At 32.5% G+C, this 72,089-nt stretch overlaps 4 protein-coding genes across 6 annotated transcripts; 3 read left to right on the top strand and 1 right to left on the bottom strand.

The window, feature by feature from the left end:
* The first annotated feature begins 17,527 nt into the window (after nt 1-17,527).
* Nucleotides 17,528-20,214, top strand: LOC110650882 (heavy metal-associated isoprenylated plant protein 37). Of its 2 annotated transcripts, XM_058140645.1 has the most exons (4): nt 17,622-17,751; nt 17,849-17,926; nt 18,108-18,183; nt 18,761-20,214. In XM_058140645.1, exons 2-4 carry the CDS (start codon nt 17,888-17,890, stop codon nt 19,843-19,845), a joined length of 1,200 nt encoding a protein of 399 aa, XP_057996628.1. In that variant the 5' UTR covers nt 17,622-17,751; nt 17,849-17,887; the 3' UTR covers nt 19,846-20,214. The 2 variants fall into 2 exon arrangements, with proteins under 2 accessions (XP_021661716.2, XP_057996628.1); XM_021806024.2 differs by having other exon boundaries at nt 17,528-17,926.
* Nucleotides 20,215-21,749: 1,535 nt separating this feature from the next.
* Nucleotides 21,750-26,564, bottom strand: LOC110650883 (actin-interacting protein 1-2). The gene is made up of 7 exons (XM_021806025.2): nt 25,903-26,564; nt 25,428-25,589; nt 25,096-25,282; nt 24,191-24,613; nt 23,304-23,711; nt 22,225-22,519; nt 21,750-22,052 (listed from the first exon to the last, which is right to left on the bottom strand). Exons 1-6 carry the CDS (start codon nt 26,469-26,471, stop codon nt 22,262-22,264), a joined length of 2,007 nt encoding a protein of 668 aa, XP_021661717.2. The 5' UTR covers nt 26,472-26,564; the 3' UTR covers nt 21,750-22,052; nt 22,225-22,261.
* Nucleotides 26,565-31,098: 4,534 nt separating this feature from the next.
* On the top strand, nt 31,099-34,299 carry LOC110650884 (multicopper oxidase LPR1). Its single transcript, XM_021806026.2, has 3 exons — nt 31,099-31,445; nt 32,453-33,910; nt 33,996-34,299. Exons 1-3 carry the CDS (start codon nt 31,236-31,238, stop codon nt 34,047-34,049), a joined length of 1,722 nt encoding a protein of 573 aa, XP_021661718.2. The 5' UTR covers nt 31,099-31,235; the 3' UTR covers nt 34,050-34,299.
* Nucleotides 34,300-42,793: 8,494 nt separating this feature from the next.
* LOC110650885 (myb-related protein 308) lies at nt 42,794-44,300 on the top strand. Of its 2 annotated transcripts, XM_021806028.2 has the most exons (4): nt 42,794-43,022; nt 43,129-43,258; nt 43,404-43,582; nt 43,658-44,300. In XM_021806028.2, the coding sequence occupies exons 1-4, from the start codon at nt 42,893-42,895 to the stop codon at nt 43,837-43,839; spliced, it is 621 nt and encodes a 206-aa protein (XP_021661720.2). In that variant the 5' UTR covers nt 42,794-42,892; the 3' UTR covers nt 43,840-44,300. The 2 variants fall into 2 exon arrangements, with proteins under 2 accessions (XP_021661720.2, XP_021661719.2); XM_021806027.2 differs by having other exon boundaries at nt 42,796-43,022; nt 43,404-44,300.
* The last annotated feature ends 27,789 nt before the right edge of the window (nt 44,301-72,089 follow it).

The raw sequence follows: 72,089 nt of genomic DNA, 5'->3' as shown, positions 1-72,089 counted from the left end.
AACATAATAAAATTGAAATTTAATATTTATAATTTAGAAAATAACTTTAGCACCTCAATGGCTCAATAGTTATTTTCCTTTAATGCGCATTGGATGATAAAGGCCTTGAGCCATGCGCTTTCATGGGTCGGCTTATGTTCATCTGGCTTGCCGGTCATAATATCACATTCACAACATGGAGAAGTATTTTTGAGGAAATACTGAGTATATAAGTTTATTCCCAAACTTTACTAGAAAAACCAATAATTTTCTAAATTTTTTAAATGTTTATGACACAACAAGTTATGTAAATATTTTATAACACACCTCAATTTTAATAAAAGTAAAATTAATATTTCAAGACACATTTCAATTTCTATAAAATGAAATTAAAATATTTTTCAGATCCTAATCAGTAAATCATCATGTCAATATAATTAGAGTTCACGCTCAATTTTTTTTTAAGATATTTTAATTTTACTTGACAAAAATAAGATGTATTATGAAATATTTTAAAAGTTCATAATATTACAAATCTTTTTCAATAAAGTTATATATTCGGCCTTAAGAAAATTATTATTTAATTTATTTTATTTTAATAAAATTAATTATTTAATTTTATATTTTAAAAAATATATTATTTAACCTATGCATTTTACTTCCGTTAACTATTTAACTCTTTTATTTAATTTTTTTCGTTAGCTAACAAATTTTAATACCACTCAAATTATTATTTAAATTTTAAATTTTAATAAAATTAATTAATTTATCCTCACATTTAAAAAAATATGTTAGTCGATCTATTTAATTTGATTTCGTTAACTCTTTTGTCTCTTATATTATGTTTTTATGTTAAAACTATCCAGACCCTCTCATTCTTATTTTCCTTCCCTATATTTTTTTTTCTCTACGCTCACAACCTTACCCCTCATTCTCTCTCTATTTTTCATTTTTTGATAAAAATTAGTACCAATTATTTGAATAATTTCCTTAAATCTCTAAGTAATCAAGATGATTGTCTAGCAAAATTTGTTTTTTAATAGAGAAAATACAAAAATAAAGCACATGAAATTAAATTAAAATATTTGAGAAATTTAAAAAAAATATATAAATTCATATTTAATTTCAACACAATCAAATTTTCATTTTTATCCAGTAATATATTTTTTAAAATATAAGATATTTTAAATAAAGAGATTAAATAGTAATTTTTTAAAGTATAATGATCAATTAATTAGTTTCATTGAAATAAACAAATTAAATAGTAATTTGATAAGCATTAACTAATAAAAAAATTTAACGAATAAATTAAATAATTTAATAAAAGTAAAATATAGAAACTAAATAATTTAAATATAATTTTTTTATATATAATATAATCAATTTAACATAGGAAAGTGCTAACCTTTAAGGTTATAATTAATGTAGATTAAAAATCCTATGATGCCTGAAATTTTTTATTTTTATTGCAGTCAAATAATATTACTTGAGAATATTCAAGTTATTATTAATATATATATATATGCTAATCACTTAAAACTTTTAACAAAAATTTGACACAATTGACATTTGATATACTTAATAAATAATAATTTTAAATTTTACTATAATTTATATTTTGTAATTATAACTATAAATAATTTTATTAAATAATATTTAACTGAATAATTTAATTTTAAAATATATAATTACTGAAATTTGACAAATAAAATAAAAGATACTATTAGATACTGTTTTAATAATAATTTTATTTAAAAATATAAAATATTTATAATTTAAAAAATATAAAACATTTGAAATTTAATTTTTAATAAATTATATATATATAAATATATATATATATATATATATATATTGTAACACCCCAAAATTTTAAATTTTATTATTTTATGATCATTATTGGTATTTTAATTTTATTTAAATTTTAGGAATTTTTTTGAGATTATTCGGATTTTAAAAATCGGGTTCGATTTTCCGAAAATATAAACTTTGATGATTTTTAAAAATTTATTTAAAGGCCACCTGGCAAAACTAAAAATATAATTGGAGTCTACGTATTTTTCTGAGTTTTCTAAAATTTTTTCGGAATTTTTGGACCTCGTTTTCGGTCCCGAGGCAGAGTAAAAATCCAAAATTTTGTATTTCGAATCGAACCGGCCGAATCGAACCGGACCGGATCGGACCGATCGAATCGGACCGGCTCCCTTCCCTTTTTCTTCCTCCCGCACGCGTCTCCTCCTCCTTCTCTCTTTCTCCCGTTTTCTCTCTCCTCCCGCCCCAACCCGCCGGCTAGCCACCTCCCCTGCCTCCCCAGCTCGCCGGCGCCGACCCCCAGCTGTCCCAGCCCGCCACCCCAAACGGCCGGAAAACGCGGGCGAACGTTCCTCCCTCGCGCGCGCGACCGTTCGCCTTCCCGGCCAAAATCCGGCCGATCCGGCCACCAATTGGACCGGATCTTGTGTCTAAAATTATCTACTCGTTGAGAGCTTTCCATAGACACCAAGAACACCGAAATCCATTGAGCGGTTTGTCCAATTTTTGCCTGGGAAGTTTTAGCCCATTTTGACTTTCGGGCTAGATTTCTCACAAACCGTAAACCCCATGAGAAAACCGAGAGTACCAGAGCGCTCCACTCGTCGAGAGCTTCGCGGCGACATAAATTTCAAATTTTTTCGACACCGTTTTTCGGTGGGTCCCACGGAACTTCGCAGTGTCTTTTCGAGCATTAAATGAGCTTAGAAACTCAACTCAACTCAACTCAACTAAGCCTTTATCCCAAAAATTTGGGGTCGGCTATATGGATTCGCTTTTTCCACTCTGAACGATTTTGGGTTAAATCCTCAGAAATGTATAATGCTTCTAAGTCATGCTGTACTACTCTCCTCCAAGTCAATTTAGGTCTACCCCTTTTTTTCTTTCTATCCTCTAGCCTAATGTGCTCTACTTGTCTAACTGGAGCATCCGTATGTCTACGCTTCACATGACCAAACCACCTCAATCTCCCTTCTCTCAACTTATCTTCAATTGGCACCACTCCTACCTTTTCTCTAATACTTTCATTACGGACTTTATCTAGTCTAGTATGACCACTCATCCACCTTAACATTCTCATCTCTGCAACTCTTATCTTAGATGCATACGACTCTTTCAGTGCCCAACACTCGCTACCATATAGCATAGCCGGTCGTATGGCTGTACGGTAAAATTTTCCTTTTAATTTATTGGGAATCTTACGATCACATAAAACTCCCGTGGCACGTCTCCACTTCAACCATCCGGCTTTAATCCTATGACTAACATCCTCCTCACATCCCCCATCTACTTGAAGGACTGAGCCTAGATATTTAAAGTGATTACTTTGGGACAGTGCCACTCCATTCACACTAACTCCTTCCCTATCTCCTGTTTGGCCTTCACTGAACTTGCAATGCATGTATTCTTTCTTCGTTCTACTTAACTTAAAACCCTTTGACTCTAGAGTACTTCTCCAAAGTTCTAGCTTCCTATTGACTCCTTCTCGTGTCTCATCTATCAGAACAATATCATCCGCAAACATCATGCACCAAGGAATACTCTCTTGTATATGTTTCGTCAGTTCATCTAAAACTAATGTAAAAAGGTAAGGGCTTATGGCTGATCCTTGGTGTAATCCAATTGAGATCGGAAAATCTCTTGTGTCCCCTCCCACTGTGCGCACAATAGTAGTTGCTCCTTCATACATATCTTTCAATACTTGTATGTACCTAATAGATACCCTCTTTTGTTCTAACGCATTCCATAAGACCTCTCTTGGAACACTATCATAAGCCTTCTCCAAATCAATAAAAACCATGTGTAGATCTTTCTTCCCATCTCTATATTTCTCCATCAAGCTTCTAATGAGAAAGATCGCTTCCATAGTTGAACGACCAGGCATGAAACCAAATTGATTGAGAGAGATAGAAGTATCATGACGTAGTCGATGCTCCACAACTCTCTCCCACAACTTCATAGTATGGCTCATGAGTTTAATTTCCCTATAGTTTGAGCAACTCTGTATGTCTCCCTTATTTTTAAAAATAGGTACTAAAATACTCTTCCTCCATTCATCAGGCATTTTCTTTGAGTTTAGAATCTTATTAAATAATTTAGTTAACCATGCCACTCCCATATCTCCCAAATACTTCCACACTTCAATTGGTATTTCATCGGGTCCACAGGCTTTACCTACTTTCATTCTCTTAAGTGCTTCCTTTACTTCTAAAGATCTAATCCTTCTAGTATAATTTACATTCTTTTCTATTGTTCTATAATCTATATTCACGCTATTTCCATTTTGACTATTATTAAAGAGATCATTAAAATAATTTCTCCATCTTTCTTTAATGTCCTCATCTTTCACCAACACTTTTCCTTCTTTATCCTTAATGCACCTAACTTGATTGAGATCTTGACATTTCCTTTCTCTACTCCTTGCTAATCTATAAATATCTTTCTCCCCTTCTTTAGTTCCAAGTTTCTCATATAACTTTTCAAAGGCCTGTGCTCTTGCTTGGCTAAGCCTTTTTGCCTCTTTCTTTCTTTGTCTTGTCTTGTTCATATGCCTCATTATTATCACATTTAGGTAATTTCTTATACCATTCCCTTTTTCTCTTCACGCCTTTTGTACTTCCTCATTCCACCACCATCTCTCTTTTGAGGGTGGTCCATGTCCTTAGACTCCCCAAGTACTTTTCTAGCTACTTCTCTAATCTTTGATGCCATCTGTATCCACATATCATTGGCCTCCATATCTAGCTTCCATACTTGGACTCAAGAAGCTCATTTTGAACTTCACTTGCTTTACTCCTTTGAACTCCCACCACTTTGTTCGAGCTACACTATTTCTTCCGACCTTACTTGAATTGTTCCTAAACTTGACATCCAAGACCACCAACCTATGTTGACTTGTTAAAGCCTCTCTGGAATGACCTTGCAATCCTTGCATAGAGCTCTATTTGTCTTCCTGGTTAAGAGGAAGTCGATTTGGCTTCTATGTTGCCCACTTTTGAAAGTCACTAAATGTGACTCTCTTTTTATAAAGTAGGTATTTGCTAGTATTAGGTCGTATGCCATAGCAAAATCCAGGATACTTTTTCCCTCCTCATTTATTTGCCAAAACCAGAACCTCCATGAACATTCTCATAACCTTGCCTATCACTTCCTACATGTCCATTCAAATCTCCACCAATGAAAACATTCTCTTCATTCGGTATGCTTTGCATTAAATCATCCATATCTTCCCAAAACATTTGTTTACTCTCCTTTGTCTAGTCCTATTTGTGGGGCATAAGCACTAACTATATTTATTGTTTCTCCGTCTAGTACTAGCTTTACTAGTATAATTCTATCTCCTACTCTTTTCACAGCTACTACTGCGTCTTTCAATGTCCTGTCTATGATTATACCCACTCCGTTCTTGTTTCTCTCCTTTCCGATAAACCACAATTTGTAACCTGAATTACCCACTTCCTTACTTTTCTCTCCTACCCATTTAGTCTCCTGAATGCTAGCAATATTCACCCTTCTCCTTTCCAAGGTATCCACAAGCTCCATTAATTTTCCTGTAAGTGATCCAACATTCCAAGTACCAACCCTGATCCTTCTCCTATCCTGCTCCTTCCTAATTGGTCTCCTTCTATGATATCTTCTATTATTTTCTATGTCTATCTTGTGTTCTGTTCCACTATTTGTTCTATTATCTGTCCTATGGACTAACTTCTTTACCCACACCCGTCCATGATGTGGGAACCCTTGCTCACTTAACACCACACCCGGGCGCCGGCATAGCGCGTCGTTTTCGGTGAATGCCCTACACCCTTGCATATTTATCACTACACCCGAGCTCCGATGTAGCGCGTCGTTAGTAGAGGACGCCCCAACGTTTATATCATTTGAATCCATATCATAGGGTGTGACGAAATTTTTACGCTGGTTGTAAAATTATGAAAAATTTATGTACTAACCCCCGTGTTGTGGGCTTCTTGTAGGTATCCTCAATTCGAGGAAATTTGTGATTGGCCAAGATGCAGTGAATTTCGGCGAACAGACTGATTCTGGAAAAGTCTCCGAATTGGACCGAAGTTTTGGCTACCCCCACATTGTCAGACGTCCCGAGCGCGTTCCCGAAGTCGGAATCGGCAAAGGTAAACCCGAACCTTGCTTTTTTGTAATTTTCTAGTGCTTAAATAGGATTAAAAATTCATAAAATATTCGTGGTAGCTCATAAAATTATGATTCTTTTTGCAATAGCCTAGTAATATTGTTAAGGACCGCGGGGCAAAGTTTTAGAATTTTTATAGCTTATTTGGGCAGTTTTTGCAAAAATGATCAATTATAAGGACTAAATTGAAATTTTACGTATTGTGATGGATGACTGATTTGATGGGCCCAGGAGGGGCTGTGTGATATGATTGAGCTGTGGATATATGGATTGTGAATATAGAAGTGTGTTTTGAGCCATTTTGCAGGTTGGGTAGGTCCTAGGTATAGGGGAGACTCTGCTGGATTTTCAGCACGACTTATGACGTATTTGGTCTTTTCTTAATTTGTATTGAGTCATTTGTATTAAATAATTGTAATGTAATTGTTAGGTGAGCCGGGACAGCCTTCTTCCTCCACCCAGCCGCCACAGTGACCGTTGTCAAGTTTATGAGTAAAATATTAATTTTAATTGTAATTTCACTATTATTATATGTTCAAGCATGCCCATGCATCACTTATATGCATATATCTATGTAGATAAACTTTAGGCACGATTTATGTTGCATTCATAACTGTGAAAGTGCCATGTATGTTGCTGTGGTATAAACTTTTTGATGTTATGATGTGAAAATGTTGTTGATGTTGCATTTCACTCTACAGGGTGCATTAGTTTTAGATAGTTATAGAGATTATGGTTAAAATTGATATTTTACTCTCTGAGTCGAACGCTCACTCCTGTTCAATATTTTTTCAGGCCACAGGAGGATATTTTTGAGATTAACCTGCTTTCTTCCTCGCAGGTCGATTATTAACGTTTGTATAAACTTGTTAAATCTTAGAATTTCCGCATGTGTTAGAAATATTTAAATGATTCGGGTCTGTAATATAATTGTTATGTGGACCTGTAAAAATATTCTATGCATGATTGATGGATTGGATGAGGGAGCTGAGCTCCCATTTATTTTTATGATGATGAGTATGTGGAGGGTGAGCTGAGCTCCCCAATTGATGTTATATTTTGTTTACAGGTCGAGTGAATCAAAAACTCCCCGTTGAAAGGTCCACTTTATGGCCGGACTCTGTCCGGTTGATTTCTTGAAATTGGTCCCAAATGGGCCTTAGAGTTGGGTTGAGTGAATAGTTAGGCTTACTACGGGCCTCGGGGGCTTTAGACTGGCCCAGGTCCTAGTGCCGGTCCGGCCCATAGGTTGGGTCATGACAAATGTGGTATCAGAGCTTAGGCTCCAGATTCTTAGGGAATGTTCATCTAAAGTATTGGGAATAGTCTACTAGGGGTCACATGCGGAAAAATAGGGTCCACATTCGTCTTGCATTGTCATCCTTGCTTCTAGTTTCTGCTTCATATATTGTGTGTAAATATGAGTCTATAGAGTTGTGTAATGTGTAGTTTTGAATTTTGTGGGCTAATGCTGCTGAATTTCAGGAAAATGCGTAGAAGCAGGAGAGCTGCCACTGCACCAGAACCAGATGTGCCTGACGAGGTGTCAGCACAGGATGAGGCGCCTACCCCAAGGAGGCGGGGTAGGAGGCCTAGAGCTGCTCAAGTAGAAGAGCAGCTGCCAACAGTTCAGGATCAGTCGTTTATGGCACAGGGTCCCATGGACCCCATGGCAGCTACTCTAGCTGGTTTGCAGAGGACCATTGATATGATGGCGCAGTATATGGTCCATCCTCCACAGCAGCAGCAGTCCACTGTACCAAGAGGGGAACCTTACAAACAGATCATCAATTTCAAGAAATTGGTGCCTGGTACTTATAATGTGTCAGACGATGCATATCGATTTTTGGATTCCTATAGACAGGCAGGAACAGAATTGCAGTTGACTGATAGAAGACTTATAGAGTGTATGCAGCATGTCATGGGGCCTATGCCTAAACAATGGATGAATGACTACATATTACCTCGGATGGAGGGTTTGTCGTGGACTCAGTTTGTGGAACTGTTCATCAATCGGTTTGTGCCAGAAAGCTTCAGAGATCAGAAGCAATGGGTCTTTGAGGCCTTAAGACAAAATGGCAGGTCTGTAGATGAGTATGCTACAAAATTTCTGGAACTGAGCAGGTATGCCCCTACAGCAGTAGCTACAGAAACTATAAAGGTGAAGAGATTCCTTAAGGGGCTGGACAGGAGGTATGCAAACCTGGCCATGATGTCTGATCAGTCATTTGATGTGGTAGTTGATCGAGCCAGACAGATAGAGATTAGCTATGCTGCGGATGACAGCGGAAGAGCAAAGAAAAACAGAGCAGAGGGTTCTTCAGGTGTTCCCCATATGGGTGCCCCAGATAGTGGTGGTCAGAGTAATTTCAGAGGAAGAAGTAGGAATAAGAAGAGTGGTTTTAGACACAAATCCCGAGGGTTCAGACCGAGTGCAGGTCCAAAGCGGTAGTCACGATTCGAAGCAGCGATTCGGCTGCGTTCAGATCCTCCTTGGCACTTTGTGCACAGTGTGGAAGAGGACATTCAAGACCTTGTTTAATGGGTTCAGGAGTATGCTTCAGATGTGGCCAACCGGGTCACTTTGCTAGGGAATGCCCCGTGTTCAGTGAGCCACAGATAGGGTCACAGGGTTCTGTTGCAAATGTTCCTTGTCAGATGTATCCGGGTGCTTCGGCATGGCGGTGATTAGTTCGATGTGGGGCCGAGGACAAGGGGGACGTGGATTTGGAGGCGGATCGGCAAGTATAAGTCAGTATCAGGGTTCTACCACTCAGGGTAGGGGTCAAGCTCGGGTTTTTACCCTGACCCACCAGGATGCTCAAGCTTCAAATGCAGTTGTGGCAGGTATTCTTCTGGTCTGTTCCTATGAGGCTCGTGTTTTGATAGATCCAAGTGCTACGCACTCATTTGTCTCCCCTGTGTTTGCCATGAGGTTGGGTAGAAACCCTACAACCTTAGAATGTCCTTTGTCGGTAGCTACCCCACTTAGTGACAACATAGATGTAGATATGATTTTTCCGGGTAGCCCAGTAGTAGTGGATGGAAAGATCCTCCCAGCAGACTTGGTTCCTCTACCAGTAATGGATTTTGATGTAATTTTGGGGATGGATTGATTGGCAACTCATTATGCCACTTTAGACTGCAGGAACAAAAAGGTGCATTTCCACATACCTGGTGTGGAAGAGTTTAGCTTTGATGGTGATAGGAGCGTGGCTCCATATAACTTGGTGTCAGCAATTAGTGCTAGAAAAATGTTAAGGCGTGGATGCCAAGGGTATTTGGCATTGGTGAGAGATACATCTGTAGAAGGTGTCAACATGGAAAATGTTCCTGTTGTCAGAGAATTCATGGATGTCTTCCCTGAGGAGCTTCCAGGGTTGCCACCAGAAAGGGGAATAGAGTTCTGCATTGATGTTGTTCCGGGTACAAACCCCATATCCATGCCACCTTACAGGATGGCCCCAGCAGAATTAAAAGAGTTAAAGGAGCAACTACAGGAGCTGTTGGACAAAGGTTTTATACGTCCGAGCACTTCACCCTGGGGTGCTCCGGTGCTATTTGTAAGAAAGAAAGATGGGTCATTGAGGTTGTGTATTGACTACAGACAGCTGAACAAGGTGACTGTGAAGAACAAGTATCCACTTCCTCGGATCGATGATCTGTTTGATCAGCTTCAAGGGGCTAGATTCTTTTCCAAGATAGACCTGCGATCAGGCTACCATCAGTTGAGAATCAGGAATCAGGACGTGTCCAAAACAGCATTCAGGACAAGATACGGTCATTATGAGTTCTTAGTGATGTCTTTTGGACTCACTAATGCACCAGCAGCCTTCATGGACTTGATGAACAGGGTGTTCAAGCCATTTTTGGACCGTTTTGTCATCATATTCATAGATGACATTCTGGTATACTCTCGAACCGAGGAAGAGCATGTGTGGCACTTGAGAATGGTGTTGCAGACTTTGAGGGAGCACCAGCTATATGCCAAATTTTCAAAATGTGAATTTTGGCTAGAAAGCATCTCATTCTTGGGACACGTGGTTTCTAGGGAAGGTATTCAAGTGGATCCCAAGAAAATTGAAGTTGTAACTGATTGGCTTAGGCCTACAACAGTCACTGAGGTGCAAAGTTTTCTGGGTTTAGCTGGCTACTATAGGCGTTTTGTGCAAGATTTTTCTAGGATAGCGGCTCCCCTAACTAAATTAACTCGGAAGAATGTTCCATTCATTTGGACAGATGACTGTGAGAGGAGTTTTCAGAAGCTTAAGGAGTGTCTAACCACTGCCCCTGTGTTGACACTACCTATGAGTGGTGAAGGATACACCATGTACTGTGATGCCTCCAGAGTTGGCCTAGGGTGTGTTTTGATGCAGAATGGAAAAGTAGTGGCTTATGTTTCAAGACAGCTGAAGAGGCATGAGCAGAACTACCCCACCCATGATTTGGAAATGGCGGCTGTAGTCTTTGCACTAAAAATCTGGAGACACTACCTGTATGGTGAAGTGTGCGAGATATACACCGACCACAAAAGTTTGAAGTACATCTTCCAACAGAGGGATTTAAACTTGAGACAGAGGAGATGGATGGAGCTTCTGAAAGACTATGATTGCACCATCCAGTACCACCCTGGGAAGGCCAATGTAGTGGCAGATGCTTTGAGCAGGAAATCTTCTGACAGTTTGGCGCACATATCAGTGGAGAAGAGACCGTTGATTCGGGAAGTACATGAGTTATTGGATCAAGGTTTAATCCAAGATCTTTCAGATGAGGGGGTATTGTTGGCTCATTTTTCAGTGAGGCCAGACTTGCGGGACAGAGTTAGAGTTTCTCAGCACAGAAACCAACAATTGATGAGGATCATAGAAAGAGTACAGCAAGGTGAAGGTGGTGAGTTCGGGTTTGCCAATGATGGCGCTCTTATGCAAGATTCTAGGATATGTGTGCCCGATGTGGACAATCTCAGAAATGAAATCATGCAAGAGGCACACTATACCCTGTACAATGTCCACCCAGGTTCCACCAAGATGTACCATGATGTGAAAGATAGTTATTGGTGGAATGGCATGAAGAGAGACATAGCAGACTTCGTGTCCAAGTGCTTGACTTGTCAGAAGGTGAAGTTTGAACACCAGAGACCGTCAGGGAAGCTGCAAGAGCTCCCTATTCCAGAATGGAAGTGGGAAATGATCACTATGGATTTTGTGACTGGGTTGCCTCGTACCACACCAGGATATGATTCGATATGGGTAATTGTGGACCGTCTAACCAAATCAGCTCACTTCTTGCCTGTGAAGACTACATATTCTGTGGCACAGTACGCCCGACTCTACATTCAAGAAATAGTCAGATTGCATGGAGTTCCGGCTTCCATAATATCTGACAGAGGGCCCCAGTTCACTTCTCGATTTTAGAGAAAGTTGCAGGAGGCACTAAGCACACAGTTGAACTTTAGTATGGCTTTCCACCCTCAGACAAACGAACAGGCCGAAAGGACAATCCAAACACTGGAGGACATGCTTCGCATGAGTGTTTTGGATTTTAGAGGTCAATGGGATGATCAGCTAGCTTTGGTGGAGTTTGCCTACAACAACAGTTACCATTCCAGCATAGGGATGACACTCTATGAGGCACTATATGGAAGAAAGTGTAGGTCTCCTCTATGTTGGACAAAAATAGGGGAAGCGAAGGTGCATGATGTAGACCTAGTGCAGTACACTTCACAGATGGTTCCCTTAATCAGGGAACGATTGAAAACAGCTTTCAGTAGGCAGAAGAGTTATGCAGACCCCAGACGGAGGGATGTGGAGTTTGCAGTAGGCGACTATATATTCCTGAAGGTTTCTCCAATGAAGGGAGTTATGAGATTTGGAAAGAATGGCAAGTTGGCACCTCGGTATATTGGACCTTTTGAGGTTACTGATAGAGTTGGAGCAGTTGCCTACTGGTTGGAGCTACCACCCAACCTTTCTCACGTTCATCCCGTATTTCACATCTCCATGCTCAGGAAATACATTCCAGATCCTTCTCATGTACTACAACCAGATGTAATAGAGCTAAAAGATGACTTGACATTTGAGGAGCAACCTGTAGCCATAGTGGACTACCAAGTGAGATAGCTAAGATCCAAACAGATCCCTATGGTTAAGGTTTTGTGGAGGAGTCAGTCGGTGGAAGAGTGCACCTGGGAGTCAAAACGGGACATGCGTAGCAAGTACCCTTATTTGTTCAATGTATAATCATGTGCTTTATTCTGCCTTGTGTAAAATTCGAGGACGAATTTTCTGTAAGGGGGGAAGAATGTAACACCCCAAAATTTCAAATTTTATTATTTTATGATCATTATTGGTATTTTAATTTTATTTAAATTTTAGGAATTTTTTTGAGATTATTCGGATTTTAAAAATCGGGTTCGATTTTCCGAAAATATAAACTTTGATGATTTTTAAAAATTTATTTAAAGACCATGTGGCAAAACTAAAAATATATTTGGAGTCTACGTATTTTTCTGAGTTTTCTGGAATTTTTTCGGAATTTTTGGACCTCGTTTTCGGTCCCGAGGCAGAGTAAAAATTCAAAATTTTGTATTTCGAATCGAACCGGACCGGATCGGACCGGTTGAATCGGACCTGCTCCCTTCCCTTTTTCTTCCTCCCGCGCGCGTCTCCTCCTCCTTCTCTCTTTCTCCCGTTTTCTCTCTCCTCCTTGACCAGCCGGCCACCACCTCCCTGCCTCCCATTTCGCCGTGGCAGGCCCCCGACTATCCCGGCCCACGGCCACCTCCCCAAACGGCCGGAAAACACACGCGAACGTCCCTCCCTCCTGCACGCGACCGTTCGCCTTCCCGGCCAAAATCCGGTCGATCCGGCTACCAATTGGACCGGGTCTTGTGTCTAAAATCATCTACTCGTCGAGAGCTTTCCATAGACACCAAGAACACCAAAATCCATTTAGCGGTTTGTCCAATTTTTGCCCGGGAAATTTTAGCCCATTTTGACTTTCGGGCTAGATTTCTCACAAACCGTAAACCCCACGAGAAAACTGAGAGTACCAGAGCACTCCACTCGTCGAGAGCTTCGCGGTGACATAAATTTCAAATTTTTCCGACACCGTTTTTCGGTGGGTCCCACGAAACTTCGCAGTGTCTTTTCGAGCATTAAATGAGCTTAGAAAATTCTGAAAAATTTATGTACTAACCCCCATGTTGTGGGCTTCGTGTAGGTATCCTCAATTCGCGGAAATTCGATAGTTGACCGGGTCTGTGAATTTCCGGCCAGACATACCCGTTACCAAAAAGTCTCCGAATTGGACCGAGGTTTTGGCTACCCCCCCCATTGTCAGACGTCCCGAGCGCATTCCGGAAGTCGGAATCGACAAAGGTAAACCCGAACCTTGCTTTTTCGTAATTTTCTAGTGCTTAAATAGGATTAAAAATTCATAAAATATTCATGGTAGCTCAGAAAATTATGATTCTTTTTGCAATAGCATAGTAATATTGTTAAGGACCACGGGGCAAAGTTTTAGAATTTTTATAGCTTATTTGGGCAGTTTTTGCAAAAATGATCAATTATAAGGACTAAATTGAAATTTTACGTATTGTGATGGATGACTGATTTGATGGGCCCAGGAGGGGCTGTGTGATATGAATGAGCTGTGGATATATGGATTGTGAATATAAAAGTGTGTTTTGAGCCATTTTGTAGGTTGGGTAGGTCCTAGGTATAGGGGAGACTCTGTCGGATTTTCGGCACGACTTATGAAGTATTTGGTCTTTTCTTGATTTGTATTGAGTCATTTGTATTAAATAATTGTAATGTAATTGTCAGGTGAGCCGGGACAGCCTTCTTCCTCCGCCCAGCCGCCACAGTGACCATTGTCAAGTTTGTGAGTAAAATATTAATTTTAATTGTAATTTCACTATTATTATATGTTCAAGTATGCCCATGCATCACTTATATGCATATATCTATGTAGATAAACTTTAGGCACGATTTATGTTGCATTCATAACTGTGAAAGTGCCATGTATATTGCTGTGGTAATTTGGAGCAGTGTACGTGCGTTGGCGTGCGTGTGATGTGGTATGGACTATGGATAGGACGAGTAGTCACGGCTTGAGATCTTCGCTGGGACCCGATCCTTCGGGGGGTAGTCACGGCTTGAGTTCTTCTCTGGGACCCCCGATTTGGTTTATTAAGCGAAAGTCCGGCTTGAGTTCTTCGTTGGCACTAGGTTGGATTTAAGAGAGCTGTATAGGGGATCAGCTTCCATATATTATGATTGATATCACTGGGTGTGTGAGTGCTCCAAATTGCCTTTTTGATGTTATGATGTGAAAATATTGTTGATGTTGCATTTCACTCTACAGGGTGCATTAGTTTTAGATAGTTATAGAGATTATGGTTAAAATTGATATTTTACTCTCTGAGTCGAATGCTCACTCCTGTTCAATATTTTTTCAGGCCACAGGAAGATATTTTTGAGATTAACCTGCTTTCTTCCTCGCAGGTCGATTATTAACATTTATGTAAACTTGTTAAATCTTAGAATTTCCGCATGTGTTAGAAATATTTAAATGATTCGGGTCTGTAATATAATTGTTATGTGGACCTGTAAAAATATTATATGCATGATTGATGGATTGGATGAGGGAGCTGAGCTCCCATTTATTTTTATGATGATGAGTATGTGGAGGGTGAGCTGAGCTCCCCAATTGATGTTATATTTTGTTTACAGGTCGGGTGAGTCAAAAACTCCCTGTTGAAAGGTCCACTTTTATGGCCGGACTCTGTCCGGTTGATTTCTTGAAATTGGGCCCAAATGGGCATTAGAGTTGGGTTAAGTGAATAGTTAGGCTTACTACGGGCCTCGGAGGCTTTAGGCTGGCTCAGGTCCTAATGCCGGTCCGGCCCATAGGTTGGGTCGTGACATATATAATTTTATAAGTCTAAATCATTTGAAATTTATTAGAGTAATGCATTGTGATTTTCTTTTAGAATTTTAGTTTATTAAGTAAGAATAAAATATTATAAATTAATTCATATATATCAAATTATTGTTCAAAAATTAATTCAAGATAATAATATAAAACATTCATAACAAAATTATATTTATTGATTCATCGTAATTTTTTAATTAATAAATATTGAAATAAAATAAATACTTCAGGTGCAAAATTGATGAAAGAAAAGGAAAATTTTGAAAAAAAAATAATAACAAGTGAGTAAAGGGCAAGGGAAGAAATTGTCCTCATAATGAAAACTCTATTAGTGCTTGTTTGGTATTTGTATTCGGAGGGTTAAAATTAATTTTTTAAATAAAAAGATTATATTTAGATGTTATTAAAAAAATAATTTTAAAAAAATTATTTTATTATTTTAATATTTTTATAATTATAATTTATTAAATTTAATTTTAAATTATTTTTTAATATATTTTAATGAATATATTTAAAAAAAATAATTTTTTTAATCATAATTTCAATAATAATAGTGATAAACAGATCCTTAACCTTGCACCCCACACAGTGGGCACGAGGCAGGGAGGTTGCTTATTGTTTGCTCATTTAGGCCTCATTTGTTCCAAATGTTATATATATATATATATATATATATATATATATATATATATATATATATATATATATATATATATATATATATATATATATATATATATACCTTAAAAAAAATATAGTCAATCCGTTCAATTCGGAAATCGAATTGAAAAATGGTGTTTTTTTAAAATTATTTTTAAAAAAATTCAGTGTAAAAAATCTGACAAAAAAATACTCTTAATATAAAAAAATAATTGGTTTGTAAATATAATAGCGCGTTATTTTCTTTGGATTTAAAGCGGTAATAATTGGTTTGTAGAATAAATTATAACTTAATTTTTAAAATTTAATAAAAGTTATAATTTAATTTATGTATTTTGAAAATTAAGTAAATTAACTTATAAAGTTTAATAAATTTAAAATTTAATTATTTCATTTGATTTTTTATTTCATATATCATTAATTATAGTAAAAATAATAAAAATATTATTAAGTCTATATATTTTTTAACATAAATAATTTAATTAATAAAGTTGTGTATTATAAAAAAGTAGTTTAAATCAAAATAATATTTTATTTATAAAGTTTAAATTAATAAATTATTTTATTTATAATATAAAATTTTAGTAATTAAATTATTTCATTTTAAAAATTAAAATTAAAATATTTTTTTGATTACTTTTGATATAATTAATAATTAATAAAATAAAAAATTGGATCGAAAGAATTATGGAATAAGGTTTAATTTGCCTCCTGTACTTATTGGGAAGTTTCAATTTAGCATATTTTTTAAATTTAGGTCTAATTTAACTCTTAAATTTTAATTTATACTTAAATTAATATAATTAACAAAAATATCATTTTTTAATATTAAAATATAATATAAAAATAATTTATTTAATATTTTAATTATACAAGTTATATAATATAGAAAAATATTTTAATATCATTTTTAAAATATTTAATTATTTTGTTTAAATAATATTAAAAAATGACTTTTGTTAATATTAAAATATTATTTGTATATTGTATAATTAATTAATTAATTTATTTATATATCAAATAATTTATTTAAATAAATTATTTAATATTTAATTATTTTTTTAATATTAAAATATTATTTTTTATATTGTATAATTAATTAAATAAAAATATTATTTTTATTATTCAATATTATTAATTAAACTGAATTAATAATATTGAATAATAAAAATAATATTTTTATTTTTATTAATTAATTATATAATATAAAAATAATATTTTAATATTAAAAAATAATTAAATAATTATATATTTTTATTAATTAGACTAATTTAAAAATAAATCAAAATTTATGAATTGAATTAAATAAAAAATTAAAAATAAACTAAATCAAATCTATTCAATAAATATAGAGAATAAATTAAATTTTATTTTTAAAAATTATATTATTTGATTTTAAAATTATAAAAATTAAGTTGTTGGATTTTCCAAACTCAACAATTATGCGAGAGCTGCCTTCAAATTTCTGTCAAGAATGGAATGGGAAGAAAGGGGAGTTAGAAGGGAAGGGAAGCCTCGAGGCCAAGAACCAAGGAAGTAGTTGGTTACATCTTCCATCTCTGAAAGGCCAAAGCTAATAAATAAGTAGTAATTAGAAAAAAAAAAAATAATTATCAAAGGGAAGAGGACAGATACAGAAGTCGGCCTGTCAAGTCGCTGTTCGTTCTTTATTGTTTCTTTGTGCTCAGTATTTAACGTTAAATCACATCGCTTCTGATTTCTGAAACAAACGCCCTCCTCCTCCTCCTCCTCCTCTGCCCTTATTTCTCTCTCCCTCTCTCCAACTTTTTTCTTCTTTTTTCTCGTTCCACTCCTCTTTCTTTGCTTGTATTGGCTGTGGTCTTTTTTTAAAAAAAAAAACAAAAAACAAAAAACGCCCATGTGCTTTTGTTTTGGTTGCTGTTGAGAACTGCAAGAAGAGAAACCAAAATAAAGAAAGAAAAAGAAGAATCATCTTATGTTCCCCAATACTTGCTTATTTTAACTACTAGAAAGTAAGAAACTCTCACCTCTCACCTTCTCTTCCCCATTATAACTAGCTTATTATTACCCACTCTCTCAAACTTTTATTTTCTTTTTCCTCTTTTCTAGCTGAGTGAAACTCTTTCATTCCCAAACGCCACTGAAGAAATGACTAAAGAAGAAGACTTTAAGCTCCTTAAGATCCAGGTCTCTCTCTCTCCAACCACATTCTTTCTGTCTTTTCTTATAGCCCACTCTATCATTTTTTTATGGTTTTTTTCCCCCTCTTTTATCTATAGCAAAGTCTGGTGGTGCTTTTCCTCAAGCATCTTTCTTCTTGTTTTTGCTGTTTGCTCACTTTCTTTCTTGTTATTGGTTTCTTCCACAGACTTGTGTTCTCAAAGTGAACATACACTGTGATGGGTGTAAGCAGAAAGTGAAGAAACTCCTTCAGCGGATTGAAGGTGCTTGCTTTTTTTTTTTTCATCTCTTTCTATTTTATACTTGCATATATTCTTTGATTGTTGTTTTTCGCACTTCTAATGAGGTGGGTGTGTGTTTGCGTGTGTGTGTATATATGTACTTCTGGCTGTTTTTGTTTTTTCTGAGAATTTAATTAAAAAAGAGTAATGTCTGGTATTGTGTGATATTCTCATTCTCTTATGAAAACAAAAGGCTCAATTTGCTCTTCCAGTCAGGGTAGTTGTATTTAAATTAGTAAGCATTACCGCCTTTTGAAAAATAAATAAATTTATTGTCCTTTTGATTTTTTTAAAATAAATGAATTTATTGTCCTTTTGATTTTTTTAACTATCTGTTCTTTGGATGAAAGAAACAAAATTAATCAATGTGATTACTCCTCCCAAAGAGTATTAGAATGTTATGATGGTTTTCTGAGCTGTTGTCCTCAACTGAGAAATGATAACTTTGTTTTTATTCAATAGATTATTGAGATACAATTTTGGGAAGATATACGATTCCCTGACTATTGAAAGTTCATATCTAATAAAATCTTTTATATTGTGAAACCTTATGTTACAGGTGTTTACCAAGTAAACATAGATGCAGAGCAACAGAAGGTCGCAGTATCAGGAAGTGTAGACTCTGCAACTTTGATTAAGAAGTTAGTCAGAGCTGGTAAACATGCTGAGGTTTGGTCCCAGAAGTCCAACCAAAACCAAAACCAAAACCAAAAGGGCAACTGCATCAAAGATGACAAGAACAACAAAGGCCAAAAACGAAGCATCCTCAAAGGCCTAGAAGCCTTAAAGAACCAGCAGAAGCTCCCTGTTGCATTCGGCTCTGAAGAAGATGATGACTATTTTGATGATGATGATGATGAAGATGATGAGGAGGAGGATGAGCTCGGGTTTCTCGTACCAAGACTTGGCCTTCTCAGGCAGCAAATTGAGGCAAGCAATGCAAAGAAAAATATTGGATCCATGGCAGCAGCTCCCAACAATGGTAATAATAAGATGAACAACAATGTTGGGAACGGGAATGCCCAAAAGAAAGGAACCCCAAACCCAAATCAGAACATGGGAATGAAGGTTAATCCAGGTGAGATAGATCAACAAGCCATGGCGGCTTTGAAAATGAACAGTACCCAATTAGGAGGTGGAAACATCAATTCTGGTGAAGGGAAAAGGGCAAATGACATTGCAACCATGATGAACCTTGCTGGTTTTAATGGAAATGTTGGTAATATTCCTAATTCAGCTACTGCTACTGGGTTGGGATGCAATCCCAATGGTTTAGGAGGGTTTCAACAAGTTCAATCCAATATGGGATATCAAGGATCATCTGGAGGAGAGTTCCCTAGTGGTTTATATGCCGCAGGGCAACATCCATCAGCTACGATGATGAATATGAATGGGTATAACCATCCAGCAGCAGCAGCATCCATGATGATGAACATGCAAAACAGGCATATAATGCAGCAGCAGCAACAGCCACCTCAACCGCAGATGATGTATCACAGGTCTCCTTTTATTCCACCTAACACTGGCTATTACTATAACTACAGCCCTGCCCCTTGTACTGAGCAACCCAATTACAGTATTGGTAACTCTGCAGCAACCCACATGTTCAGTGATGAAAACACTAGCAGCTGTTCAATAATGTAATTGAGAGAGAATGTAGGAATCCCCTCCCCCCCCCCAAAAAAAAAAAATAAAGGAATACTATGGTGATTTGTCTTGAAAATTAAGTGGAGTTAGTGGGCTTTTGACAGTATTCCCTGGTGGATGTCCTGTGGAGGGAATAGATTGGAATGGGAGATAGGACGTCTCAGTGAATCTTATCAGTGTATTTGTGTAGTTGTTAGGATGATGCATTTTTTTTCTCTTTTTTTTTTAGTTCAACTCTGTCTCCTTGTTTTTTCTACGTTTCAAGACAGACTTTGATTTGTGGTTTTGCAAACCTCACAGTACTAGTAAATAATAAAAATGGAGTGATTTAGAATATGTATTTATATAAAAATCGTGCATTATCTTTGTTGTGTACGGTGGTGGATGGTCAACTTGTTATTTTGAAGCTTGTTTAATTTAATCACACAACAGACAAGGTGGCATTGGGTACTGTTCTTGTACAGTGACACGATATCCTGTGGGGTGTGTGGCTGTGCACAGATGCGTAGAGTAAGGAACAGTCGGGTTGATATTTGCCATTGTTGATGGTGTCTCTTTAATTATTATAGGATAATAAAAATTATTTTAAAATTAAATTAAATATAACTAAAAGATTTTAAAATAATTAAATAATTTTGTATATATATATATATATATATATATATATATATTTTTTTTTTTTTAAACTGTTTTTTAAACTTTGAACTCCAACGTAAATAAATGTCTGTAAATAGCGCCACCTGACTGGTCCACAACACTATTGCGTACCCCAATTACCCAAAGTTGTAGTTTATTAACATAGATCACCACTATTTCCAAGCTGCAATTTCTAATGGGCTGAGGTTAAACACACCTAAGTCAAATGCAAGGTTGATAATGAAAACTAGATAAATCACAAGCCCCTCTTCGTATGTAAATCCTTTAGTCTCATTCCAAATGGTCATGCAAGTAAAAATTGATCCATAATCATGTGAATATTAGTGTATATTGGTGTATGGCTTCTTGTTTTTCAGAATTGACAATGATTTAGAGAAAATATTTTCCCTAAAAGCAAACAGAGCAGCGGATAACTAACGTCAATGTTATTGCGAGCATTGGATTCATAAAGGGTACCAAAGAGGGATGTATCCATGTGACTTGTACAATTGACTTTGTTTAATTTGTATAAAATTCGTACCCACAAAAGCAATGACTGAAAATATGAAGCATTTGTCACTTTGTAAAGGGTGGAAAGAGAAGCATCTGGGAATCAATGATGTTGTCAAAGTGAAAACACAGGAGAAGCAACAGAGAAAAAGGGCTTATGTGAATGGATTTATCAAAGCTTTGCCACAAAGTTTGCTGTGCTCGATGAAATGCCGGTATGGCAAAGTACAGGCAGAAGTGACTAAAGGAAAAAACCTGATGTACTGCCAGTGCACCTTTAAAGGTCAAAAGGGTTTGCGTTCATGATTGCTAATGCACCAGCTTCAAAGAAATGAGGCAACAGAAGGTAGAGAATTAATGGTGGGTACCTATATCAGAAATTCAATATATGGTAAAAGTGCTTTACGGGAAAGAAACCCAAGATGGAAACACTTTTATCCAAAAGCGTAAGCAACCAGTAGAAAGTAGAAAAACTATCATCTTATGCAAATGCAAACAGTTTCATGGTGTAAAATTTTCTTGTTCAAATATCTATTAATTTCAGAATTGAGAACATAATGGAAGTATTACTGTTATGAATTAGTCAAAAGTTCCAGAAAATGGATCAAAGAATGGAAACATAAAGCATAAAACCACCTCTACCTTAAGATAATGTTCACTTCCAGTAGCTTTGTTTGGCACAATCCTGCACCGCTGGAGCCTATGCCCTCAAAAGCAATCTTCGAATCTCACAGTTGATGGGCTTCCCAGTAATGTACAACACAAAATACAAATGCTTAAAGAATCAATATTTATCATTTATACACAATAGATTTATCCCATCACAAATAAAATAGCGTCACTGGCCAAAACTGCAGAACATGGATGAAACTAAAAGGAATACAAACATTTCTGACCAACTAAAATAGATTGCTTGTAGGGAGGAAGGGAGAGATAAAGACTGCTTGCCAGCTGATTAGCCAAACCACAATTGCTGATCAACTCTATGGATTACCTGCGTTCTGAACTTTTAATTTTTCCTTTTCCCTCTGATTATTTCTCCGTTGAAAGTTTTAGTCCTGCAAATAAGAAATAGATACCTCAAAATGATCTTATAACAGCTATAATATATAAAATGTGGTAATGAATTTTGATCTATCGGTTTCATGTCAGATACAGATAGATAATTGGATGTACTTAATATTAAAGTCAATGGAAAAAGTGTAAACCTCTAAATTTTGCGTGTAGTACCTGCATTAAGCATGTTGCTGCTAATACTAATACCATCTTATTGTGGTGCTAACCTCCACACGCGAACAAAGGCATCCTCCCCTGCGCTGACCAAAGTGCACTCATCAGTAAATGCCAAGCCGTAAACTCCACCCAAGTTGGCTCCTTTTATGGTTATGCGGCTTGAAGCAGGCTTCCCAACTTCATAAATAATGACACAGGTATCTAGTGATCCAGTAGCCACCAAAGAGCTATTAGGAGACCATGCGAGGCAGTTTATACGAGCAGTGTGGTACAGCATGTTATTAAGCTTAACCTGCAAAATTACATTTCAAATTTATATATGATAGCTCAACAAAGTATAACAAACTTCAATCTGCACAATGAAAATGCTAAAAGATTTTAGGTCACTCAAAAAGAACTGTACCTTATATTTAATGTTTTTCAAAAATATTTACCAGTTTGCAGGAGAGAGAACCAATTATTTTCTTTTGGATGCATCATATTACAAGAAACACAGTCAGAACAAAATAATATGTTGACAATTTCTATATACAATGTGTTGGTTGAACATTTCCACAGGAGCTAATAATTATATAAGAAGAACTACAACACTAACGCCCATGATAAGAAGAGTACAGCCATCCAATTCACTTTTCTCTTGTCAATATTAACATGGGTAGGGCAAGTTTCAGAAACATGATACCTATGTTTGTAATTTCCAGCAAGATAAAAAGCTATATGAAGGAAATTTAAGATCATCCAATCAAGACCAATGTCTGGGAAAAAAAATTGAATAGAATGCTCTGCTAGGACAATCCCAGCAAAATTGCATATGGAAAACTGAAGTGGTAAAACTTAATGCCCTAAATCAAGCCACATAATATCGGAGGCTGGAGCAACTTAAATCAACAATTTCTATTCGTCAAATGGAATGAAGAGAACGGGAATCAAGTTCAGTTACCCCAACACATGGCTCAAAATTCTTACCGCCTATGGCAGCAAGCATGCTTACTTTTAAGACAGTGTGATAAGCAAGTGGTTTAAGTGTGTGTAATAACTAAATTGAAAGTGATAATGTATTTCTAAGATCAGGCTACCTCCTTGGAGGCACGGTCCCAAACAACAGCTTCACGATTTATATCAGCAGAGGCAAACATGGAGACATCTGGCGAATATCGTATTACACTGATTGCACCTCTATGCTTCTCAAGGACTGCTTCTTCAGTAAGATTATCACCAGACACCGAATATATGTGCAACTTACCATCTTGGCCACCGACAATTGCTTCACTTCCATCAGGTGCAATTATAGATGCCGTCACAGTAAATCCAAGGTTGATGTTTGACACTACTTTCAGATCTTTAAGCAAGGAAACTCCTGACTCGGTTGAAACCAAAGCTAGTCCGGGTGAATCAATGGCAAGGCTCAAATCCTTAGGCTGACTGCCAATGTCAACCTGCTCTGCTGCTCCACATTCATTCCCATTTAGAGGAATCCTGCGCACCTGAAATGAATGACACAAAAATTAAGATGCTGTAGTTTGATGATAATCATCACATTCTAAAATGCGCAGAAACTTTCTTAACTATAAAATCCAGCGTTTCTAAATTGCCAACGAACTTAGCTGGATTATTTTCCTAAACTCACACTCGAGTTTCCCCATCGCCATGGTGGGATCAATGCAACCTTAAGAATTGTCATATTTCTTTGATTAAATTAGAGTTAGTGAATTAGTAAAAACAATAATAATAATAATCTATGCAGTGACTGCATCTTGCCTGTCACGAGTGAATATTTTCCACATATATGGACCAAAAAAGAACCTTAAAAATGCAGTGCATAACATCAGGGGATGTCACAATAGAACACATTAATCATAAAGAAAAATTTTCAACACATTTTGGTAGAATGAGCAGTTGAAAAACAAAATAATTGCACATTATTTCATTGTTAAGTAATGCAAACCAATATACCATCACTTACGTTGTCGTCAAATCCTGATGTAATAACCTCTTGTTCAACAGCTGCTATACATTTAACTTGAGAACTATCTTTCTTCTCTAATCTACCCTTGTAGCCTTGACCCTGAGTCCACTTAAATATATGCCCATCATAGCTGCTCGTCAGAATCAGCTTTGGATCACTCTGGACCACTGTTAATGCATTGACATTTTTCAGGTGTCCAGAAAAGGATACAGGGGCTTTATCAAGATCACTAGCAGAAAATAAGTGAATTGTGCCACCAAGGGAAACAATAACAAGATGATCATTTTGCCAAAGACATCCAACCAGCATATCATCCACTCCGCCAGAAGCAGGACATACCAATGTTTTGATCACATTCCCACTACCATTCTCAGAAATTTCCCATATCTTTGCAGACTTGTCAGCCGAGACAGTAAGTAGCTGAATTTTATGAAACATGGAACACATTTGGTAAGCAAAAAACTGCAACATATGTTTTCTAATACAAGCATTAAATCAAAGAATATGGAATGTACTTTAGTTAACCAGGAATGATATATAAACACATTAGCAATGGTAATCACATTTACAACCAATGGCTAAAACCGTTCTCATGGTTGAGTTTATAGCCTAAATGAGGCTTAATATCTAGATCTTTATTAACATCACTGTAACCTAACTGTTAATACAAAGAATAAGATATTTCCCCAATGCTTGTAATCCTGCTAATACGCTGAAAGGAAGTAAATATTAATACAAATCAGTTGAGACCCCTTACCCAGGGAATGAAAATAGAACACAAATTTACGGTAATACAAAAAGTAACTATTCAATTTGTAGTTGATTTAAGCAATAATCCTTTTAAATGTGATGGCCTAGAAGCAACTATATATATATATATCAAAAGTAAACACGACGCTTACCTGTTTACTATCAGGACTCCAACTAATAGCATATATACTGGATGTATGACCATCATCTGGGGACAAGTGTCCAATTATTTCCCCAGTCTTCCCATTGTATATTATACCTTTCTTGTCTGAACCTACACTAATGCATTTGCTGCCGTCTGGTGAAAATCTAACACAGTTGACAAAATTGGAATGCTCCCTGTAGTTGCAAAGCAAAACGCCCAACAGTGATTCTATAACCAATTCGTGGCCACCACAAATCACTCCTATGAACCACAAAAGCTCTAATCCAAAACAGAGTTTTAGCAAAATATAAAAATTATGCAAGCAAGTACTAAAATTACCTGTGAGACAGCATGAACTTAAAGGGTGGACCTTCATAAAAGTTCACGATGAAGTCCTCTCCACAGGTGACAATTCGGAACGGCCTTGTAGGTTTAAATGCGCAGCTTAAAACCCGCCGTGAGTGCCCATCAAAATCTCCTACAGTACTGCCTGTATCCCACCTGCAACCACATTTGGAAAATCGTATATTAGATGAAAAAATCAGTTCTTACCTAAGAGAGAGTAGCCTATACAAATTTATGCACAAAAAAAGACCATTTTTTTTAATCTGGGTTTCATAGCCAGGAGCCCCACCTGAAATAATCGTCAAAGATCATAAAACAATGAATTCCGCTTGATAAATCAACTGATGTAAAATTATGAATATTCTAAGTTTGGGTGTTGGTTTTCACAATATTCAAAATCAGTGTTAGCGTGAGATCTCCCTAGCCTCAATTTTTGGAGCCGAAATTAAAAAAACAAAAGAGAACTCACATAAAAGCACGAACGAAGGACTTCCCCTTGCCGTCACCGGAAGCAACGATCCTCAACATATCAGGCGACCACTGCAAATCGTCGATCCGACCAGATAGGACACGAAATTCATTGTGCAGAACGAAATCATTGTGAGTTCCCCAGATCCTAATAGTGCCCGAAACGTCAGCGGATGCAATCCACTCACCGTTGGGGGAGTAGCGGGCAACGGTGACAGGGTATCCATGCTCTCCATAGACGTGGACTTTTAGAGGGTTGTCGAGGTACCGGATTATAACGGATCTCCCGTTGGTGTAGAGAATAGAATTGGATTTGGGGTCGCCGGAGATTAGAATTCCTCGGCCCCGCTCTGTAGAGGGGGCACATGCGTAGGTTTCTATGAGATCTGCCATTGTGAGAGAGGGACAGAGACAAGAGGGAAGTGATGACTGATGAGTGCTTTCGGTGTCTGTTATGGTAGTTATTGTGAAGAGAGTGGAGAGAGAAAAAGTGCGGGATTCGAGGTCAGGAGTTTTGAACGAGTTGGCGGGTGAAGAAATGGGTTGGGATCTGCCGTGGGTCTTATGCATGAAGTGGGCTGTTCAGATGTTGGGCTTTAAGCCCAAAGTACAAGATTATTGGAGACCCGTAGGCCGAACCATTTGAACTCCCCAAATATCCACTATTTCTAATCGGAAAAATGCTACTTAGTCCCTTTATGTTAACAAAATAAACTTTAGACCTCTTATTTTGAAAAATACAATAATTAGTCCCAACATTCATATTCCATTAATTTTAGTTTTTTTGGAAGTTTAAATTAAGTTTTCTATTAGTTAATACATTCAAAAGCGAGAGAAATTACTGTAACGAGACTAAATAATTCAAAATTCAAAAAATAGAGAAATTATATAGTTATATTTTTTAAATTATAAAAACTAAATGAAATTTAAACTAAGACTGAAGAGATCAAAGAGTAAATAAAATAAAAATATAAAGATTAATTAATCTATTTTTAAAATAAAAAATTAAATAATTAATTTTATTAAAATAGAGAAATTAAATAATAATTTTTCTTTTCTAATTCTAAATTAGGATCTGAAAAATACCATGAATTAATTAAAATAAAATGAATTTGAGTAGTTTGGTTTGATTTATTAAAATCATTTTTTTTAATAATTTAGTTTGGTTTCTAATTTTAAAAGACCAAATCAAAATGATCAATTGATACATACGTATATATGAACAAATTTTTTCTCTTATATAAATGGTAAATTATTTATATATTTTATATTTTAAATTTAAATATATATTTCTTAAGTTAATGTATTTATGTATATTTAAAGAATTGTTATAATATATTTTAAATATTATTGAATTATTGTATTATAATTAATGTTATTGATTCTTTAATAATTAAGATAAAATTAAATTCAAATTGTATTACAAACTAAATCAAACTATAATATATTGGTTTAGTTTGATTTTAAAATTATCCTAAATTGCAACAACTATAGGATTGTGCACATCCCTACTTCGAATAATGACGTATTTGAATTTAAATTTTATTTAAATTATAAATATGAATTTTCATTAAATTGAAGATTTCATAATATCATAAATAATTTTAATATTAATTAATTAAAAATTCATTAATGGGGTCATAGTATTGATTGTAGTTTCACTTATCAAACCATTAATTAGATAACCCAACTTTTCAGATAATGCTTAGCCCAACAAGTCACTTGCTTAGCACTAAGACAAGTGCTTAAAAATTTATGTTTTCAAGCAAAATAAGGAAGAATATAATGGCCTCACCTCACCCTTCAAAAGGTCACTAACTAAACATGAAGCAAATGTCAATTCAAGTGAGCCTGTTGGTGAATGGGCTCACTTGTTTCAGCATAAATTCAAATTTGAGTTCCTCTATTGAAAAGTGAGTGGAAGACTTGTGGGGTGATGTGGATGCGGTCTTTGTGGCCCTAGATGGGCATTTAAATTTTGTGGAAAAGAAATGACAAGAATAACTGGGATAGTGGTTCAAGGAATGATCTTTATGCATTATGATGAGATCTTTAATATGCTAAGTGGCCTCTTTCTATTCATTGCAGAGAACAAACTTCAAATATCTCGTGTATGAAATTGATGTTGAATGCATGGTGTTGAGATGGATGTGCCCATATAATTAATAAATTAGTATAGTATTAACATGGATATCACTTCATTACACATTAAACAAAAAAAATTCTAGATATAAAAGAAATGTTCACTAGTAAAAGAATTGTATCTCAAAAATAAATGAATTTTTAGGAAATAAATTTTTAGAGAATTTGATTCAGAGTTTTAAGAGTTAAAAAGTTAACGTATCATAAAAAAAATGTTAAATTTTAATTTTAAGTGTTTAAGTGTTTGGAGAAATATATTGAAATTAATTAATATTTTAAAATAATAATTTATAATTATTATTATTATAATAAATATTAATTAAAAATTTTGACTAATAGGGATAAAATATATATAGACAAATTTTTATGTAAAAAAAATTATATTTTTTACTTCAATATCTAATCTATTTTCATAATTGATTAATTGGTGATAAAAACAAATTTTAAATATTAATTTATAAAATTATTATTCCAAATTTTGAGGAAAACTTTTTAAAAAATAGTTATTTAAATTTAATTTTTAATAATTTAAATAAATATAAAATTTATAAAAATTTTATATTCGAGGCCAATTTTTTGGAAGGTTAAGCCCAACCGCAATCATTATCACTGCTCAATAGTTACTATCAGCACTATTATTTGACCGCTAGCTTCGTTATTATCATTTTACCATTAGTTTCATTACTCAATTATTACCATCGCCATAGTTGATCCCAATTATTATAAATTTCTTATTATTATTATCATAAATTAATTAAATATTAAAATAAAAAATTATTATTATATTATTTTATATTTATATTTTTATAATTAAATATAAAAATAAAATAATTATTATAATATATTAATTTAATATTTTTATTATATAATTAATTACGTAACATTATTTCCCACTAATGTTATGGTACATCCGACGCTTGTCCAGTGATTTGGGAGACGTGTGAAGATTTAGACAGCTAACTTATTTTCAGAATTTTGGAAAGAGTGAATGAATTAACAAGGAAAAAATCAGAATGTGACAGTGTAACCAATTATACATAGAAAACTTTAAAATAATGGGAACACCACAAATAAATAATGTAATCTTTTGAGTTAATCAAATTTTAATGACCTCGTCCAATTAAAAGCATAAGAATTAGTCCAAGTAAAAGCATAACAATTTCACCCTACCCCAATAATAATAATAATAATAATAATAATAATAATAATAATAATAATTAGACCGAACAATTTTATTATTATTATTTTTTAAAGTATAGACCAAGTAAATTCATATATACGCAATTAAATTTTATACATTATCACCCTTTCTCTTTCTTTGATGCAATTTCTTGATGATTCGAACAAGGGTCCATATAGTTATGTGCATGGTTTTTAGGATTTTGAATCAAATCAAAAAATCGTATTGAACTAATAGAAAGTATACAGAATCAAAATTATTTTGATATTTTAATTCATTTTAATTATTCACTAAAAATCAAACTAAAACTATATATATATAATTATGAATTAAATATAATCTAATATTATATTTTATTTATCTATATTTTTTTAATAATTTTAGTCATAAATACATTAAATTGCTTTATAATTTTTAATTATAAATATATTATTATATTATATTATATATATATATGTGTTAATTTATAATTATATTTATATCTTATAGCTAAATATTACATAATTAATAAATAATTAAAATATATATTATATGATATACTTTTATTACTATATTATGTAATATATTTACACTTTATATATAGTTAAGGTTTTTATAATTTAAAAATAGTTAAAAGATATACTATATAATATATATTATATGATATATTATATTGATATTAATAACTTAATTAAAAATTTAAATGTCAATTCAAATGACTTTTTTAAAATAAATAATTATATAAAATTATTTTAAAAATTAAAAACTGAACCAGAATCAAATAACTGAAATTAAAATAACGAAAAACTGAATCGAGATCGTATCAAAATTTTAATTTAATTTCGATTTTTAAATATACCCTAAATTCGACCAGAACTGCAGACGCTAACCATATCATAAATTGTTTAGATTGAGAAGTGAATCTCATTTTCAGCATAACTGAGATGCGATGAAGTACAGAGAATGTGACTTTGACGTATTGGAAATATTTAAATGGAACGAGTAATAGAAATCCCTGGCAAATCTTTATTTATTTATTTTAATGACTTGGTCCAAGTAAGAGATAAGAATTATAACAATTAAAAAATGCCCATTAACATTTATGCATTGTCACCTTTCTTTAGGCAAATGCAATTACTTGATGACGAGATTCTGGAAGAAATGGAACTAACTGGTGAAGGTACATATTTGCAACATCTACTATATGCATATCTTTATATTTTTACATAAAATAAAAAAAAAAAGAAAATTAATATAGAGTTAAAATTAATGGCATTCCAACTATTCATAGAAAGTTGGAAATTTAAATTTTAATATTTCACCTCTCTTTATGAATTAATTTTTTATTATATACGTGGGATGGGGGAGTCGAATATAAGACTCTCAATTTCAATATATATCATATCACTATGCAAGAAGTAAGAATTTTCATATATTGAAAAATTTAGTGGGTTGGTAGGTTTCAAAAAATAAATGGTAAGATCGAGCAAGCAGTAGAGATTTATACATTCTAGACATCTCTTCATTTAATTTATTTTAACTTAATTTTCCAAGATTCTCTGACTGTAAGAGAAGGTGATACGGTGAAGATGATGTATGGGAAATCTTGGAATTAATGTATTTTCTGCTTTTCTCCCTGTTTTTTTCCCCATTTTCTGATACGCAAAGCCCAGGGTGAAAAATTGCCTGAAGCTCACAATTCAGAATAAGGAAGCAGACAAAAGATGCCCATTAATATACAGTGGCCATTTGATAAAAGTCATGCAGGCCCTGGAGTAGGCGGACTAGATTAGTCATTGTTTCAATCTATCTTTTTCCTTATAGGACACATCGAACCCATAAAAGAAAATTTATTATTTCTCCGTTTCACACTCGCCATTGATTCCCTCGTAGAAAATTTATTAGTATCTCTCATATATACCCTCCAAAGCTTTCTCTTTATCTCTCTTCCTCATCAAGAATCATTTCAAATTCTCTCTCTCTCTCTCTCTCTCTCTCTCTCTCAGTTGCTGGGTGGCTAGTGTCTTGTTTCCATGGATAGGGTTCTGGTGTTTAGTGTGCCATTGTTAGCTCTGTTTCTGGTGCTTACTACAACATGGGCAGAAGACAGGCTAATAAATCCATCCCAGTTGGAAATGTTTGTTGACGAGCTTCCAGATATGCCCAGAATCCATGGTTTTGATGTTGTGAATGGTGTTCCCAAACCTAAGCGGCTAAGGATTGGCATGTTCAAGAAGGAATGGGTATGTATTACAATTTTCCTTCTTTTTTTTTTTTTCTTTTAATAGTTCTGTATATATATATATATATATATATATATTATTTCATTTGGCGTCTATTTGAATTGAAATTCGATAATTTATAGCGTTGAACAAGACTGCATTACTACTCAACTATCAAAACTAATTGATTGTTCTGCAATTTCATTACAAGAAAATTTGGGTTCCCTTCTTTGTTGGGTTTAGTTCATTTCTTGAAAATGAATTTCTTGAATTGGAATCACTAAAAAGCACCTTTTATGCTTAATTTCCTTCATAATCCGTCATATAAAACCTCCCCTATCCTGCAACCAAATGACCATGTATGTGAGTGCGTGTGTAAAGATCACTGAAATTGTGAACAGTGCTACCACCAGTTTTAGTTGACTGCAATTTCTCCATCCATTTGAAGATGGAGGCAAGGCAAGTTTTTCCTTCAATGGCTTGAATTGAGAGCCCATATGTTGGAAATGGAATGTGACCTTTTGGCTTTGCATAGTTTCATGTATTCCTTTTTCTTGGTGGCTACCTTTTCAGTTCTTAAAAATCTTTTCACAAAAACTACAAGGGAACAACTTTGTCTCTATAAAAATTAGCAACATCTTTGATATGATCTTATTTAAATAGTTTTTTAAAAAAAAATTATTTAAAAATATTTATTAAAAATTTTAATTTTTAAATTTAGTTTAATTTAAATTTAATATATCTAAATTATAAAAACTTTTAAAAAATTAAAATTATTTTTTGAATTATTTTTTAATAATATTAAAATGGTACTTAAAAAAAAATAATAATTTTCAGCTTCATTCCAAAATGGATTATAAATAAATGATGAACGCACACTTATAGGATACTTCATTCAATCGATTCGGCCACGAATCATACGGTCATTTATTTATTAAATTAGAAAAATTCTTTGCAATTTATCGTCCTTTCTCGATGAAAGTAATTAATGTTTTATTATAATTTTTTTATGGGAATTGCTTTATCAGAAATTTCATCGGGACCTACCTCCAACACCAGTATTTGCCTACGGTGTGTCAAAGAACAATGCAACCGTCCCCGGTCCAACAATTGAGGCCATCTACGGCGTTGATACCTACGTGACATGGAAAAATCACCTCCCTTCAAAGCATATACTTCCATGGGATCCAACAATCCCAACTGCCGTACCTTCCACGAAGAGGGGCATTCCCACTGTTGTGCACCTCCATGGTGTCATTGGTGAACCCGAGAGCGATGGACATGCAGAGTCATGGTTCACCAATCGATTTGCAGAAAAGGGACCCACTTGGACTAAGAAAACGTATCATTACCGCAACTTTCAACAACCTGGAAACTTATGGTACCATGATCATGCCATGGGGTTGACTAGAGTCAACCTATTGGCTGGCTTGGTTGGAGCCTACATTATTCGACACCCTAAGGTTGAAGGCCCACTTGGTCTACCTTACGGCGATGAGTTTGATCGGACTTTGATGGTGTTTGATCGGAGCTTTCGCATCAATGGTTCCATATACATGAATTCTACTGGAAACAATCCCTCCATACATCCACAGTGGCAACCGGAGTACTTTGGGGACGCAATTATTGTCAATGGCAAGGCATGGCCACATGCGACAGTACGACGTCGTAAATATAGATTTCGCATTATAAATGCTAGCAATGCTAGATTTTTCAGATTCTTTTTCACCAACGGTCTTAGATTTATCCACGTGGCAGCTGACTCTGTATATCTTGAAGAACATGTAGTGACAAATGAAATCCTCTTAGCTCCATCTGAAATTGCTGATGTGGTTATTGACTTTTCAAAGTCAAAGTCAGACACTGTTATTTTAGCCAATAATGCAAAGTATCCCTTTCCAGACGGGGACCCAGTCAATGAAGCGAATGGGAAGGTGATGAAGTTCATCATCAAGAAGGATAAGGAGGTGGACACGTGGAGAGTGCCAAAAAAGTTGATAAAATATCCTTCTCCAGAATTATCCAGTGCATCCCAAACTCGATACATCGCTCTATACGAGTACACAAGCAACACTGATGAGCCAATTCATCTTTATATCAATGGAAAACCTTACGAAGAACCAGTGACTGAAACCCCAAAAGAAGGGACCACAGAGGTATGGAATGTGATCAATCTAACGGAGGATAATCATCCATTGCATATTCATTTGGGATTATTCGTGGTGATGGATCAAACGGAGTTGATCAATATAGAGGAGTTTAAAGCTTGCATGAATAAATCGAACGATGCAATTAAATGCAAAATAAACAAGTATGCAAGCGGCAAGAAGTTAGAGGTGCCAGCACAAGAGAAAGGGTGGAAGAACGTGTATAAGATGACACCAGGGTATGTGACAAAGATTCTAGTGAGATTTGCTTACATCCACTCGAATGCATCTTATGCGTTTGATGCAACTGCAGAGCCTGGTTACGTCTACCATTGCCATGTAAGTGGTGATTTGATTCTCTGTAAATAAAGATTAGATTCATAATTCATTTGTATTGTTTTAATTTGTTTTGGTAAATATGCAGATACTGGATCATGAAGACAATGTAATGATGCGACCCTTGAAGTTAATTCGTTGAAGAGGCGATTTAGTAGTCAGAGACAGACCTCTTAGTAGCAAACTTCAGTCTCAGATATACAGAAGATTGGGCTTTCTGGCCCAACACCTTTCTAAACGAGGACCACCACGCATTTGGAAAAGCCCAGTGCCAGTGGTCAACGATCTAGGCTATGTACTTGTTAGCTTTGTAGACCTTTGTGAGAGTTGTATTGTAGACTGGTAGTTTTATGGAATAAATTGATAGAAGAGTGCTCTCTCTCTTTCACTTTTCTCTGGTCCCCTCTCTCTCTCTCTCTCTCTCTCTCTCTCTCTCTCTTTTATTTTCTTGTACGCCTCACTAGTCACTTTCTATTCTTTTCTCAGTTACCAAACAGGATTGAACTGAATCTCACTTGGTATGGCAGATATTCTCCATAGAAAAATATAAATATTATATTATGCTAAAAAATCAGAATATACATTCACTCCATTCTTAATTATTGAAAAAAAAAATACCAAATAATAAATAAAAAACTGAAGGCTATATATAAGCGCAACATCTAACTTTTATAAATTGTTTATTTAATTAATTTTAATTAAAATCCATAACTAATTTGTAAAATAAAATTTTAGCAGTTAAAAGTAGAAAGGATGCTCGCTTACCAATCAATTCTAGCAAGACTATCCGACAAAGACAATCACATGCATGACAATGAGGTAACACCGAAAACAGCTCTTCTTGCCTGCAAAGGGTCACCACTCGCCACATAAGATAATTTTAATAATTTAAATTAAAATTTATGTACTTATTATTTTAATTATCTAATCAATTTTGATATAAATATTTAATTTAAAAAATATTATATTAATTTGTATAAAATTAAATTTATATTAATTATTTTTATTTTTATTTTATATTCAATAGTCATTTCTCTTTTCAAAGAGATGATGGTTGAAGGACCATGAATGTTGTCAAATTTGTCACGTTTATTTCTGCTGCAGAACGCATCCATATTCTACAATAGACATGGACAAAAAATCATTTCAAGTAATTATAAAGCTATCGTCCTTGATGAAAGTTATAGCGTTGCTGATTTTATTGTAGAGCGATTAATTGAAAGAGAAAATTCGTGGGTTGAATAATTATTAGTTGTTGGAGTTGGTAGCATCTGCCGATTGGCTCATAAAAGATTGGTAAAGCTGACTCATAAAAGCCAAAATTATGGCAAAGCATATCCATAAGAAGTTTAGTCTCTCCCCCACTGTGATTGTGAAATATATATATATATATATATATATATGTTTGTTGGTAGATATATCTAACTCTACCTTCTGTTTGAAAGCTTAGGTAGAAAAACCAATAGCATAAGCCCAAGCTACGTACAGCAATTCCTTCCTCATGCTACGATTGTAAAAAAACAAACCACCATCACCTTCTTTTACGTGGAGTTTTTTACTAAATGGGTATAACAGAAAAAAATAATATATTAAAAAAGAATGAGTTTGAACTCATTTATAAAAAGAGGTAAAATCGTACTGAATTAGACGTTTTGAGAATGAAACGCTAACTATAACAGTGTTTTGAGGGTGAAATACTAATTATAATAACACTCAAAATCGGATGTTATTCATGATAGCTTGTAACTGATTTTAATTATAAATTATTAAATAAAATATTAAACAAAATTAAAGGAAAGCTATAAGCTATTTATGGTAACGTCCAACTTTATTTTTTTATTAATTGTGTTATTTTATATTTTTAAATAAAATGTAAATATTATTTTAATAAATAATGTTATAATAATTAATATGGTATACCATAACATTTTTATTATAAAAAATTATTTTTTTAATTTAAAATTAAATTAAAGTTTAATTAAATGAAAGAAATTAAAATATAAAATTTTATTAATTTTGTTTAATAATTACTTTCAGAAAATAATAAATTATTAAATATTTAATTAAATTTTAAATTCAATAAAAAGTTATAATATAAAATATTGTTAATTTTGTTTTAATAATTATTTTAAAAAAATAATTAGTTATTAAATTTAAATGTTATTAATTTTATTTTAATAATTATTTAAAAAATAAATTACTAATTATAATCGAGGATTATTATTAATTTTTCTTAATTATTAATTTTATAAAATAATTAATATTTATTTCATAATATACTGATTAAATCAAGATTCGACTCGATTTAAATCTTAACGCTTAAACTTTCTACTTTCACTAGTTCAATGATCGAATCAAATTTAAAAACTTTGTTGTATAAGTTAATATGTGCATTTAGTCAATATTAATTTATTATTATATGTTTAATTAATTTTAGGTTGAATGACAAAAAAAATCAAAACCTTTATGTCAATTGTCAATTTTAATTAAGGGTGGCAATAGATCAGTTAGTTACGAGTACTTGATTTGAGTGAACTCTAATGGGATAAGTTTGGGTAATATATAATCAATTTTGTGACAGTTTTGAATTTGATAAATAATACATGTGATGAGTTCGAATTTATGTAGGGTAACTTTCATGAGTAATTTACCTGTTATTATCCTTAATTTTAACCAAACATTTCTTTTTTATTAATTTAATCATAAACTTTTTATATTATTTTCAATTTTAGCTATTATATATAATTAAAAAATAATTAAACTCATCAATTCACGAATTATTCAAATATTTTCATTTATATGTCAATTTTAACTCATCTATTTAATTTTATTAATTTACTCAATATATTTAATATTTTATTATTTTTAAAAAAATTCTTATTCATAAAAATATAATAATTGAATAACATATTTAATATTGTAATCTTAATAATTAGGAAAATTAATAATAATGCTTAATTAAAATTAGTAATTTATTATTATTTTAAAATAATTATTAAAATAAAATTAATAACATTTAAATTTAATAATTAATTATTTTTTCAAAATAATTATTAAAATAAATTAACAATATTTTATATTGTAATTTTTATTTAATTTAATATTTAGTAATTTATTATTTTTGAAAGTAATTATTAAAAAAAATTAATAACATTTTATATTTTAATTTTTTATTAATTAAAATTTAATTTTATTTTAAATTAAAAAATAATTTTTTATAATAAAAATGTTATGGTCTAAAATATTAATTATTATAACATTAATTAAAATAATATTTATATTTTATTTAAAAATATAAAATAAAATAATTAATAAAAAAATTAGACACTACCATAAGTAGGTTTTGTTTTAAATTTTTTAATTATTTTATTTAATAATTTTTAACTAAAATTAAGTGCACACTATTATAAATAACGTATTGATATTTGACTTAAAAACGTTTCTATAATTAGCGTCTAACTTTCAAAATATTTCAACTTAACATAATTTTATCCCATTTAGTAATTAAGTTCAAATTCATCATTTTTTTTTGGGTAAATTATTTTGTCTGTTACACTCTTCTGGTAAAAGCCCTTTTATATGAGCCTCAAATGTTTTTAGTTTCTTTTCTTTGATCTTTCTGAATTTTGAGATCAACTTGCGAGTAGAGATTTTTTGGGCGAGAGAACCAAAACAAACAAGGAAAAAGCGTGGGGTCATCCTATCCAAACCTTATCTGCAAACACAAGGTCTACGACAGCTTCAGGACGACAAACAAGCTCCTGCAAATCCTATATGATCATGCGCAATGGCATTAGTGGTCAGAATTTCATTCAATTTATACCCTCTCCATAATTTCTATTTATTTAAAAAATAATCCTTGAAATATCATTAAAGAAAAAAAAAAAAAAAGGTTTTCCTCAGCAACATTTCTTTTAAGGACTCGGGACGGTCCATGCACGAGACTCACGTGTCTATCAGGTAGTCCAATTGGACACCTTGAGTCCAATTGCCCAAATTATTACTAATACTTAAGGTACTAATTAAATATCAAATAATATTTGAATTTGATTAGAATAATTTACTTTTAATAAACATGCCTTAATTAGCCTAGTTTATCTAAGAGTTAAAAGTATATTATTCAAACAGCATAAAAAAAAAATATACTTTCTGCTTGTAATTACTCGGGAAATCGGAAGTGAAAGTTGTCAAGAAGCTGAAAATGTAGATAGCTGATAGCAGTTCCAACAAGAAGTCGTAAAATGTCTGCATGAAGACAGATCAACATCACAATTCACAGCCACCAACTTTCTCAATATATAAATAAATAAATCACAACAACTCTCTATTTGTATATATTGTGGATTGATTATATAAATAATATGTTTTTAAAAACATTTTACTAAAATAATATGAATTTAAAATTATTTATCAATATAGTGTGTGCTTGTGAAAACATCAATTTAAAAGATATTCAGTATTTAAAAAATAAATACAAAACCGTTGATACAAAAGGTAATTTTAGTAACAACATTACATTGTCATATCAGAGTATCAAAGTTACTGTGTGTGTTAGAATCAATGTGATAATGTATCAGATACACATAAAATTTCCAGTTAAATTAGTGTTTTCATAATTGTCAAATTACTTGTTAAAATGCCAGTTGAATTGATGATTTCTTAAGCATCTATAAGAATATATCAAAACTTCAGAATGCGTGTAATATAGATAATATAGATAATGATAATGATAATTAAATGAAAAATAAATAAATAAATAATAATTAATATAAATGAGAGAATTTATGAAATGTGACATGTGATAAAATTTTTATAAATTCGTTTATACAAAAATATTATTTGCCATATGTTATCCTCAATAATAATAATAATAAGTTATTGATAGTCATTAGTTTAAAGAAAATTGATCATTAATTTGTGATCTCATAATCAATTATTATATAATTTAATCAACCTTAAATTATTTCATATCTTTAATAAATATTTTTATTATATTATTATATTTTCTATTATTTTTATTATGAAATTTTTATTAAAAAAATTGATAGACAAAAAGTGTAATTTACATAAAAAGTTATAAAAATAAAATATAGATATTTAACTTATTTGTAATTAGTATGTATTATTTTTTATGTTAATAATTTAATATTCTTTTTATTTCACTTTCTTAAGATTAATTAATACTTATTATTATTATTATTATTATTATTATTATTATTATTATTATTATTGCTAACTTATGACGATTTAATTGAAATGGCCAAGTAAATAGGAAACATTTTATTGTTATAAAAATTAAATTTAAATGTTTATTACTGTTTTTTAATTAAATAATATTAAATTAATTTTTATTTAAATTATTTTCATTTGTTTGTCTATATATAGTATGTCGTATACTATATTTATTACACATCAAACACTCTTTTCTCACTAAATATTTTCATTTTATCTAGATACTCTTAAATCTTTTTTTTATTTACATTATTTTCTATTATTTCTTTCAAAAGCTAGGTATCATTCTTGAAATTTATTTATTTAAATATATTTAATTAATATTTATTTAATTATTAATTTCTTATAAATTTCTTATGTAACTATCGAGTCTTTATTCATGAGCGTTCCCCCAAGTTTTTTTTTTATTATTTTTCTTAAATTATTATTATTATTATTATTATATTATATTAGTCACAAAAATCACCATAAATTATAAAATATAAGCAGGTAGACAAAAAGCAAGGCAAGAACGAAATTAATCTTTTTTAGTTATTTACTAATTTTATATATACATTATTATAGAATCATTAATGCCTCCTCTTTATTTATTTATATGTACTATTATTTTCATGTATTAAATTAAATATATAATGATGGAATCGTATTGTTTTATTGGTAAATATTTAATAGTTTTACTCTAGTTAATAGAGTCAATATTTAGATATCATGTATGCATAACAAGATATACATCAGAAAGAGTGAATCTGAATAAGCTGGTAAGTAAATAAACAAGAGTGTGACAGATATCTCTTTACCACAATTCCGCAACCTCAGCCATATATTTTGTGAAAGTATAAGCTTTTCATTAGAAGATGATGAGTAGATGACATTTGCCTACCAGCTGCCTAGGGCGTAAAATATTAATCGGATTGTTTGTTGGTGTGGATAATTTACTTTTTAATAATTGATTAATTCTGATATAAAGATTACGAATTCAAGACCATACAATTATGGAAACAATTGTAATATTACTAAACTAAAATTAAGGGATTAGTGTCGATAAATTTAATAAAATTAAAATAGGTAAAAATTCTTAAAGTTAATTAATTAAATCCAACATGAATTAAGTTATGAATTGAATAAGTTAAATTAAAAACCAATGAGCAGTATTGGAACTATTTTCAGGATTATGAGGTATTAAATCTAATTCAATTTAGTATCATTTTATATATATATATAAAATAAAAAATGAATAAAATTGATTTAATAATGATAATATGATGTTTTAATAATGTTATAAAAAGAGAAAGAAATATAAGAAAAATTAATATGGTCAATATATATATTTGACGATGCGTAGAATAAGGCACAGATCATCATTGTATATGTATGAAATGGGTAGCTGTTGTCAATTTCCAGCAGAAGGCATTGATTTTATAGGCCAGCAATATAACAAGATATGGATAAAGCTTAGAACTCGGACGGTGAAGAAAGATCAGTGTGTAGTGTAGCAAATGAAGGACTGTTTGTTAAAAATTGGCGCGCGCCACTCAGCCATCTAGTTATATATCTTCCATCCAAAACTATCAGTCAATTCAACCATCAGAACTATAAGACTCAGTCGCTGTTTGTTTTTACGTTTTTGTTTTATAATTGACGGAAATTTTGCTATTTCCCCAAACATATATATGTGATTTTGCTAACCAGCAAAAAATTCCTATCCACTATTTCTTTTTGTCATATCTAGCTGCATTCATAATAATAATAATAATAAGAGAAGGATAAATGGCATTTTCATCCCCACCGGGAAAAATGAATAATGTTTAAGGCTTACATGCTTCTTTTTTAGATTTATTGGAGGTTCAAATGGACCGAGTAACAACTGATGGGTTATATGTACAATTAAAAATAACCATATCTCTCCTTATTATAAAAGTGAATTAAGGTTGTCATAAGTAGTTATAGAGACTTAAAATCAAGACTTTCCCACTTTTTACATCTTAAAGACGAAGGAACACTATTCCGGCTATCATTGATTTATGACTTACATACTTTTTTACTGTTTAGGTTAAAAGATACATGATTTCTGATAGGGGTGTGCATTATTCGATTATTGTCGAATAATTGAATCAAATCGATTAAATTCAATTATTTCGGCAATAGTAAATTTAGTTCGATTTGATTTTTGGTTAGTAATAATAAAAAATTTCAATTATTGATTCGGTTAACTTTGATTTAGTAACTAAATTAACTTAAATAATCGAATTTCTATTAATTAATATATTAATTATAATTTTATTAATATTATATTATTTATAATTACTATTTGTATTGTTTTATAATAATATTTAACTTATAATTATTATTTTATTAATGTTAAATCATATTTATTATTTTTAATAAATAAACAAAGATTGTAAGTATATTTTTATTTATATTTATTAAATAATTAATAATATGAAATATATATTTTATTTTTTTGTTAATTCGGTTATACTATTTTCTGTTTTAGTTAAATTTAGTTTTTTCTCAATTTCAATTCATTTCAATTAATATTTTTAGATCGATTAATAATTTAGTTAGCTGCAAATTCGATTTGTTTAATCGAATACTCATTCCTAATTTTTAAATACATTAATTTGGGACATATAAATTCAAGATTTTTCATATTTATTAAATTTTTAGAAATTATTATTGTATAAATATGAGCAATGTTAGGTGAAAACCTTAGTTTGATTCAAAATCGTGACTCTTTTTTTAATAATAAAAAATAAAATATATATAGATTGAGTCAATGTAGAGAAATTAAGGCAATTATACTAATAAAATTTATTCAAAATAATTATTATTTGAGTTTTTATTTAAAAAAATAGTACTATAAATATATTAATTACATATCATTAAATTTATTATTACTGAAATTTAATATATTTTAATTATAAAAATTTTAAAATTAATTAAATAAAACTCAGCATTTAAAATGTTACTTTTCCGAAAATTAAAAAAAAACTTCAATTAGTTCAAAATTATCATTGCCAAACTAGATCTAAATGCCCATTTAGATATGTGTTATCCATAGGATATCATTTAAATATTTTTTTAATTTAAAATTCTTAACTATTTAAATGTACTCTAATTAAGGTCTGCGAGTGAATCGAGTGTGTTCAAAGATTAATTTTTTAAAATCCCACATCGGATGTGGTGTATATGTGTATGGGTTATATAGAAATAAGAACTCAGTTAAAATTGACATGATTTTAACAGCGATTCATTTTTATCACTTTTATATGTGTGCTGTATCTATTAAAAAAAATAATTTATTTATTTATTTTAATAAAAACCCAATTTACTTTTGATTTTTGAAGTTACAGATTAATAATGTGATATTAGTCAATAACGTTAATTACTAGAAATTGAAAGAGCAAGGGAAATGAGAGTGAGTAATAGAAAAGGACTAATACTTAACGGCAACTAACACAGAAGATTGTAAAAACCCTACCACCACCACCCTTTAATTATCTCCGTCATCTCTTAGCACTGACAGTTAATTCACAATCACTAACACACGCACAAAGACACACACCCACACACTCACACGCATGTCCAAACCACCGGTCCAAGTCAACCGTGCTTTCTTCTATCCAATTCCAAATATATACCTCTGCTCAGTCTTCTCTACCCCATCTTCTTCCTTCTCTCTCTCTCTCATTCTCATTCTCATACGTTTCAATTCCTTAACTTTTTTGCTTGTACCCAAAACTCTGGAATCCAATGAGAAAGCCTTGTTGTGATAAGCAAGACACCAACAAGGGCGCTTGGTCTAAGCAAGAAGACCAGAAGCTCATTGATTACATTCGTAAACATGGGGAAGGTTGCTGGCGAACCCTCCCTCAAGCTGCAGGTTTGTATATTGTAATCCTACCTTCACCCACATTTTTTCGCCATACCCACATCCATATATATAATATTATGGAGTGGGTATTGATTTTTGTTTTCATGCTTCTCAGGACTGCTTCGCTGTGGCAAAAGTTGTAGGCTGAGATGGATAAACTATCTTAGGCCTGACCTTAAAAGAGGAAACTTTGCTGAAGATGAAGAAGACCTTATTATCAAGCTTCATGCGCTTCTCGGAAACAGGTGCATACCTACTCCTTTAATTTTATTTCTGTCTTTTCGTTGCAAATTTTATGCTTGGAATAAGTTACATTTTATTATTGTTGTATGTTTATATATATGCTGATGGGTTTTTGTTGTTTTTTTTTTTTTTTTTGGCTTTTGTCAGGTGGTCTCTAATAGCTGGAAGATTGCCTGGACGTACCGACAATGAAGTAAAGAATTACTGGAATTCACATTTAAGAAGAAAGCTTATGAACATGGGAATTGATCCGAATAACCATCGTTTGAACCAAAATCTTCCTCGTCTTCAAAACCCACAAGACTCTTCTAGTGCAACGTCCTCTGGTATGAAAAGTGACACCACCAAACCCCACAATGATAATAATAATAATAATAGTAATGAGCAAGCATCTGATGCAGCTAGTTGTTTGGAGGATGGCCCAAGTGCTTTGCCTGACCTAAACCTTGACCTCACAATGAGCATTCCTTCCTCTACATCTGCCAAAATCAGTCCTGAAGAGAAGCAAAAGATTACTGAATCTAATTTATCAAAGGAACCAGAAGTTGCTGCTGCTTCTCCTACGCTTCTCCTCTTTCAGTAATTACCTGCTGCTCTTGTAAGGACCATCCTAATGAGGTGGAACTGATATAGATAGATAATTGGGATATGTCGTCTCACTGTAAATCTTTGATTGTTTGGAAAAATATGGCAATCCATTAATTTCCGGAAAGTGTGAACAAAGACGAGAAGCCTGGAAGCAACCCAGTCAAGGAAAGATGACAACTGAGAGAGTTCTATTACTTCAAACCTCTTTGTTGCTCTTACCTAGCGGTGGTATCATGATCCTGTGCCTTCAAATTAAATGTTACCAAAAGCTCTGATGGCATATTGATCATGCACAGTATATGGGCATGATTTCAAGAAGTTGAACTTTTCAATTTTAACTTTCTTGTATATCATCATTTGCCATTGTAGAATAAGTAATTAGGTGATTATTCTAGCATATATGATGTATTAATAAGAGATATAGCTCAGTTGTTGAATATGTGAAACTTTTTTTAATTATGGTTTCATCTTCTTCTTCATCCTAAATGTTCTTTTGGTTCTAACGTAAGTATAATTTAATTTCTAGTTTCAAGTCTACTAATTAGAATGGTTGTATACGGATATAAGAAAAATGAATGTGACATAATATTGCTTAAAAATTAGAAAGGGAAACAATTGAAATACCAGCAAAATTTGTACTAGTGATATATAATTATTAATTAATTGCAGTTTAATCTCAACATGAACATATTCAGAAAGTTTACAAACGGAAACCAAATTAAATTCAGAAGAAAACATCGAAGAATTGTGCAAAACACGCATGGAGTATCTAATTGCAGTGCTAATGCAGATAGCTAGCTAGAATGAAATAAATCTTGTGAGGACCTAAATTAATTTGTTGAGGATAATGCTTAATTCATTATCATCATTATCTACATGAAATTAAATGAAAACTCCAGAATTTAATTCCCATAATAGTTGGAGCCTCCTCTGCCCTTTTCTTCTTTATTATTAATAAATTTTTTTGCTTATAAAAAAAATAATAATAATTCCCATAAAAAAAGAGAGGGATAAAGAATTTTAATTTTAGCAATTACTCTTTATATATAATTATGATAATTATAAATGACCCGTGTTAACTTTAATTATGGAAGAGAAAATAAATCTTGAAGATCATAATGCTGCTAGTGCTAATGCTAGTTTATGTTGCTTAAATTTCTACAATTGATTAATATTATCAACTACTAAACATTCAAAGAAGAATGGTGTTAAGAGATTGTGATATGCTACAGTTTCTGCTTTTAATCTTAATTTCAGTGGTAGTAATGGCATGTGCATCAAACTACCAACCCACATTAGCATATATTCATATATATTGGGTTTTGACCACATCATACACAATTCTCAGAGTCACTTCGACTATTGACGAGCATGTTGATCCATCTACCATTCAATGGTTACAGTAGATAATATTTATGTAAATGGCATCTTCAGTTGGTATTTAATTTCGCTCTAATTCAATATTGCATATGCGATTTCTTTAATTATCAAGCAACAATTAATAATATTTAGCTTCTCCTGGTTGTGTATTATTGACTTGGCGCTTGCTCTTTTTGTCGCAGAAAATCCATTCTATGATCAGTAAGGGTCATGGACAAGGACTTTAATTTGCAGTGCATTTTGTTGATGAAACATTTGTCGAATAGAACTAAGAAATTCATCAGTTGGTAAGATTATATATATGCTGCAGGAGAGTGAGCATGCATTATAATTAGTTTTTTAAATTCTATTACATATATATGGAAGAATAATTAAGATGGGAGAGTAGTACACTGAGTACTGAGTAATTTCAATGTTTTAGCAGTAGAAAGATTCCATAATATGTAATATTTTTCTTTTTAAATTTCCATAATATGTAATATTTTTCTTTTTAAATTTCTTTTCTCTATTAGACGATTGTTATCTCAGAACATTGCTCCCGTATGATTATGAAATGTGCATTTATTAGGCATGAATATGCATGTTTTATCAGCACCTACATATATATGTACATATTGTTGCAGCTTGCAGTAATAGAAACATGAATGCTTTGATGAAAAAAAATAATGAAAGGTTTGACGAAGAAAATAATCAATTGATCGATTTTGAAGATGAACTTAGGCATCTCAGATTTTTCAAGTTGCTAGTAGAGGGGAATGTTAGTTATACAGGTCTTTCAGATCAATTCGACCTATATACCAGAAGAACTTAAAGCTCTTTGGAATAATGTGAAAACTATATATATACAATTTCAATTAATCGTCTTTTAGATATTCTGACGTACGAGCATTTGGTATGTGCCAACCAGAGAATATATATAATTTTGATTAATTTTTCTTTATCTTTAAAGATGCAAGAAGTGATTGGGTCTTAAGTTTTTTTCAAAGAGAGAACCGGAGAAATGGAGATTAGAACCTAACACCTAACATGTAAGGCTAAGTGAAGAAATTTCAAGTTTGAATATCTTGATTTAACGATTTTGATCTGTATATAAACTAAATTTTTATTGTAGTACTTCAACTTTATTTTTTTTAAAATATTTTTTATATTTTCTAGTGTTTAGGATATTTAAGAAAATGAGTTAACAGAAAATATTTTTCTATAAAAAAGAAAACTAAATAATTTTTATGAAAAATGATTTTTTTTTCTAAAAGAAAAAGTCATTTTATGGATTTTGAAATTTTATTAAAATTTAAAAATAATTATATATGCATTAAATAAATACATACAATTAATTTAACCATCAAATAATGAAAAATATTTTTATAAAAATTATTTACTTAAAAAATTATTTTTCATATATATAAGTTATTTTTTATGAAACAAATATAACCTAATATGAAATTATTTACCATTGTGTAAAAAGAAATTGTTGGAGAAGTTTTAAATTTAAGATTGAATTTCAAATCATCAAATTGAATGGATTATATATATATATATATATATATATATATATATATATATATATATATATATATATATATATATATATATATATATATATATATATATATATTGTGGGAATTAGGTTAAAGGAATTGTAGTAGTCCCTCAAGAATGTACCAAATATGAGTTGGGAGAAAGTTGGCTCTGATAAATCCACTGAATAGTCTTACAGGTAATAAAAAATAATTATGGGTAATAATAGAACTGATGTTTTGGGGAAAATATGGTTTTACATTAATTAATTAAGTTGAAATGGACCTTTCAAAAATATTTTTTCTTTTCTTCCCATTTCTCAAATAAACCCTTCAAGCCTCAAGAAAATTGTGTTTGGAAGACAATTGACAAATTCATTGGATACGTTTGGTAGTTTAAGCTCATGCCACAATATCAAGTTTTTTAAAGGTAAGTATTGTATAAAATTTGTTTAGTTATTAAAAAAAAAAAAGCAATTACTACTTAAAAACTTATTCTCCTTAGTTAGATCATTTCTAAATATATGCTTTTAATTTGTCTATACTTATATATATATATATATATATATATATATATATTTTTTTTTTTCTCTTAGCACAATATTATGTTATACTTAAATTATGATACTCATTAATGAATTGTTAAAACTTTTAGTGAAATTATAATTTAATTTTTAAAATTTGATAAAATTTATAGATTAGTTTCTATATTTTTAAAAATCACCTATTAGTCTCTGCTATTAAATTCACAATTAATTAACAATAAATAATAAAAATGCCCTTTATTATATTTTCTATCTAAAATAATTTAGTCAGTTAAATTTAGTAAAACTTATATATTAGTCCCTGTAAATTATAATTATTAAAAATATGAATTAATTACTTTAAGATCCTTAAAATTTTTTATTAATTACAAAATTATCCATGTATTTAACAAAATAACTTCTAAATATTATACCTATTTACAAATAAGTGCTTATATTTTTATAATTAATAAACGTGTAAGGATTCATTTTTAAATAGTTATAATTACTAAAGTATGAATTAATTATTTTAAGATCTTTATATTTTTGTTAATTACAAATTCATCCTTACATTTTAACAATATAATGTAAAACATAAAAATAATTTAATAATTAATTTTGTAAAATTTTACACTATTTAATTAATAGTTGATTTTGTAATTAATATTTATTTTGTAAAAATTAACTATTAATTATGTTAAAATTTTAACATTTAATTTACAAATTTTTAATTTGTAAAATTAAAAATTAAAATTTTTATTTTTGCCACATCGAGGATGATTTTGTTAACAAATTAAAAGTTCATAAACTATTTTATTTCGTATTAAAATTCATAAATGAAGGAAATTTTGATTTTTTTTTTTAAATTAACTCCAATTTGATTGGATAATTGGATGGAGAGGCTAATTTGTAAAGTTTTTAAAATATCAAGGATTATAAATTAGTGAGTCTTAAAATACAAAGACTAAAATGTAGGTTTTGTCAAATTTCAAGAATAAATTATCATTTATCCAAATTTTTTAAGTAAAAAAAATAAAGGAGATTAAAGCTATTAAATATTAAAATTTAAATTACTTAACTAGTGATGGTAAATATTACATGGATCTAAGGACATAATTGCTCTTATTTACTAGCAAATATATAGCATGCTTTGGAAACTCATGCACTTACTCATTTACAATTGGAAAAAAGTTAGCTAGCGAGTCAATTATAACTTATGGCCAAAATATATATATATATATATATATATATGTGTGTGTGTGTGTGTCCATACATAAAATTAGTCAGGATTTAGTAATACTTAATCAAGTTAAAATAAAGTAATATAATAAATTATGTTTCCATCGTTCTCTAATCAAATATACGTACTATTTATAATAAAAATGTGTTTGACTTAACTTATGAAAATCAACTTATAAGCATTGGATACTTATAAGCTAATTTTAACTTCTAAGTATTTAAAATTTTAAATAATTACGTATTTTATTAAAATATTTATAAATTATTAATAAACAATTAATGTGTTTAGTAAAAAATAACTTATAAGTACATTTATTATTAAAATAACTAAAAAGTTATTAAATGTGATTTATGATAAAATTTTAAAAATTAAATGAGAATGATATAGTAAAATACTTTGTCAAACTTATAAGCACATGATTTATAAATACTAAAATAAAAAACTGACTCTTCCAACTTATTATTTTTTTTTTACCTTATAAATTCAACTTATAAGTCCAAAAATTATGATAAATAAATTGGTCAGCTTATATTTAGAACTTATAAACTGGTTTGATTAGCTTAAAAATTAAAATAAAAATCCTCTAAAAGTATATAATACTTTTTTATTGTCACAACCCAACCTATGGGCCGGATCGGCACTAGGACCTGGGCCAGTCTAAAGTCCCCGAGGCTCGTAGTAAGTCTAACTATTCCTTAACCCAACTCTAAGGCCCATTTGGGCCCAATTTCAAGAAATCAATCGGACAGAGTCCAGCTATAAAATGGACCTTTCAACGGGGAGTTTTTGACTCACCCGACCTGTAAACACAATAAATCATCAATTGGGAAGTTCAGCTCACCCTCCACATACTCATAACAACATAAAATAAATGGGAGCTCTGCTCTCTCATCCAGTCCATAAAAAATGCATATAATAATAATTTTACAGGTCCAACGTGATAATTATATTACAAACCCAAATCAAATAAATATTTCTAACACATGCGAAAATTCTAGAGTTAACGGGTTTATACAAATATTAATAAATGACCTGCGAGGGAGAAAAGTAGGTTAACCTCAAAAATATCCTCCTGCGGCCTGAAAAAATATTGAACATGAGTGAGCGTTCGACTCAAAGAGTAAAATATCAATTTTAACCGTAATCTTTATAACTATCTAAAACTAATGCACCCTGTAGAGTAAAATGCAACATCAGCAATATTTTCATATCATAACAGCAAAAAGGTAATTTGGAGCACTCACACACCCAGTAATATCAATTATAATATATGGGAGCTGATCCCCTATACAGCTCTCTTAAATCTAACCTATACCAGCGAAGAACTCAAGCCGGACTTTCGCTTAATAAACCAAATCGGGGTCCCAGTGAAGAACTCAAGCCGTGACTACCCCCAAAGGACCGGGTCCCAGCGAAGATCTCAAGCCGTGTCTACCCGTCCTGTCCATAGCCAACACCACATCACACGCACGCCAACGCACGCACACTGCTCCAAATTACCACAACAACATACATGGCACTTTAACAGTTGTGAATGCAACATAAAACGTGCCTAGAGTTTAACTACATAGATATATACATATAAGTGATGCATGGGCATGCTTGAACATATAATAATATCGAAATTACAATTAAAATTAATATTTTACTCACAAACTTGACAAAGATCCTTTGTGGGCGGTGAGGAAGAAGGTCATTCGACTCACTGAAAATTTTATTATAATCATTTAATAAATTTGACTCAATACAAATTAAGAAAAAGATCAAATACGTCCTAAGTCGTGTCGAAAATCCGGTAGAGTCTCCCCTATACCTAGAACTTACCCAACCTGTAAAAGGCTCAAAATACACTTCTATATTCACAACCCATATATCCACAACTCAATCACATCACACAGCCCCTCCTGGGCCCATCCAAACAGTCATCCATCACAATATGTAAAATTTCAATTTAGTCTTCATAATTGACTCTTTTTGAAAAACTACCTAAACAAGCTCTAAAAATTCTAAAACTTTACCCCGCGGTCCTTAGCAATATTACTAAGCTAATGCAAAAAGAATCATAATTTTCTAAGCTACCACGAATATTTTATGGATTTTTAATCCCATTTAAGTACTAGAAATTACGAAAAAGCATTGTTCGGGTTTACCTATGCCGATTCCGACTCCGGGGACGCGCTCGGGATGTCTGACAATGGTGGGGTAGCCAAAACCTCGATCCAATTTGGAGACATTTTCAATAGCCGGTCTGTCTGGCCGGAAATTCATAGACCCGGACAACTGTCGAATTTCCACGAATTGAAGATACCTACACGAAGCCCACAACACGGGGGTTAGTACATAAATTTTATGAAATTTTTTAAGCTCATTTAATGCTCAGAAAAACACTGCGAAGTTTCATGGGACCCACCAAAAAAGGTGTCGAAAAATTTTAAAATTTATATTTCCGCGAAGCTCTCGATGAGTGGAGCGCTTTGGTACTCTCGGTTTTCTCGTGGGGTTTACGGTTTGCCAGAAATCTAGCCCAAAAATCAAAATGGGCTAAAACTTTCCGAACAAAAATTGGACAAACCGCTTGATGGATTTTGGTGTTCTTGGTGTCTATGGAAAGCTCTCGAGATGTAGATGGGATTAGACACAAGACCCGGCCTAATAGGTAGCCGGATCGGCCGGGAAGTTGAAGGGTTGCGCGCGCGCGTCGCGTCGCTTGGTGCAACGCTTGCCGGCGCTCCAGGCGGCGGCCGGCGAGCTAGGGCGGCTAGGGAGGTGCGCTGGCGGGCTGGGGTGGTGGGGGAGGTAGCTGGCTGGCTGGGGTGGGAGGAGAGAGAAAACGGGAGAGAGGGAGAGGAAGGAGAACGTGCGCGGGAGAGGAGAAGAAGAAGAAAAAGGAGCCGACCCGATTCGATCGGTCCGATCTGGTCCGGTTCGATTCAGGATACAAAATTTTAAATTTTTACTCTACCTTGGAAACAAAAACGAGGCCCAAAAATTCTGAAAAAATTCTAGAAAACTCAAAAAAAATTTGTAGACTCCAAATATATTTTTAGTTTTGCCACGTGGTCTTTAAATTAATTTTTAAAAATCATTAAAATTTTATATTTTCGGGAAATCAAACCCGATTTCGAAAATCTGAAAAATCTCAAGTAATTTCCTAAAATTTAAATAAAATTAAAACATCAATATTTGTCCAAAAATAATAAATTAAAAAATTAGGAGTGTTATATTCTTCCCCCCTTACAGAAAATTCGTCCTCGAATTTTACACAAGGGAGAATAAAGTACAGGATTACACATTGAACAGATAAGGATACTTGCTACGCATGTCCCGTTCTGACTCCCAGGTGCACTCTTCCACTGACTGGCTCCTCCACAAAACTTTAACCATAGGGATCTGTTTTGATCTTAGCTGTCTCACTTGGTAGTCCACTATGGCTACAGGTTACTCCTCAAATGTCAAGTTTTCTTTTAGCTCTATTACATCCGGCTGTAGCACATGAGAAGGATTAGGAATGTATTTCTTGAGCATGGAGATGTGAAACACGGGATGAACATGAGAAAGGTTGGGTGGTAGCTCCAACCGGTAGGCAACTGCTCCAACTCTATCAGTAATCTCAAAAGGTCTAATATACCGAGGTGCCAACTTGTCATTCTTTCCAAATCTCATGACTCCTTTCATCGGAGAAGCCTTCAGGAATACGTAGTCGCCATCAGAAACTCCACGACCCTCCGTGCGGGTCCGCATAACTCTTACGCCATCGAAAGTCGCTTTTAATCGTTCCTTGATTAAAGGAACTATCTCTGAAGTGTACTGCACTAGGTCTACATCATGCTCCTTCGCTTCTCCCATTTCCGTCCAACACAGAGGAGACCTACACCTTCTTCCATATAGTGCCTCATAGGGTGCCATCCCTATGCTGGAATGGTAATTATTGTTGTAGGCAAACTCTACCAAAGCTAGTTGATCATCCCATTGACCTCCAAAATCCAAAACACTTATGCGAAGCATGTCTTTCAGTGTTTGGATTGTCCTTTTGGACTGTCCATCTGTCTGAGGGTGGAAAGCAGTACTAAAGTTCAACTGTGTGCCAAGTGCCTCCTACAACTTCCTCCAAAACCGAGAAGTGAACTTGGGCCCTCTATCAGATATTATGGAAGCAAGAACTGCATGCAATCTGACTATTTCTCGAATGTAAAGCCGGGCGTACTGTGCCACAGAATATGTAGTCTTCACAGGCAAGAAATGAGCTGATTTAGTTAGGCGATCTATAATTACCCATATCGAGTCATATCCTCGCGTGGTACGAAGCAACCCAATCACAAAATCGATAGTAATCATTTCCCACTTCCATTCTGGGATAGGAAGCTCTTGCAGCTTTCCTGATGGTCTCTGGTGTTTGAACTTCACCTTCTGACAAGTCAAGCACTTGGACACAAAGTCTGCTATGTCTCTCTTCATGCCATTCCACCAATAACTATCTTTCACATCATGGTACATCTTGGTGGAGCCTGGGTGGACATTGTACAGTGTATAGTGTGCCTCTCGATGATTTCATTTCTGAGATTGTCCACATCAGGCACACATATCCTAGAACCTTGCACTAGGGTGCCATCATTGGCAAATCTAAACTCACCACCTTCACCCTGTTGTACTCTTTCTATGATCTTCATCAATTGTTGGTCTCTGTGCTGGGAAACTCTAACTCTGTCTCGCATGTCTGGTCTCACTGAAAAATAAGCCAACAATACCCCCTCATTTGAAAGATCTAGGATTAAACCTTGATCCATCAACTCATGTACTTCCTGAATCAACGGTCTCTTTTCCGCTGATATGTGTGCCAAGCTACCAGAAGATTTTCTGCTCAAAGCATCTGCCACTACATTGGCCTTCCCAGGGTGGTACTGGATGGTGCAATCATAGTCCTTTAGAAGCTCCATCCATCTCCTTTGTCTCAAGTTTAAATCCCTCTATTGGAAGATGTACTTCAAACTCTTGTGGTCGGTGTATATCTCGCACACTTCACCATATAGGTAGTGTCTCCAGATCTTTAGTATAAAAACTACAGCCGCCATTTCCAAATCATGGGTGGGGTAGTTCTGCTCATGCCTCTTCAGCTGTCTTGAAGCATAAGCCACTACTTTTCTATTATGCATCAAAACACACCCTAAGCCAACTCTGAAAGCGTCAAAATACACGGTATATCCTTCACCACTCATCGGTAGTGTCAATACAGGGGCGGTGGTTAGACACTCCTTAAGGGTCTGGAAACTCTTCTCACAGTCATCTGTCCAAATGAATGGAACATTCTTTTAAGTTAACTTAGTTAGGGGAGCCGCTATCCTGGAAAAATCCTGCACAAAACGCCTATAGTAGCCAGCTAGACCCAGAAAACTTTGCACCTCAGTGAGGCCTAAGCCAATCAGTTACAGCTTCAATTTTCTTGGGATCCACTTGAATACCTTCACTAGAAACCACGTGTCCTAAGAATGAGATGCTTTCTAGCCAAAATTCACATTTTGAAAATTTGGCATATAGCTGGCGCTCCCTCAAAGTCTGCAACACCATTCTCAAGTGCCACACTTGTTCTTCCTCGGTCCGAGAGTATACCAAAATGTCATCTATTAATACGATGACAAAATGGTCCAAAAATGGCTTTAACACCCGGTTCATCAAGTCCATGAAGGCTGCTGGTGCATTAGTGAGTCCAAAAGACATCACTAAGAACTCATAATGACCATATCTTATCCTGAATGTCATTTTGGACACGTCCTCATTCCTGATTCTCAACTGATGGTAGCCTGATCGTAGGTCTATCTTGGAAAAGAATCTAGCCCCTTGGAGCTGATCAAACAGATCATCGATCCGAGGAAGTGGATACTTGTTCTTCACAGTCACCTTGTTCAGCTGTCTATAATTAATACACAATCTCAATGACCCATCCTTCTTTCTTACAAATAGAACAGGAGCACCCCAGGGTGAAGTGCTCGGACGTATGAAACCCTTGTCCAAAAGCTCCTGTAGTTGCTCCTTTAACTCTTTCAATCCTGCTGGTGCCATTTTGTAAGGCGGCATTGATATGGGGTTCGTACCCGGCACAACATCAATGCAAAATTCTATTTCCTTCCTAGTGGCAACCTTGGAAGCTCCTCAGGGAAGACATCCATGAATTCTCTGACAACAGGAACATTTTCCATGTTGACACCTTCTACAGATGTATCTCTCACCAATGCCAAATACCCTTAACATCCATGCCTCAACATTTTTCTAGCACTGATTGCTGACACCAAATTATATGGAGCCACGCTCCTGTCACCATCAAAGCTAAACTCTTCCACACCAGGTATGTGAAAATACACCTTTTTGTTCCTGCAGTCTAAAGTGGCATAATAAGTTGCCAACCAATCCATTCCCAGAATTACATCGAAATCTATCACTGGTAGAGGAACCAAGTCTGCTGGGAGGATCTTTCCATCCACTATTACTGGGCTACCCAGAAAAATCATATCTACATCTATGTTGTCACTAAGTGGGGTAGCTACAGACAAAGGGCATTCTAATGTTGTAGGGTTTCTACCCAATCTCATGGCAAACACAGGGGAGACAAATGAGTGCGTAGCACCCAGATCTATCAAAACACGAGCCTCATAGGAACAGACTAGAAGAATACCTGCCACAACTGCATTGGAAGCCTGAGCATCCTGGTGGGTCAGGGTGAAAACCCGAGCTTGACCCCTACCCTGAGTGGCGTAACTCGACATCGACTTCTACCTCTGACCGCCTCCAAATCCACGCCCCTTGTCCTCGGCCTGGCCATCGAATCGATCGCCGCCATGCTGGAAGCACCAGGACACAATTGACGAGGAACATTTGCAACAGAACCTTGTGACCCCATCTATGGCTCGCTGAACATGGGGCATTCCCTAGCAAAGTGACCTTGTTGGCCACATCTAAAGCATACTCCTGAACCCATCATACAAGGTCCTGAATGCCCTCTTCCGCACTGCGCACAAGGTGTAAAGGAGGATCCTGAACCAGACCTAGAACTGCTGGATTCGTACCTTGGCCTGAACCTTCGAGGTTTGTGTCTAAAACCACTCTTCTTGTTCTTACTTCTTCCTCTGTAATTACTCTGGCCACCACTATCAGGAGTACCCATGTGGGGAACACCTGAAGAACCCTCTGCTTTATTTTTCTTTGCCCTTCTGCTGTCATCCACAGCATAGCTAATCTCAATCTGTCTGGCTCGATCAACCACCACATCAAAAGACTGATCCGACATCATGGCCAGGTTTGCATACCACCTGTCAAGCCCCTTTAGGAATCTCTTCACTTTTATAGTTTCTGTAGCTACTGCTGTAGGGGCATACCTGCTCAGTTCCAGAAATTCTGTAGCATATTCATCTACAAACCTGCCATTCTGTCTTAAGGCCTCAAAGGCCCACTGCTTTTGATCTGTGAAGCTTTCTGGTACAAACCGGTTGATGAACAGTTTCACAAACTGAGTCCATGACAAACCCTTCATCCAAGGTAATATGTAGTCATTCATCCATTGTCTAGGTATAAGCCCCATGACATGCTGCATACACTCTATAAGTCTTCTATCACCAATCGCACTGCTCTCGCCTGTCATAGAATCCAAAAATCGATAGGCATCATCTGACACATCATAAGTACCAGGCACCAACTTCTTGAAATTGATTATCTGTTTATAAGGTTCCCCTCTTGGTGCGGTGGACTACGGTTGCTGTGGAGGGTGAACCATATACTACGCCATCATATGATGGTTCTCTGTAACCCAGCTAGAGTAGCTGCCATTGGGTCCATGGGACCCTGTGCCATAAAAGACTGATCCTGAACTGGTGATAGCTGCTCTTCTACTTGAGCAGCTCTAGGCCTCCTACCCTGCCTCCTCGGGGTAGGCGTCTCATCCTGTGCCGACACCTCATTAGGCACATCCGGTTCTGGTGCAGTGGCAGCTCTCCTGCTTTTACGTATTTTCCTGAAATTTAGCAGCATTAGCCCATAAAATTCAAAACTGCACATTACACAGCTCTATAGACTCATATTTACACACAACATATGAAGCAGAGACTAGAAGCAAAGATGACAATGCAAGATGAATGTGGACCCTATTTTTCGCATGTGACTCCTATTAGACTCTTCCCAACACTTTAGACAATTATTCCCTATGAATCTGGAGCCTAAGCTCTGATACCACATTTGTCACGACCCAACCTATGGGCCGGACCGGCACTAGGACCTGGGCCAGCCTAAAGCCCTCGAGGCCCGTAGTAAGCCTAACTATTCCTTAACCCAACTCTAAAGCCCATTTGGGCCCAATTTCAAGAAATCAACCAGACAGAGTCCGGCCATAAAATGGACCTTTCAACGGGGAGTTTTTGACTCACCGGACCTGTAAACACAATAAATCATCAATTGGGGAGCTCAGCTCACCCTCCACATACTCATAACAACATAAAATAAATGGGAGCTCTGCTCCCTCATCCAGTCCATCAAACATGCATATAATAATAATTTTACAGGTCCAACGTGATAATTATATTACAAACCGAAATCAAATAAATATTTCTAACACATCCGGAAATTCTAGAGTTAACAGGTTTATACAAACATTAATAAATGACCTGCGAGGAAGAAAAGCAGGTTAACCTCAAAAATATCCTCCTGCGACCTGGAAAAATATTGAACAGGAGTGAGTGTTCGACTCAGAGAGTAAAATATCAATTTTAACTATAATCTCTATAACTATCTAAAACTAATGCACCCTGTAGAGTGAAATGCAACATCAGTAATATTTTCACATCATAACAGCAAAAAGGTAATTTGGAGCACTCACACACCCAGTAATATAAATCATAATATATGGGAGCTGATCCCCTATACAACTCTCTTAAATCCAACTTGTGCCAGCGAAGAACTCAAGCCGGACTTTCGCTTAATAAACCAAATCGAGGTCCCAGCGAAGAACTCAAGCCGTGACTACCCCCGAAGGACCGAGTCCCAACGAAGATCTCAAGCCGTGTCTACCCGTCCTGTCCATAGCCAACACCACATCACACGCACGCCAACGCACGCACACTGCTCCAAATTACCACAACAACATACATGGCACTTTAATAGTTGTGAATGCAAGATAAAACGTGCCTAGAGTTTAACTACATAGATATATACATATAAGTGATGCATGGGCATGCTTGAACATATAATAATATCGAAATTACAATTAAAATTAATATTTTACTCACAAACTTGACAGCAGTCACTGTGGCGGCTGGGCTGAGGAAGAAGGCTGTCCCGGCTCACCTGAAAATTTTATTATAATCATTTAATAAATTTGACTCAATACAAATTAAGAAAAAGATCAAATACGTCCTAAGTCGTGCCGAAAATCTGGTAGAGTCTCCCCTATACCTAGGACCTACCCAACCTGTAAAAGGCTCAAAATACACTTCTATATTCACAACCCATATATCCACAACTCAATCACATCACACAGCCCCTCCTGGGCCCATCCAAACAGTCATTCATCACAATATGTAAAATTTCAATTTAGTCCTTATAATTGACTCTTTTTGCAAAACTACCCAACACAAGCTCTAAAAATTCTAAAACTTTGCCCCGCTGTCCTTAGCAATATTACTAAGCTAATGCAAAAAGAATCATAATTTTTTGAGCTATCACGAATATTTTATGGATTTTTAATCCCATTTAAGTACTAGAAATTACGAAAAAGCAAGTTTCGGGTTTACCTATGCCGATTCCGACTCCGGGGACGCGCTTGGGACGTCTGACAATGGTGGGGTAGCCAAAACTTCGATCCAATTGGGAGACTTTTTTGGTAGCTGGTCTGTATGGCCGGAAATTCACAGACTCGGAAAACTGTCGAATTTCCCCGAATTGAAGATACCTACACGAAGCCCACAACACGGGGGTTAGTACATAAATTTTACGGAATTTTCTAAGCTCATTTAATGCTCGGAAAAACACTGCGAAGTTTCGTGGGATCCACTGAAAACGGTGTCGAAAAATTTTGAAATTTATATTTCCGCAAAGCTCTCGACGAGTGGAGCACTCTGGTACTCTCGGTTTTCTCGTGGGGTTCACGGTTTGCGAGAAATCTAGCCCAAAAGTCAAAATGGGCTAAAACTTCTCGGACAAAAATTGGACAAACCGCTTGATGGATTTTGGTGTTCTTGGTGTCTATGGAAAGCTCTCGAGATGTAGATGGGTTTAAACACAAGACCCGGCCCAATCGGTGGCCGGATCGGCCGGGAAGTCGAAGGGCTGCGCACGCGCGTCGCATCGCTTTGTGCGACGCTTGCCGGCGCTCCAGACGGCTGGGCGAGTCAGGTACTGGGAGGTGCGCGCGAAATGGGTGTGGGGAGGCGGTCACGGCTGGGTGAGAGGAGAGAGAAAATGGGAGAGAGAGAGAGAGAGAGAGAGAGAGAGAGGAAGGAGAACGCGCGCGGGAGAGGAGAAGAAGAAGAAAAAGGAGCCGGCCCGATTCGGCCGGTTCGATTCAGGATATAAAATTTTAAATTTTTACTCTGCCTTGGGATCGAAAATGAGGCCCAAAAATTCTGAAAAAATTCTAAAAAACTCAGAAAAATTTGTAGACTACAAATATACTTTTAGTTTTGCCACGTGGTCTTTAAATTAATTTTTAAAAATCATTAAAATTTTATATTTTCGGGAAATCAAACCCGATTTCGAAAATCTGAAAAATCTCAAATAATTTTCTAAAATTTAAATAAAATTAAAACATCAATATTTGCCCAAAAATAATAAATTAAAAAATTAGGGGTGTTACATTTACTTAAAAAAAACTATTATAATATAATCAATTTTAATATGATCAATAAAATATAAAATAGAAATAAATCATCAAATAATCATAAACTATTATAATTAAGTTGGTATCAATCTTTCAATTTAACTACCATGCATCTAGATTAAAAGTGTAAAATTGTGAAATTAAGCATGTTTCATGCGTCAACTACCAACCCAAATTTAGCTTGGTAGTTAAATGTGTATATAGCAAAGAATAGGTTGCAGAGAAAATGACACATCCATCCAACCATGTTACAGCGTGCAATTAGCAAGATTCACATGGAGAAAGTCTATCTCCAAATGTTTTGTTCTCTCATTAAATTTAATTGGATTGACTTCTAATTCTTTCTGTAACTGTTTATTAACCATTTTATAGTATATATAATTGATCCAGTTATTATGATTAATTACAAATTACGAATCTTACCGAACCAAATGTAAAACCTAATTATATAATCAAACGAGACAACATGGATTTTTCCGAAATTCTCCTTATCTAGAAGTCTTTCCAAGAAAATTATTGGAGTTTGGTAGTTGTATCGGTTGGTTTAAGGAGGGCCAGTGGTACAGAGATTCCAACCAAATTATGAATTAAAAAGAATAATTATGAATTAAAAAAAAATATATTTTATAAATAGTATAAAAAAAATTCAGTTGGAAATTACAAGGTCATGATGAAGATAGAGAAATTCGTATTTCCACAATTATCAATCGATGATTCCAATTATTTATTACTCGATTCAAGTTGTGAGAAATATATATATACACGGTGATTATTCTTTTGGCCTCGCATTGATTCAACAGAACCAGTGATTTAACATACATCATCATCACCACTATGAATTTTTAATTAAAAATAATAAATACCTGTAATCTCTTTGTCAATATTATACTATTCATCCATTTTTTATGAAGAGATTCAAATAATCAAGAAGCATGTGTATTTTTTACTTTTTCCACGTGAGGAACATGTAATTAAAACAAAATATTAAAATGGGCAAATGCGCTACACGTGGCTATTGTTTCTTTTTCTTCATAAGCTGACATGTGTTAACTGTGGGAATTAATCCAAAAAACAAAACCCTAGGAATATATTATGTTAAAATATTTTATATATCATTGTTTTTATATGACTTGTTTTTTGATGAGTCCATTACCCATATTCGAGGTTTGAAATCCATTCACACACTTCGATTGAATGGGCTGTTACGTTAGGTTATGTCAAGTCATCAACTTTGGCCCATTCTTCCACTTATTTGTTCATTAAAATTTACACTTTAGCTCTAAGCCCAAAAGCCCATGGAGCACATACATGTGTGTGTAGCAATGGAATGCGATGTATTGCTTTTTGGGATTAACCCACAATTATGAATTAATCAAAAAAGAAATAAGTCTATCTATGGAATTAAGGACTGCAATTTGCATTGCCTTCTTCGATAAACTCCACAAGACTTTCTACACATTTGACGGATGAACCAAACTATAGATTTCTTAAACTAAATTATTGCTACTTAACATTCATTTGATATTTGAAATTGATCATACACTAAATAAATCCAAACATTTCTAGACATTTCAAAATTGTCCAACTTGAGCGTATGTGTAGCTACGCTTACTATTCTTCACATGCAATGCTTGACCGCCACATATTTGCACAAGTTTCCATGAAGAACATTGGCTAGCCTCACCAAAGATGTGACTTAGTAGAAATAATGGAATGTCCAATGGGGAATTCCATCCTAAGATTTTCTATTTAGATACGTAATTGGGATACAATCAATGGCCGTCCAGCGTACCAAACCATTGGAAACAAACAACCATGCAAAGATTTTAATGTCCGAATAAGCTTTTGTTTGATGAAATTATATACATATATATGCGGAATAAGTTAATTTCTGACATTTACTTTAAAAAATTTTTGCAATATGAGACCTATGGTAACAGCTGACATTTAAAGTAAAGATTAGATATTAAAATAAAATATATAATTTTAGAAAAAAAAAAAAAAAAGAATAAGAAAGGTCCAACGGCATAATCCCAACAGACCAAAAAAATTAGAGATATAATAAGATGTAACGATAGCAAATGCCCTGTCAGTGTCTACATCACCAAACGCTCCCCCCACCCACGCATGTTACTTTCCATGTTCTCGTTACTTAGTGTGTATCCCACACATTAACAAGAAAGCCACCACCCATTTCCCAATTCCTATACATCATTTTTTGATTAACACATCAACAACTCTATATTTTAATTTAATCACTTTATCCTTAAACAATTTATAATTTTTATTTTTTTATTCAATTTTTAATAATATTTTAAACAAAGATAAATTATAATGATTAAATTAATTTTTAATTAAAATTTTTTATTTAATTTAATTTTAGTAAATGTTACTTGTTATAATAATAAATTTTTAATTAATTTATAGTGTAATTAATTAAAATATCTATTTAATTCTTTTTATACATATGTTAATATAAGTTTTTATGATTACTACGTTTAAAATGTAATAAAATTACTTCATTCAAAAAATAATTTAACTTTCATAAAATTTTTATATTTTATCTTATAATTTATATAAATAGATTTTTATTGTTGTAGATTACGAAAAATATATTACATTAATGAAAAAATAATGTTACTTTAAATATATATAAATATAATATTTTTATTATTATTATAATAATAATATATTAAATTACTAATAATAAATTGAAATATTTAGTTTTACTAATAATAAAAATATATAATATTATTATTAATTACAAAGAACATTTTATTATATTATCTTCTAAAAATACTATACCTTCAAATTTTTGTAAAGTGTAAATTTTTTTTATTAATCTGATATATTCTTTTATTGTGATAACTCGAATTTTTAAAATATAAATTTTATATTTTTATATAGTATTTTAATATTATCTAACTAATTTATAATTTTTATCAAACTTTCATTTATATAATTTTTAATGTTATTTTATAAATTATTTAATAGCTCAATTTTAATTGAAATTGTTAGTTTTATAAATTACTATTAAATCAATGAACAAAATATATTATTTTTAACCTTGGTTCTAAGGTTTGATTAAATTATTATTATTATTATTATTATTATTATTATTATTATTATTATTATTATTATTATTATTATTATTATTATACACAAATTGCATTTGGGACCCAATTGAAAAAAAAAAAAAGAATTTTGGACTTACGTGAATAAACCCAAAAAGTTTGAGGACCAATAGTGTAATTAAAAGTAAAAAAAAAAAGATTTCAAAACTGCACAGCACCCCTCCCCCTCATCTTCTCTCTCCCCGACGTCACTCTCTGTCCCTCACTTTCTCACTCTCGTCCTCCCTTCCGGCCGATCAGCAGCATCACCAACGAGACACTGACGGGTCCCTCCACGTTTAGGACAACCACCAGAAGGCGGTGGCACATGGTAATAGGTGGCAGAGAGAGAGAGAGAGAGAGGAGAGAGAGAAAAACAAATTTTCGGCCAAAATTTGGCCATTCTGGCCAGTGACCGGCGACCCCACTAGTCCCAACCGACTCCCCTCCACCTGAGGAAGCTTTTCCAATCAGTCTCACCACCAGTAGCTATTAGAATCACGCAAAACGAGGAGAGAGAAAAATAAGTGTTTTCAAGCATTCTGATCACTTTTTTCCGGCGATCCGACCGTTGGATGGAAAATTCGAGACCACAAATGAACTTAGCGACATGAAACCTTCGAGATGGGAACGACCCCTCTTCGATCTAACAACATTTGAAACAGACGATCATCGGATGGTCCAAATCGCTTGATGAGATTTTCGAGCTTTTTTAATTCCCAAAAATTAAAAATATTTTTCTAATAATTATTGACAATTTTGGGGCTTTATTTAGGTGTGATCGGATCCATGATAACCCACCAGCGTCAGAGACTGAGTTTTCAGCCAGATCTGGCTGCCTAGCGGCCCGTGTCAAGACCCAACCTATGGGCCGGAACGGCACTAGGGCCTGGGCCAGCCTAAAGCCCCTGAGGCCAGTAGTAAGCCTAACTATTCATTAACCCAACTCTAAGGCCCATTTGGGCCCAATTTCAAGAACTCAACCGGACAGAGTCCGGCCATAAAATGGACCTTTCAATGGAGAGTTTTTGACTCACCCGACCTCTAAACACAATATATATCAAGTGGGGAGCTCAGCTCACCCTCCACATACTCATAACAACATAAAAATAAATGGGAGCTTAGCTTCCTCATCCAGTCCATCAACATGCATAAAATAATAAGTTTACAGGTCCAAAATAACAATTTATATTACAGTCTCAATTCAATAAATACTTCTAAAACATGTGAAAATTCTAGAAGTTTATAGAATTACACAAACATGAATAGACGACCTGCGAGGGAGAAAAGCAGGTTAATCTCAAAAATATCCTCCTGTGGCCTGGAAAAATATTGAATAGGAGTGAGCGTTCGACTCAGAGAGTAAAATATCAATTTTAACCATAATCTCTATAACTATCTAAAACTAATGCACCTTATAGAGTGAAATGCAACATCAGCAATAATTTCACATCACAACATCAAAAAGGTAATTTGGAGCACTCACACACCCATTAATATCAATCATAATATATGGGAGCTGATCCCCTATACAGCTCTCTTAAATCCAACCTGTGCTAGCGAAGAACTCAAGCCGGACTTTCGCTTAATAAACCAAATCGGGGTCCCAGCGAAGAACTCAAGCCGTGTCTACCTCGAAGGATTGGGTCCCAGTGAAGATCTCAAGCCGTGTCTACCCGTCCTATCCATAGTCAACATCACATTACACGCACGCCAACGTAAGCACACTGCTCCAAATTACCACAACAACATCCATGGCACTTTAATAGTTATGAATTGCAATATAAAATGTGCCTAAAGTTTAACTACATAGATACATACATATAAGTTATGCATGAGCATGCTTGACATATAATAATAATGAAATTATAATTAAAATTAATATTTTACTCACAGACTTGACAGCGGTTACTGTGGCGGCTGGGCGGAGGAAGAAGGCTGTCCCGATTCACCTGACAATTTTATTACAATCATTTAATAAATTTGACTCAATACAAACTTAAGAAAAGACCAAATACGTCCTAAGTCGTGCCGAAAATCCAGCAGAGTCTCCCCTATACCTAGGACCTACCCAACATGCAAAAGAGCTCAAAACGCACTTCTATATTCACAAATCATACATTCACAACTCAATCACATCACATAGCCCCTCCTAGGCCCATCCAAACAGTCATCCATCACAATATGTAAAATTTCAATTTAGTCCTTATAATTGACTCTTTTTTCAAAAACTACCCAAATGAACTCTAAAAATTCTAAAACTTTGTCCTGCGGTCCTTAGCAATATTACTAAGCTAATGCAAAAAGAATCATAATTTTCTGAGCTACCACGAATATTTTACGAATTTTTAATCTCATTTAAGCACTAGAAAATTACGAAAAAGTAAGGTTCAGGTTTACCTATGCCGATTCTGACTTCGTGGACGCGCTCGAGATGTCTGACAATGGTGGGGTAGCCAAAACCTCGATCCAATTCGGAGACTTTTCTGGTAATCGGTCTGTCTGGCCGGAAATTCACAGACCCGAACAACTATCGAATTTCCGTGAATTGAAGATACCTACATGAAGCCCACAACACGGGGGTTAGTACATAAATTTTACGAAATTTTCTAAGCTCATTTAATGCTTGGAAAAACACTACGAACTTCCGTGGGACCCACCGAAAAACAGTATCGGAAAAATTTGAAATTTATATCGCCGCGAAGCTCTCAACCAGTGGAGCGCTATGGTACTCTCGGTTTTCTTGTGGGGTTTACGGTTTGCGAGAAATCTAGCCCAAAAGTCAAAATAGGCTAAAACTTCCCGGGTAAAAATTGGACAAACCGCTCAATGGATTTCGGTGTTCTTGGTGTCTATGGAAAGCTCTCGACGAGTAGATAGATTTAGACATAAAACTCGATCCGATTGGTGGCCGGATCGGTCGAATTTCGGCCGGGAAGACGAAGCAGCGCGCTTGCGCGTCGCGTCGCTTTGTGCGCCTTTTGCCGGTGAGGGAAGGTGGCTGGGGAGGCGGCGATGCGGCAAGGGGAGGAGGGAGGAGAGAGAAAATGGGAGAGAAAGAGAGAGGGGTCGGGACGCTCGCGGGGAGGAAGAAAAAGGAAGAAGCCGGTCCGATTCGACCGGTCCGATCTAGTCCTGTTTGATTTGGCCGGTTCGATTCAGAATACAAAATTTTAAATTTTTTACTCTGCCTTGGGACTGAAAACGAGGTCCAAAAATTCCGAAAAAATTTCAGAAAACTCAGAAAAATGCGTAGACTCTAAATATATTTTTAGTTTTGCCACGTGATCTTTAAATTAATTTTTAAAAATCATCAAAGTTTATATTTTCAGAAAATCGAACTCAATTTCTAAAATCCAAAAAATTTCAAATAATTTCCTAAAATTCAAATAAAATAAAATATTAATATTTACCCAAAAATAATAAATTTAAAAATTAGGGGTGTTACAGCCCGTCTCGGAACATAGTCAATATTACAGCCGATCCTAGCGTTTTCAAATGTTTTAGATGCATTTCAGGTGTCAGATTCGACATAGGTAAACCTGAACTCTAAGTTGTTCATTTTTGCCTAATACTAGATTTAGAATAAAATTCATAAAATATTCGTGAGTAGTAAAAAAATTATAATTCCTTTTGCAATAGTGTTATAATATTGTTAAGGACTGCAGAGCGAGTTTATAGAATTTTTTAATTTAATTTGGATAATTTTTGAAAAATATTAGTTTTAAGCCTTATAACTGAATTGTCTAATTTCGTGACTTTTGTCTAGTTTGGAGGGCTTAGGAGAGGCTATGTGATGTTGTTGAGTTGTGGATTTAAGACTTGTGATTTGAGAAGTGTGATTTGAACTATTTTATAGGTTGGGTAGGTCCTAGATACAGAGAAAACTTTATTAGATTTTCGGCATAAATTATGATATATTTTGCCTCTTTAAGTTCTTGATCTGAGTTAGTACTAATAAATTCATTAATATAATTGTTTAGGTGAGCAGAGTTGGCCATCATCCTCCACCCAACAGCCACAATAGTCTCCGATGTACTGTGAGTAAATATTAATTTTATTTATAATTTCAATATTATTATACATACAAGGCATGCTCATACATTCACTTATAATTATATGTATATAACTATTATAGGCACGCTTTGTATTGCATTATTATTTAATAAAATTGATGTGGGTGTCACCTTACGGTAATTTGGAGCTGTGTGCGTGTGTTGGCGTGCGTGAGGTGTGGTACTGGATATGGGTAGAACAGGCAAATCGACTTCAGCTAGTCTCTCTTGGGGCCCGGTCCTTTTTATGATAAGTTAGGGTGAGTACAATTTTGAGTTGATCTCGTTGACTCTCGCATTTGAATTATTAAGAGAAAGTTCTGCTCGAGTTAATCTCACTGGCAGAGGTTGGAATTAAGAGAGCTGTATATGGGATTAGCTCCCATATATATATATATATATATATATATATATATATATATATATATATATATATATATATATATATATATGTAATTGATGTGACACATGAGTGTATAAGTGCTCTAAATTATCTTTTGTGCGAGTATTGTTTGAATTTAGTTGAATATGTTTGTATATGTTGCATTTCATACTTAGGGATACATTAGCATTAAATAGTTATAAAAATTATATTTAAAATCAATATCTTACTCTATAAGTCAAACACTCACTTCTGTTCTCGTTACTTTTTTAGGCTACAGAATGATCCATTTTTTAGTATAACCTGTATTCTTTCTTGCAGGTTCAGTCAAAGAAGTTCTATAGTATTCTTCTTTTTCTTTATCTTCATTCTAGAGCTCTGCACGTATCGATAATGTAATATTTATTTGGGCTTGAAATAACTAAACTTTGGGGTTGTAATATTATGTATGTGACTATGTATAGCATCTAAGATGGAATGATCTACGGATAAGGGAGCTGGGCTCCCGTTTGATTAATTTTTGATTAATCGAGGATAGTAAGGGTAAGCTAAGCTCCCCAATTTGATATATTTTGTATTTACAGATCGGGTGAGCTAAAGACTTCCCGTTGGATAGTCCAATTACGGCCAGACTCTGTCCGTTTATTTTTTTCAAATTAGACTACAGTGATGGGCCTCATAGTTGAGTTATGAATAGTTAGGCTTATTACAGGCTTTAGGGGCTTTATGCTGACCCAAGTCTTAGTGCTGGTCTGGCCTAGAATTTGAGTCGTGACATTTATAAAAATGGTTATAGCTTTATATAAATTTATGATATAAAATAAGTGCATTTCATAAAAATTAAAATTTAAAAAATTATTATTTTCTATTAATATAATAAATATTAAAAATACATATTATTTTTTAAAAGATAGAGTCTATAATTTTGATATTGTAATTTTAATTTTTTTTGTTAATAATCTTTACTTATAGATAAATTCTCGATTTAATCATATTTGTAATCTATCTTTGAAATTCTAGAAATAATTTATGCATAAAATATTGATATTTAATTAAACATTGAAAATAATTATGTTGAAAATTAATGATAATAAAATATAGATAATCAAAATATTTTTTATAATCGCATTCAATATACAATTATAATAAAATAAAATATTAACACGTTTAAGAAATATTAAAGAAGAAAATTATTAAAAAAATTAATAATTAAATAAATATTAATTAAATATATTTAAATAAATAAATTTTGAAAATAATAGTTAATAACTTTTGAAAAAAATAATAAAAAAATATAATAAATCAAAAAAAGATTTAAGAGCCTTTAAGTGAAATAAAAATACTTAGTGAAAGGATAATACTTGATGTATATCAAATATTTCATGCTATGTATAGATAAATAAATAAAAATTATTTAAATAAAAATTTAATTATATAATTAAATATTATTTAATTGAAAAACTATAAAAAAAATTCAAATTCAATTTTTATAACAGTAAAATATTTTTCATTTACTTGGTTGTTTCAATTTAATGGCCATAAGTTGGCTACAATGATAATAATAATAATAATAAGTATTAACTAATCTTAAAAAAGTGAAATAAAAAGAATATTAAATAAAAATAATACATACGAACTATAAATAAATTAAATCTCTATAATTTATTTTTATAACTTTTTATATAGACTAAAATTTTTACTACTCAAATTTATTTAATAAAAATTTCATAATAAAAATAATAAAAAACATAACAATATAATAAAAATATTTATTAAATATATGAAATAATTTAAGATTAATTAAATTATATAATAATGAATATTATATCACAAATTAATAGTCAATTTTCATTAAATTAATAATCATTAATAACCTTTATTATTATTATTATTATTATTATTATTAAAGATGACATATGATAAATAATATTTTATATAAATAAATTTATAAAAAAAATAATTTTTAAATACTATATTTAATTACAAAATACCTTAACAAATTCACATGGGTTAACCGTGAGAATTAATCCAAAAAACAAAACCCTAGGAATATTTTATATATCATTGTTTTTATATGACCCATCATATGACTTGTTTTATAGTATTTTTGATGAGCCCATTACCCATATTATTGAATGGGCCGTTACATAAGGTTATGTCAAGTCAGCAACTGTGGCCCATTCTTCAATTTATTTGTTCATTAAAATTTACACTTTAGCTTTAAGCCCAAAAAGCCCATGGAGCACATACATGTGTGTGTAGCAATGGAATGCGATGTATTGCTTTTTGGGATTAACCCACAATTATCAATTAATCAAAATTTTGGAGAATTAAGTCCATGGAATTAAGGACTGCAATTTGCATTGCCTTCTTCGATAAACTCCACAAGACTTTCTACACATTTGACGGATGAACCAAACTATAGATTTCTTAAATTAAATTATTTCTACTTAACATTCATTTGATATTTGAAATTGATTATACACTAAATTACATAATAAATCCAAACATTTCTAGACATTTCAAAGTTGTCCAACTTGAGCGTATGTGTAGCTACGCTTACCATTCTTCACATGCAATGCTTGACCACCACATATTTGCTCAAGTTTCCACGAAGAACATTGGCTAGCCTTACCAAAGATGTGACTTAGCAAAAATAAAATATATAATTTTATATATAATTTTAGTAAAAAAAAAATAAGAATAAGAAAGGTCCAACGGCATAATCCCAACGGATCAAAAAAATTAAAGATATAATTAGCTGTAACGATAGCAAATGCCGTGTCACTGTCTACATCACCAAACGCTCTCCACCCACGCATGTTACTTTCCATATTCTCGTTACTAAGTGTGGATCCCACACTTTAACAAGAAAACCACCACCCATTTCCCAATTCCTATACATCATTTTTTGATTAACACGTCAACAATTCTATACTTTAATCTAATTACTTTGTCCTTAACTAGTATAATGTCGGCATTATGTATAAATAATTTATAATTTTTATTTTTTAATTTAATTTTTAATTTTATTTTAAATAAAGATAAATTATAATTATTAAATTAATTTTCAACTAAAGCTTTTCTTTATTTAATTTAATTTAAATAAATTTTTACTTATTATAATAATAAATTTTTAATTAATTTATTATGTAATTAATTAAAATATCTATTAAGTTCTTTTTATATATATATGTTAATATTAGTTTTTATGATTATTATGTTTAAAATGTAATAAAATTACTTTATTTAAAAAATAATTTAAATTTTATGAAATTTTTATATTTTATCTTATATTTTATATAAATAGCTATTTATTTTTGTAGATTATAAAAAATATATTAGATTAATGAGAAAATAATATTACTTTAAAATATATAAATATAATATTTTTATTATTAATATAATAAAAATATATTAAATTACTAATAATGAATTGAATTATTTAATTTTAATAATAATGAAAATATAAAACATTATTATTAATTAAAAAAAACATTTTATTATATTATTTTTTAAAAAATATTATATCTTTAAATTTTTGTAAAGTGTAAATTTTTTTATTAATCTGATATATTCTTTTAAAAAATGGTTATGGCTTTATATAAATTTATGATATAAAATAAATATATTTTATAAAAATTAAAATTTTAAAATATTATTATTTTTTATTAATATAATAAATATTAAAAATACATTTTATTTTTCAAAAAGATAGATCTTATAACTTTAATATTGTAATTTTAATTTTTTTAAATAATATTTATTTATAGCTAAATTTTCGATGTAATTATATTTATAATCTATTTTTAAAATTTTAGAGATAATTTCTACATAAAATATTAATATTTAATTAAAATTTTAAAATAATTCTGTTAAAATTAATGATAATAAAATATGGATAATGAAATATTTGTTATACTCGCATTTGATGTACAATTATAATAAAATAAAATATTAACAAGTTTAAGAAATATTAAAGAAGAAAATTATAAAAAATAATAATAATTAAATAAATATTACTCAAATATATTTAAATAAATAAAATTTGAGAATGATAGTTAATAATTTTTAAAAGAAATAATAAAAAAATAGGACAAATAAAAAAAAGTTGAGAGCATTTAAGTAAAATAAAAATACTTGGTAAAAGGATAATACTTGTACACATCAAATATCTCATATGACATATTATATATACACAAACAAATGAAAATAATTTGAATAAGAATTTAATTTTATAATTAAATATTATTTAATTGAAAAATTGTAAGAAAAATATTTAAATTCAATTTTTATAATAGTAGAATGTTTTCCATTTATTTGACCATTTCAATTCGATGGCCTTAAATTTGATCATAATGATAATAATAAGTATTAATTAATTCTAAAAAAGTCAAATAAAAAAATTAAATAAAAATAATACATATTAGCTATAAATAAGTTAAACTTTTATAGCTTATTTTTATAATTTTTTATATATACTATACTTTTTGCCACTCAAATTTGTTTAATAAAAATTTCATAATAAAAATAATAGAAAACATAACAATACAATAAAAATATTTATTTAATATATTAAATAATCTAAAATTAATTAAATTATATGATAATTGATTATGAGATCACAAATTACTGGTCAATTTTCTTTAAATTAGTAGCCATCAATAACCTTTTATTATTATTGTTATTATAATCTTTTAAATTATTTTTTATTTTAAATTATTATTATTGTTATTATTATTATCATGGAATGTAGCATATGGCAAATAATATTTACATAGATGAATTTATTAAAAAAATAAATAATTTTTAAATATTGCATTTAATTATAAAATGTCTTCATTTTTAAAAATTAAATTAAAAAAATAATAATTTAAATCATAAATGTTAAGGAAGTAATATAAATAATAATAATTAAAAAAAAATAAAAAATTAAATAATAATTAGTATAAAAAATAGTTATTTATAAAAATATACGCATTATAAGTTTAAAAAAAAAATCACATAGTATTCTATTGGAATATTTTCCTACTTTATATAGATATAGATTATTATACAGAAATCGATGAGGAATTGAAATGAGTGGTTTCAGATTTTTATTATTTTATATATTTTAATAAATTTTGTTTTACCTTTTTTAAATTTTTTCTTTTACAATAATGTCATTTTTAAATATTAAAAC

The sequence above is a fragment of the Hevea brasiliensis genome, chromosome 18 (genome assembly GCF_030052815.1).
Source record: "Hevea brasiliensis isolate MT/VB/25A 57/8 chromosome 18, ASM3005281v1, whole genome shotgun sequence".
NCBI classification, from domain to species: domain Eukaryota; kingdom Viridiplantae; phylum Streptophyta; class Magnoliopsida; order Malpighiales; family Euphorbiaceae; genus Hevea; species Hevea brasiliensis.
The sequence above is the reverse complement of the archived record's forward strand: the minus strand, read 5'-3'. Positions and strand labels throughout refer to the sequence as shown.

What these genes read in the sequence shown, in the direction of transcription:
- LOC110650882 (XM_021806024.2), top strand. Translation starts at nt 17,888, where the DNA reads ATGACTAAAGAAGAAGACTTTAAGCTCCTTAAGATCCAG. An exon ending in TTAAGCTCCTTAAGATCCAG is followed by an intron (nt 17,927 to 18,107) that starts GTCTCTCTCTCT and finishes TTTCTTCCACAG; the next exon opens with ACTTGTGTTCTCAAAGTGAA. An exon ending in ACTCCTTCAGCGGATTGAAG is followed by an intron (nt 18,184 to 18,760) that starts GTGCTTGCTTTT and finishes CTTATGTTACAG; the next exon opens with GTGTTTACCAAGTAAACATA.
- LOC110650883 (XM_021806025.2), bottom strand. Translation starts at nt 26,471, where the DNA reads ATGCATAAGACCCACGGCAGATCCCAACCCATTTCTTCACCCGCCAAC. An exon ending in TCCTTCGTTCGTGCTTTTAT is followed by an intron (nt 25,590 to 25,902) that starts GTGAGTTCTCTT and finishes ATGTGGTTGCAG; the next exon opens with GTGGGATACAGGCAGTACTG. An exon ending in GGAGTCCTGATAGTAAACAG is followed by an intron (nt 24,614 to 25,095) that starts GTAAGCGTCGTG and finishes CATAAAATTCAG; the next exon opens with CTACTTACTGTCTCGGCTGA.
- LOC110650884 (XM_021806026.2), top strand. Translation starts at nt 31,236, where the DNA reads ATGGATAGGGTTCTGGTGTTTAGTGTGCCATTGTTAGCTCTGTTTCTG. An exon ending in GCATGTTCAAGAAGGAATGG is followed by an intron (nt 31,446 to 32,452) that starts GTATGTATTACA and finishes TTGCTTTATCAG; the next exon opens with AAATTTCATCGGGACCTACC. An exon ending in GTTACGTCTACCATTGCCAT is followed by an intron (nt 33,911 to 33,995) that starts GTAAGTGGTGAT and finishes GTAAATATGCAG; the next exon opens with ATACTGGATCATGAAGACAA.
- LOC110650885 (XM_021806027.2), top strand. Translation starts at nt 42,893, where the DNA reads ATGAGAAAGCCTTGTTGTGATAAGCAAGACACCAACAAGGGCGCTTGG. An exon ending in AACCCTCCCTCAAGCTGCAG is followed by an intron (nt 43,023 to 43,128) that starts GTTTGTATATTG and finishes CATGCTTCTCAG; the next exon opens with GACTGCTTCGCTGTGGCAAA. An exon ending in CATGCGCTTCTCGGAAACAG is followed by an intron (nt 43,259 to 43,403) that starts GTGCATACCTAC and finishes GGCTTTTGTCAG; the next exon opens with GTGGTCTCTAATAGCTGGAA.